Below are 61,289 nucleotides of genomic sequence, written 5' to 3' on the forward strand. Positions count from 1 at the left end.
CCGAAAATTTTAACTCATATAGGACAAATTTTGGCTCACAACATGGCTGCCGAACACCACCTATATATATATATATATATTATATATATATATAGGGTAGCGTTCAAGGGCAAACTTTTTGGCAAAACATTTTTCAAAACATGGGTTAGAGGTTTTGGAATGAGCTGATTTTTGGTGAGGATGATCTCTACGGTGAGGAGATCATCATCACCAAAAATCAGCCCATTCCAAAACTTCTAACCCCATCAAAAACAGTTTACAAAAAATGGACGGTCCACGATTTTTCAGCTTGTAAACATGGGTTAGAAGTTTTGGAATGGTCTGATTTTTGGTGAGGATGATCTACTCACCGTAAAGATCATCCTCACCAAAAATCAACCCATTCCAAAACCTCTAACTCATGTTTTGAAAAATGTTTTGCCAAAAAGTTTGCTAAAAAGTTGGCCCTTGAACGCCCCCCATATATATATATATATATATATATATATATATATATATATATATATATATATATATATATATATATATATATATATATATATATATATATTTATATATTTATATTGGATCATGCAAATGTTATATTGAGGTTGTCAAAATTAATGAAAAAAACTTGTACATGGCAACAATTGGTTTGCAAATCTGTTCCACAACCTATAACAAATAATACTATAAGCTGATTTATTCCATATTAGTTCACAATTCCATATAGAGGGTGTAAATTCGATAACTTAGGGATGGAGCATGCTATCCAAGGCGGAGCTAGTAAGGAGCTGGTGGGGGCAATTGCCCCCACAAAACTTTGAGATACCCCTATATTTTCAATTAATTACATGCCCCATTTGCCCCCATTCCCTCACCTCTCCCCATGTGCTCTCACACCCTCACCTCCTTCCAATTTTTGCCCGCACAGGACTTTGAGACATTCCTATATTCTCAACTAATTACATGCCCCATTTGTCTCCACTCTCTCACCTTTTCAATTTTTTGTTGATGACATTGCCTATTGACTAGGACTTCTCAAAAATTAATTGGAAATGACTTAAATATCATTTTCTTCAACTTCTAACTAAAAATCTCTTAATTTCTCCCTAAAATCATTCATCTTCACTATACAACTAACTATAGTTTGCCCCCACACAAGAAAATCCTGGCTCCACCCCTGATGCTATTGCTCCACATGAATGACTCATAAATGTGAACATAAATACATGTAGAACGTACATGTGGACATGCGTACACATGCATACATTTATCATTTGCCCCATGAACTTGGCTGAGAGCGAATCCTCTGTGATACTTTTTTTCCTTTGGCGCTCTCTCCACAGTCAGGAGAGAGCGTCTCCTTGAAGAAAACACCACCTCAGTCATCTAAGGATCATGGTACACGTCATATTTAAAAAATAAAAATAAAATTATTGTAACAAAATCCAATACTTTAAAAATGGATGGTCAATAAACTCCTCGACAGGATTTTAGTGTCGCATTAATGTGGTGCTCTCAACCCCTCAATCATATAAAGATGACACAAGGAACTCGAGAAGAAAAAAGAAAACAGAAGTACCACATATGGTCCACTCCCCTACTCGGGTTGCGAGTTCAATACAGAGAAAGGAGAATCCAAGGAAAGCCATTCAATGCCAAAGAAACATAATTAATATCACATTTACTTCCCTCTACCGTCTTGAAGATTTACAATTCATTACCAATTGAATGCAGTCTAGTGTAGAAGTAAATATCATTTATATCTACCAAAGAAATGGTACAAAACTGTCACATTTCATTTCTATATCAGATACTATAGGGACACAGATATAAATTTCTTTTAAAACAAAATTAACACCAAAACAAGAGTCTCTAGGTCAGATAGTGAATCCAACTATTCCTAGCAATCTTCCACCAGAAAATTAAAGTACAAAATAATAATAACTTCTATTGTCACATCAAATTGTGTTAGTGCCACACCAATTCTTATGTAAATCATCAAAGAATTACACATAATTGGTGTAGTGTTAACAAAAGTTGGTGTGACAATAGTATCTCTCTAAAACAGAGACGTGATAATCTAGCGCCCCCCTCTGACATACACCCCATCACAGAACTATAGATCATTTGCCTTGGGAAACATAAGAAAAAGATTTATGATTCTGAGTATCCCAAGACAAATGATTTATGGTTCTGTGACGGGGGCATATGCTAGAAGAGATGTTAGAAAATCATTATTTAAAAAAAAATTATAATTTATATGGCACTAGAAATGTGACTTGGGCGCCAATGTATTAGTTCCATCCAATGTTTATGGATTTTGATTTTAATATTTATTGATTAAGATTTCAATATCGGGACCAAGTATGCCCACAAGTCAAATCGATAAATATTTTCTCTATATGATTGAATCAGTGAAAATTTGTTTAAATGAATATTTTAAAATATAAAAATCTTGAATAGTTTCCTTCAAAAGATAAGATTTTTAAGAAATACAATAATCTCCATAATGGGATATTTATTTAATAATTATTATTTTTGCTTACTCTCTAATAATCAAATCTTCGTGGGAAAAAAATGGATTTAATTTTTTATATTTTTTAAATGTATTTAATAAATGTAAGTTGGTCCAACCAAATTAAATCAAGGTCCAACTAATTTTAAAAAATTTCGAAGAAATAAGAATTGACATTCATTTAAGGGAACACATGTCACCTTAACATATGACCCAAGCCTAATAATAGAAACGGACTTGACCTAACATCACCAGTTGTGTTGGAATTACATGGATGGCTTTAGAATTAGAAGTACTCCCAACTTTAGAACGATAATGTAGGAAACAACACGCATTTAGAGTAGTAAAAATAAATTTGATAGCAAGCGAGCATAAAAGAAAGTTGAAATGTCTTTTAGATCATTGGATAATAGTGATTGATTGAAAATGATACGATTCTAAAAAGTCAAGAGAATTGACTTTAGATGAGATGCTTGAAAGGACATTTTACTTACCATAACATACATTTTGTACAAAAATACAAGTGAAGATGTTCCATGTGCATCTCCAATTATTACATGGACATAAAGAAGACATGAAATGAAGACTAAGGAATGTAGCGCAATAGAGTGAAATCTTAAGCAACTTGCATGAATTCGAGAAGAACATTAAGAGAAAATCTCAAAGAGAGATCCAGATTTGGTCTCACAATTTATATTTTTTATAGAATAAAATAAAGAGTCTCTTGGGAGAAACTTAAAATAATTGGCAACACTACGTACGCCATGTGTTGTATGGGTTCGTATTTGAATTCTTACTAACGGATATATTTTGAAACCTATCGTTGTCCAAGGACGTTATTGTCATTTCATGCTCCCTTTTAAAAATTTTGCAGGAGCGTACCCCTCTGATTTAAATCAGAAAAAGAAAAATTTGTCCTGGCCCGAAAGAAGAATAGAACCGTTAAGGACAATACTGTCATTTTGTTAGGAGAACAAGAACACACCACCAGTAAAAATCCGAAATTCTACAGTTTCAGCAGAGTTTGGCCTCCAGATACGAGTCTCCGAGACAGAAAAAAACCGGCTTTTCCCACAAAAAGACAAAGAGATTCTTGAGCTTTCAGACAAATGACGGTATTGTCCCAATCCATTTGAATTTTAAAAAAGGTAAAAGCAACATGTGGCATTATAAGAAAACTCATAGGGTATATCCGTCATTTAAAATCCAAATTTCTTTAACGTAATATTTTAATAGTTTCAGACCTATCAATTTGAAACGCAATAAACAGTTTTGGATTCTGTACTGATGCGACTTAGTTAACTATTCAACCAACGTCTCTTTTGAGTTCCACCTGGCAAGAAAAAAATTAGGTTCTAAATCACCTTTGGACATAAGCCTTAATCACCCGATAAATAATTTTGACCATTGTATTTTGACTCGAGCAAATAATTTTGACTATCTACAAGCACAATAAAAATGCTCTCATCAAATGACTATAAATCAATATTAAATATTTTGTGAGTGTAAATTATCATTCTGACCTCAATCTTTGTAATTTATTTGCTCTGATAAAAAATAAAGAGTTTGTGATTCTCTAACTTGAGTCGTTATTTTCTAGTTCCCCCTCTCCCCTCTGACAACAACACCCCCCCCCCCCTCTCCCCACATGATTGGTGATTGTGTATAAAATGATGTACATTATGATTCTATGCATAGTTGTGGGGTGGGATGAGAGAGAGTTTGTCAATTTATCATATAACTTTAAATATATGAATATATTGTTAATTGTTTGATGGATATCATGATCGGAAATATTAACATGTGTTAATCTAAAATACATTTCAACATCATGTCGAGTACCATACTTTGCATCAAGATGACATTGTCTGTCAAAACGTGTGCTCGTATTTAATTGACGATTCTATGTCAGACTCGTGGCGATGTTATCTATTAATAAGCTTGTCTAATCATTTATCCAGATGTGCCTATCTTTTATGCTAATTTTCATATCACCACGTTGGGGTACTTTATTAGTATCTAAAACTTGAGCCACAAGTTTTTCGAGCGAGACTATATGTTCAGACTCGATTTCGGAAAAGATATTGGTAGGCCACTATGCCCTCATAATATATTTCTCGTATTAAAGGTCTTCCATTAGTTCACTAAAAGTTTAGGGCCACTTTAATCAAAGAATGCACCATGTGGCGGGAAAAAGGAGATGTGGAGGTTCTTAGCTATCCAACTACATGAACTACATGATTAACGTTTGCCATAAGAAAACGTTCCGGTCTTTCTCTGTCACCATTCTTACCTTTCATGCGGCTTTGTGTTCATCGAAATCTACGCCGTTTAATTCGCCGTTAACCAAGAAATCTCTCTCTCTCTCTCATTTGCCAGATTTTAGGGTTTAATCAGATTTAGTAACAGAGCTTCAGAAATCAGAGGAGAAAAAGAAAAATCCAGAAATCAATGGCGTCCTCATAACTGTTGTTTCTTCGCTTGAGATAACGATTCTTTGTACGGAACAGTCTCCTTTGTTGAAGAGAAGAAGTGAGAGATGGACGACGAAATGAAAGATAACGTTGAAGAAGAAGGATTTCTGGCTGAGGAAATCGATTTTGATTACGAGTTCGATGCTTTGCGGTACTTCGATTTCAGTCGTAAAGAATCGCCTTTGGAGACTCTAGATGCAGAGCTCTGGTTCGATACAGCTGGAAGTTATCCTCCTTCGCGTAAGTTGTTTGCTTCAATCTTCGTCTTTGTTGTGGAAACGTGTTTCGACATGTTTAGTTGCTTTAATGATTTTTTTTGGTTTTTGATTTGGGAAAATGCGAATGTTTTTTGTGATTAAGCTTGGGATTTGCTGTAAGAGGGATTCTTTAGGCCTTAAATGATGCATTTTTCTTGATTTGGACATCATGGATGTTAAAGTTTGGTTCTTTTTATACTTGTTTTTGGTATATTTGTGGGGTTGGTTTGGTTTCGCTCTCTAGGTAAGATTATGTTCTTTTATATGCATTTTTCCCTTTTTTAATTTAAAAAATTGGTTGTTTAGGAACTAATGTAATTAAACTTTAGCATAATTTTGGTAAGGTCACATCTTTCTTGATTTCAAGGTGATGGGTCTTTTTTCCTTTGATTTCTGTTTTGTGGTTACTCATCTAGAAGTAGGTTTCCGTTTAGGATCTCTCTCTCTCTCTCTCTCTCTCTCTCATTATTAGTAAAGATTTTAGTTTTTTTTTTTGCATTGGTGAGGACTTACTGGGTTTGTTTCTATGGACTTTTCTGCAAATTTATGTTATCTTGTCAATTCATGGCCTGCTTCTAGATTTCAAATTCCAAATTGTAGCATTTTCCGCCCCCTCTGACCCCCCCCCCCCCCCACCCAAATACTTAACTGCATGAGACTTCGTCTCTGGGCCACTCGGTGTATTGACTTTCATATTTCTCTATGGGGGTTTTCCATTATAGATGACAGTATAACAAGTGTAGATAACCATGAATTTTCCTCATCAATATTATTTTTTGTATTATTATTATTATTATTATTATTATTATTATTTCAGTCTAAGAGGTTTTACATATCATCCCTTAGCACTTACATTGAATTGACTTTTCATGTGTAAATTGCAATTTTGTGACTCGTATCACTGCTTTTGAATTGGAAAATTTTTTATTCTCTTTAAATTTTTATTTTCAACTCATATATTTTTTAATTTTTTATTTTCAGCTTTTGCGGCAAGTCTAAATTTGTGGGGAGGCATCCTCAATGAAAATATCAACACCTCTCCAAATTCTAAAGATGCAGAAAATGAAGATTCTTCCTCCACTCATTCAGATATTAACATGAGTTCAGAATTATCAGGTAAAAATTGCAGAGGTATTGTTTGATATGTGACTATTATGATCTCGACTTTTGTTTTTATCGGACTCCATTTTTTATCATGATTGTATCTTGTTTCAGAAAAGTGTATATGTTGACAATCCCATAGTCGAAGTAATAATGCCTTAATAAATATACATTTAAGATTGATCAGAGTATATGATTGATTGTATGCTCTGCTTACATTGGCGTGTTTCACGTTTGATAAATTGAATAGGAGTTTGCATTGTTTTTAGAAGAATGTCTTATGTTTATTTTGATCGTTGAGACATATATACACATTATTTTGTTTTTTATTGTCATACAAATAATACTAATTATATGATTAATTATTTTAGAAATTTAAAATTTCTCGATGACTGGAGTGCTCATCTGTGACCATTCAATACTAGTAATTAGTTTTTTTTTTACAAGTTAAAATTTTATTGAGAAAAGGGGATGAGATGGCCTCGAGGTACAACTTATCGAAATACTAGTAATTAGTAACTTATACACATTAACACATGCATATGCACGCACTTGTTTTCCTTGACAGCTGAAATATCTTATTTACAATTTCCCAATTCATTCCATAGCTATGCAATTATGTGTTGTAGTCGTCTTCAAATATGTTTCAACATCTACTATGCAAAAATTGACTTTTTCTACCATGACCCGTGCTAAGGTGAGAGAATCTCTAATCACACAGCCCAGGATTGCCACATGTAGATTCCTGATTGGCTCATATGCATTGACGTGTATAGTGAAAATCCACTAGGGTCTGGCATCCAATAAGAGACCTGATTTTGTCAAGCAATGTCCTTTGCAGGGTGCAAAAACTGGAATGATTTCCAAAAGACTTTTTAATTCTGCTTTATCCAAATATAAATAAAAAATTACACACTGATAACTGTGTATGTTTTTCTTCATTGTCAGTTCAAGAAGGGATTGACCAAGGAGTTGTCCTCAACTTATCAACTGGCAATCTTCAAAATGATCAAAGTGAACAACAAACCTTAAAGACAGGTACCTTGGTTTGCTTACTAATACTATTGGCAACTCTCTTGCAAGAAACAGACCAGTGTTTTCAATGTTTCAGCTTGTAGTTGTTTGAAGTGGTATGTGTTTTATATATTTCATAGTTTGGATCAACTCTCTCTCTCTCTCTCTCTCTCTCTCTCTCTCTCACACACACACACACACACACACACGCAGGCCTGCGTGCGCACTTATAACTCCAGTAGATTTATTTCCAATTTCAAGGAGTTGGAGTTGTAGATTCTATCTCTTACTTTTCTTGAAAGAAAGTATGTGAATCTCAGGGATTCTTTGCATCTGCAATTGTTTAATCATGTTTCTTTTTTCTTTTGTTGTCTTTATTTTTGTAATAAGTTTCTTTTGTTCCCTTCTCCAATGTCACGCTGTTTCCGTTCCTATAACATTCTTCTGTTTGTAGGGTTCACATTTCATTGTCATGTGGCTCAAGATGTTCCAAAAGCTAAAAGCACTTTGAAGGCATCATTTTCTAGGGGCTCGACTTTAATGAAACCTACTGCAAGTCAGTTGGCCAAGCAAAATCAACCACGCGAAGTCCATTGTTCCAGCCGATTTCTGCTAAGGTTTCAGTTCTTTATCTTAGTTAGATAGCTTGAGATCTTGATAGGGAAGAGCATGAAGACTTTTAGCTTAACTCTTGGTAGTATCTCTTCACAAATAAAAATTGACATGGCATCTCTTTTTGCCAAATCTTGGTTGCTTACATTCTTTGGTGAAGTTTTTATTCTGCCAAAAGAAAACTTGTAAATGGCATTGATTAATGCTTCTGAGGTTATTGCCCATTATTCTCATGTTCTTTACCCTGGACGCTTAACATTTTTGGGTCTGGTTATCGTGCTCCATTAAGGCCCTTTTCAACTTCTTCTTTTCATTTTGTCATGTGACGGCACTCAATTCGTTTCTTAAGTCATGTTTTCTTTCTTTCCATCAACTTCCTCATCCAAATTATGTTTTTTTTTTTTTTTTTTCCATCAATCTTATTTTCTTTATTAATCTTTAGATATTTTATGGTAGATCCCAAAAGCCATTATCTCAAAATAGTGAGAGAAGATTGGAGAACCCTTCTATGGTTGAAAGTCAAGCTGCCAAGAGACAAAAGCTAGAGGGAGGTCACTTGCGTAAGGTGCGTTGAATTTCTTTTTCAATCTTTTGATGCCTCTGGTTTACTTATATATGTTTAGTAAGACTTGGAGTTATATAGAGGTTGCATTTATGAAGTATGGACTTTAAACTGAAATAATATTTAGGGTTATTTAGACATAACCCATTTGTGTTTTGGTGAAGATTTTAGATATCCCTTATGTTTTCAACCTGATGACATGCCTCTTTTATCTTGGTCTTCTCTGAAAGACTAACAGAAAATGATCTAAACTCTTGTCTTTAGCCTCTTGCCATAAATCCTTGAATTGTGTCAACCCAAAACCATCATCTTCAATCTCCAATATTGTGTCTACCTGAACTAATAGTATGAAGATGAAAGTAGAAAACAATTAAATAATAATATGTATAATTTGTCGTAATAGAAGTCTTATTATATATTCTTAGCATAAAAGTAGAACTAGGGTTAGATTATTTTTTAAATCAAAAGTGTTTATTATAATCTATTAAGTGCTTTACAATATTCTATCCAAAGATAAGCCACTAAATGGCTGTCCCCACCACATGTAAGCAACATCATCAGTTTTATAGGAGCTATAGACAAAGAAAAATCTTACATTGGGTAGAAATATTCATCATCTATGCCGATTTCATATGAATCTGCCTCAATTTCAATATGTTTTTTAAGAAAAAAGGGAGAAAAGATGTTTCTTGCAACTCAAACTCTCAAAGAGAAGAAGTTAAAAAGATGAACTGAGTACAAATCCTAACAATTACAGTCTCATACCATTTGATAAAATAACTTTTATTTTGAACCCCTCCACCACCAAATTGCCGAGTAACTTAACCCTACTAGGTGAATTATTGCGATTTGTTGAAGCATATAATAGTTAGTGAAATTATGAGATTTTTTTTTTTTTGGAGAGAAAAACTTTTCTTGCTAACTTCATTGAGATCAAATGGATTACCAAATTGGCAATCCAGCTCATAGCCTTGTAGATGTCATGGTAAAACTCAGGTCCAAAAAAATTAACCGCTACTGAATTTAAAATTTAAATTTAATGGTGAAATCGTTTTTTAGTTTTTTTTTTCAAGTTCATAGAATTTTGTCCTCTACACATCATTGTGGCATCGGATCATGTTGTTGGATGCCACAAGGTGAGCTCAACAATCCATAGTAAGATTTGATATTGTACCAAGTTAGTCAGGCTAGATGTACCCTCTCTCTTTTCCCCCAAGATTGTGGGGGCCACGCACTGTCCACGTGTAGTTCAGCATTTCAGCTTTTTTTTGTAACATGTGGCTTACATAAAAAAATTCTTTTAAAATTTTTGTGGGACGTCACCCCCCCCCCCCCCTTCCCTTTGCCCCCTTCTCAAAACTCAAGAACAAGATGGCAGTTTTGGAGAAGTAGAAGACAGGATTTTTGGGTTTTCTACACGAGGTTAAAAAATTTACCAAAGAGGTTTACGAGCGTGAAGATGCCAAATTTTTGGGAGCTGCGAAATCAAGAGTTTCGGTCTTGAGATTGAGATGAAGACATTTATGTCAATTTCTATTAGTCTTCCCTAGTAGCCTGAGGTTAGGGGTTGGTGTATGTCATTAGTTTGAAATCACCGGGGGGTATCTCAAAATATTCACCAATTTGAAGGGTTATTCTAAATCACCCTTGTATTTAGTACACTGAATGTTTTATTTATTGGTCGAAAATGCTTTAATATATTACTAATTTAGAAACATTTCTGCATGCATGAGTATTTTTTGCTAAGGATTGAAAGAACACAAGGACTTCCTAGGTGGTTGCCCATCCTAGTATGCATTCATGAGCTATTGTCTGAATCAGATTGAAGTCATAACAAGTTATGTTCTATAATTCTTCTAATTAAGAGTTCCTTTGCAAATACTCCAACACAGGTCCCTGATACAAAGCAACAGTCCAATTTGATACACAAGGCACCTAAAAAGGTAAGTTACCTATCTTGGAAAACACATTCTTGTCCTTGAGTAGTACTACCTTCTCTTTCTATGCATGTTTTATTGCTGTCCCTATATCCTTCTCTATGAACATTATTGCTGCCAGAGCATACTTTTTTCCTCCTCCCACTATCATATACAATTCAAATCAATACATTCAACTTTCCATTCTCTCAAATATCTTTGAATGTATTTTAGGATGGTCCTGCTGATTCAGCACACTCCAAGCTGACACTCACTATTCCAAGAGAGCCTGACCTGGAAACAGCACATAGGGCACAAAGGATGAGGTATACTTTTTTCGATTCAAATTGTTGGTTGCTCATCATATCTCTCAAGGTGGATATTATAAGTTTGTTTATGGAGCTCAGTACATTTCTTGGATTGAAATTTTCAGGCCCAAGAACACTACAGAATTAGGACAGACTATGAAGCCAACTTCATTCATGTTTAGAGCACGCCCTTTGAATAGAAAAGTTGGTACTTGCAGTTAATAAAATGGGTGCTTGAAATTTATTCTTAGCAAGTTGCTTTATGGTTTTTTCCCCCCTTAAGATATTTGTTTTTTATGACTTTGCAGATTCTCAAGGCTCCTTCGTTGCCACTCCCCAAAAAGAGCACACCACGGTTGCCCGAGTTCCAAGTAAGTATTTAGCATTTGTCTGTTTGCTTCCTTTTTTCGTATAGTATGTCACATTGCTTTATGGTATTGTCACGCCACTCAATTACTTCTACCATCAAATCCCTTACTTGATTTTAGTAACTCATATTTCCATTGCTTCTTAGGAGTTTCACCTGAAAACATCAGAGAGAGCCATGCAACATTCAACTGCCACTCCATCGTCTTCACTGCCTAGCTGCAACCAATCTGATAAGGTAGGTTATTAAAAAAAAAAAATTATTTAGCGTACACACACTTATATAACGAGCCGTATGTTCTCTCGTCATTGGTTTTTGTCATTTGTGCCTAAGAGTAGATGTATCTATTTTGTATTCAAATTCTTGGTGACCAGTAAGAAGGATACTTTGAAGCTTATTATCCAAATCATTTATATAGAATCTTTTATCTAGGTGATTAAATAGTCATTAATGCTCGAGTGCGGATCCAACATTTTGATTGTTCCACGATAGGTCTGTTCGAAAAAGGATCTTACATTTTGGGCAAGATTTTTTTTTATTATTCATGGTGTAAACCCAATGATTATACAGTTCAGAGGAGAGTTTTTAACTGTTGTGCACAAAACACTTTTCATTGTATCATTATTCATTTCCCAAACAATTGACAGACTACTGGATAATGGTATTTTCCACAAAATTAAGTGATGGCTTCTGTTTTCAATGTGGAGGCTTACAATTTTTTATTGCAGGTTATGCACAAAATTAAGGTTGATTCTATCACAAAAAATGGCACCACAGACTCCAACAGGTAACAGTTTTTGGATCTTTGAACCCCACTAAACCTCAAAATTAGACATATTGGACAAATATTTTTCTGCTTAATTTTTTTGTATTATATAATTATATTCATGTAGGATTCTTTATATATTTTGCATGCTTGCTGATAAAGAAAATATCTTAAACTTGTGTGTCTGTTTTAGTTTTACTGGCGTTTCAGAGTTTTCTTCTATCATCTGGGTTATAAGTTTTCTTCATTGTGTGAGAACAACTTTCATGATACCCTTTTAAATTTTCTGGCTGGTAGTGTGGAGTAAATGACCTAGTCTTAATACTTTTGATGATCAATGAGGACTCTGTTTGGAGCAGCACTCACATAGAAGCTAAAATACACTCAATTTTTTTCAGTTTGAAAAAGCTCCAGTAAATTCTGACCAATGTAATTTTTACAGTTAAGTATAGCCTACTTCAGAATACTTATATAACATAACTGTTAGATACAATGAATAGAACTCTAACAATGACTTTTATATAGGCCTGTTTATGCATCTTTCCACAATTTAGCCTTAAGAAATGCATTTGTTAAAATTGGTCCTAGGAGACATCATAGTTTATTTCAGATGACACTAGTTGCTTAATTAGAAAGTATTTTGTCTTGTTAGTGTGTGTGGTATGCCCAGACCAAATATTGTAGATGCTCCAAAGCAGGAGGGATGCGAAACAATGCACAAATTCAAAGCTCGACCTCTTAATAAGAAGGTACTATAGTTGTTGTCTGTGGGTCTTGTTCTTGGATAGGTATTAGTTAATATTTATCATGAGTGGATTCAATTTTATTTATTTATTTATTATTATTATTATTATTTTTTTAATATAGATATTTTCAAGTAAAGGAGACATTGGTGTCTTTCGGAATAGCAAGCGAGAAACCACAGTACCCATGGTAATCCAGTTGACATTGATGCTTTATGTGGTATACAACATTAGTATAAATGTACTGACATTCTTTTCTAAAATATCAAATTTTCGCTTCCTTGCAGGAATTCAATTTTCCCACAGAGAGAAGATTTCAGCATAATCCACCCATAGAACTTTTTAACAAGGTAGACTTCTTATTTTAAAGTCAGGTTTTCTGTAATCTTATTCATTTTCTCTACTCTAGAATAGGAATCATTAGTTGTTTTAGATTAACCATAGTTTACTCTGCTGTTTCAATTATGTATTATAGTTTCTTTGTATTTTTTCCCTGTGCATATATTTCTCACAGCTCATTCCCTTTTATTGTTTTCTTGTGTATGAATGCTAGCTGTCTCTGACATCTGAAATCCAGAATACTGAATCTCAAGCAAAATTGCCTCAACGTGCTTGTATACCTAACAAGGTTTTTGTTGTTCTAGTTAACTCTTGAAATAAGTTCACTATCCATTGTTTCGAATAATCAATTTTCCCCAGTATTTACATGGGTGCTTGTGTTATTTGATGTAAGGGCTCAAAAGAGAATACAATGGATTCTTTCCATCAAGAACATAGGGTATGCTCCTCCTATGGAAACTTTTATCAGTTGTTAATATTATGTATAAATCAGGAGGCATTTGCATTGTTATTCCAGTCTTCCTTTTCTTTGTTGTTCTTAGTTATCTAATTTTTTGTTTTCATAAACTGAACTTTTAGATAATGCATGTGGTCAAAGATAAAGCACAAAGGTTTGTGGGAAAGCAGAATCAATGTGGGATTGGTGGGGAGATCACTGAAATTGGATCCCGGGCTACCATGAACAGGTACACACTATAATAACTGAAAAGTAGAGCATTTTTTTTTTTGGTTTTTTAACTTGTATCATTTTGGTGTTTTGCACCTGGCTGTGGTATCATCTAACATGATCTCTAAGTAAACAATTTCGTGAGCTGACTAACATCATGCTATATTTTATATCATTATGTGAAATATCTTAGATTTTTTGCCCTATAAGTTACATATATTAACTTCATCCAATACGAAGATCAGGCATTCATCATTTTTATCTTATCTCAAATTCATTTTTGGAGAACCATGATAACCATCTTTTTCTTGTTGTGAGAAGTTTATTAATTCTTTACGGAGAATACTGAACTTTTTTCTTTTATTTTATTTTATTTTTTCAGAAATTTAAATTAATTTCTCAAGCTTGAACTTGTTTCACTTAGCATAGAAAATGTATCTATTTATCTCTTTCTTTATTTATTTGCTATATCCATTTTATCTTGCACAGTGTAGTATAGGCAAAGGTTTTCCAGGCTGTTCATCCTGCTTTCTTTCTTTAGATATTGCGTGTAAGAGAACTCTCCCCTCCAGATATCCATGCCCTATATATTGTAATCTGATCATATTTACTTGACTGTATCTGTGAAAGCATGTCTTACATACCATAAGTCATCCATGCCTAAAATAGATAGCAAAAGTTTACTTGCTCTAATATGTTAACAATCATCCTGTGAGAACTTGGAAAGTAGACACACAAACACGAAGCTGGTCTTAACCAAGATGTACAATGATGATCTGTGGCCATGGAGGATCCTTAGTTCAGGGTTTGTTATGATGAGAGGCTGGATTGCTTTACATGACTCCCAATTGTCATGAAACCTTGTTTTAACCACTTGTAATAAAGTTGCAAGGCAAAGTTTTGTATGCTAAAGACAGTTTTGTTTGTTTATTTACTAATTTGTTCACATTGAACAAATTTTAAGCAATTTGGACATAATTTGGAACCTAAATGTTAAAAGCAATAGCATACCCTTGGTTTTAACTCTTTTTTTTTTATCCATTTCTTTTGTTGATTGGTCACTTGTTTTAAATTGGTTGTCGAGATAATTACTTAAAATATTCCCTACCTGAATGTATATTAATGCTGCTTTGAAAGGCAATTGTGTGTTTGTGACTGGTCTATGTAAAAAGCAATATCAAAGTTATCTATTGCAGCCTTATAATATGGGTTCTCCTCTGCGAAAACAATCCCTCACACCCCCACAACACGTGATTTGTTTTTTTATAATATTAAATTTACCAAACTTCTCCTTTAAATTGCTACAGGAGTTTGGGCATCCGTTAGGAGGGAAAAGTTCCAAATTTTCTTCAACGTAGATTGACAGATACCTACAACACATCTGAATCAGCAGAGCTCTTCGTTCATCAAATAACATAAATTATATACATGTATATGAAATCCATGGGAAGTCCATTCTTCTACCAAACATTTTGTTGACCCTGATCTCTTCACACCAACTTCTTCACTTGGTTGGCTTCTCAGATTCCTATCAAGTGTGGTGGAGGTTTACTAATGATTCAGCAGTTAGAGCAGAAGGGAGTTCTGAAATCCATGCGATTATGTCATATTCTGAAAATGGAAATTTCCATTCCTCAATAAAGATGTAAAAAGGCCAGAGTTGTACAGCTTTCATGGCCTCAAATCTTTGAAGCATAGCATTCCCTCCCTCTCCTTTTTTGTTTCTTTTTCAGTATCACTAAACATGTAGCAGAACACCATCTGTAAACCTTGGAGTACATATATACTACATCTGTTTTATTCTTTGGCTGCTTTATGGATCAATTCTTTTTAATGAGACATGTTTTTTTCCTCTCTTGAACTACTGTTGCAGAGCTTATAATGAATAGTTCATTATGCAAATTGGTCTGAAGCATTGGCAAAGCTTATTGTTGTAAAATTTAAACAAGATTGCCATATTTTCTAGGGTAAATTCTCAAATAATTACAAAAGTTTTTGGTATTTCCAAAGTGTTGCTAATGTTAACAAATTTGTTAGCATTTTGTCAACATTATGTGGTAGTTGTGTCAACGCATGTAACACTTAACAGCATTTTTGAAAACTTAGGTACTTATTTGGGAATTTCCCTATTTTCCTAATGTAAGCATCAACTTGTTGAACATTTCTACTAGTTTTAAAAGAGCTGTTGCTTCTCTAATCAGTTTTGCTTCTCTTATTTGAGAACTAAGTTTGTTTTAAATCTAGGGATGTCAATGAGTTGGTTTTGGTTCAGTTCTACCTATACCCAGAATCGAAACCTAAATAAAATAAATCTGCTAGTGGGTTATTCATGCGGTACCCAAAGGAGACCCAATTATTATCGGGACCCTAGGATGGCTAGCTAGAACCATACCTTGTCCATCATGGTGGATCCAAAATCGACTGATTGGTTTCGGGTATCTAGCTACCAATTGACACCCTTAATTAAATCTGCACTTTCAAAGTTGAAACACAAACCACAGTCGAATTGAGCTATAATCTGTACATGCTCTTATTCATTGTTTTCTTCTAGTAGGATTACAGTATACAGTCCCGGGTTCGGATTAATATCTATTTAGGTAGCCAGGATTATATGATACATTTGATTCACTGGACTTACAACTTTGCCATACAATGCTATTCTATTGGATTTACTTCCCATTGAAATTCTTGTTTGCTGATTTCTTCTTGGTGATAGAAGAAACAAAGGAAAGAGGAGATTGCTTCGTCCAACGCCTTATATCATAGGCCCTTTTGAAGGGCTTCTCCTTGCCACCGTTGTTTTTCCTTCTCTTTGTTATAGCAATGGCGAGGTCATTTGGAAACAAGGAATGCCAGACAAAGGCGTGAAGAAAGGTAGAGACGAACAACACAAACACCATTGCTGATGACATGAAGGAAAGAGTGAGTACAAGGCCTTGGCTTAGGACACAGGGGACCTGCTCTGCATACTTGATGGTAGCCAGCGATGCAGTTGTCATAGGGAAGGTATAGGACCACCATGCCACTGAAAACCTGCAAAGTGTGGTGAAAAAAAAAATTTAGTTAACTATGTTGAGTGTATATTTTCTTCCACACTCAGGTGTGTCATATCCCAATTAATCACTGTGATCCTCTTATATTCATAGTTCTCCCCCTCTCCAATAGATCGGTCTTTTGGAGTACTTGGTCGGTTAACATGGTATCAAAACACTAAGTTCATATAGGTCACAGGTTCAATTCTTTCCACCCTTATGGCTGTGATTGGGGAGGGTGTTGAGTGTATATTTTCTATTGGAGTAATTAGTTATGTTGCATTGTAATATGGTGTACTACGATACACTGTATCATATCTACTGAGATTAAGATAAGGTTAGATTGATTTGGTTGAGATTTATTAGGGGTAGAGCTTATCTCTAGATATGATTTGGTTTCTATAAAACCCTGCAAGGGTTGCTGTAATTTTTATCTGAGAGAATCAATAATATCTCAATTCTTTTATATTTTCCTCTCCAACAGATCAGTCTTTTGGAGTAGATGGTTGGTTAACAAAATAGACCATAGAAGATGAAACTTGAAGTTGCAAACATGTAAGAGAAGTAGAGAAAGAAATAGCTTACTCGAAGCCCCGGAAGAAATTGATTCGAACGACGAGTGAAAAATAGAGAAACAATGCGATGAAGTAACACGTCCTTGACAACCCATCAAAGTCACCGTATATAGTTTCCCAAGCAATACTTGCAGCTGATGGAGCTGCAATGAACATTGAATACACAGGGTGTAATTCCTTAGGCAAGGCCTCGCTTGTCGGTAATCTTTGATAGAGCGTAACGAACACTACAAGATAATGTGCAAAACCAATGGCCCAAAAGAACTTGGCAGGCTCCTGCCATCCCACCTTTGATGCTAAGATTGCACCAACGAAGTTCCCAACGACAGATAGATGTGATGATGGGTTCGCCACTTTGCATAGACGCCTCCTCCCTCCTGATAACCATTGGCCATAGATCTTGACCTCGAGAAGGAAAACCGGTGTCATGAAGATGACCCATATAATAGGGTGGAGTGGTCTTGGTGCTAGCATTGGAGGTGCACCAATGGCGAGGAACATACAGACGATCCATGGAGCAAAGAAGAAGTTGACACGAATGGGATGAAAGTACTCTCTTCGAACTGCTTCAAAGTAGAATGCACACTTAAGTGCATAAGTTACAGAAATCAAGATAAGGACAGTAAGTGCGAGGAGCCAGAGAGCGAGGTTTATGAGAGGAGTGATGTTGAGGAATTTGGTAGCTGGGCTTGTTGCAAGGGCGAGCCATAGAATTGCTTGGCTGCTGAGGCCGAGACAGATACCAAAGCAACCGATCGGGAATCTGAGGAGGAAAGGCCACTGCTCATCCTTGGGGAGGAGAATATCTTCGGAGTCCTGCAGAAAGATTGATGTCATCATGGTTGATTCATCGTTAAGATTATAGATTACCAGCCAAACTGAAAAAACAAAAAAGATGTACTGATATAAACTGAAATCTTTAGTAATTCTTTGGAATCGGTGAAGAAAATTTTGACTTGGATCAAATCAAAGAACTAACTTTAACATCCAATCTTAATCACAATAGCCTTTTTGATGAAATGGGTTCTTTAACATATTTATAATAAATAGATCTATTGAAGATAGATAGACCTTCAAGATCACTTAAAATAAACCCATAAAGAGATCAATCACATAAACCCATCACAAGATATAAGACATAAGAAAACAACGAAAAATAGATGTAGTAGAGTCTCTTTAAATACCTTGACTTGGTCTAACTCGGGTCCTCTCAAGGCAGCAAAGTATCTTCCAGCAGGAACATCATCAACCCCTCCAAACACATCTGTTTGATGTAAATCCATCATCTCTGTCTCTTTTCTCAGAGGCAACGTTGAATTTTGCTTACTAACAGCCGATTTGGTACTGAACATACTAAAGTCTCCTCTCTTGCCCTCTATGACAACTCCTCTATGAATCGAAGCAAAACCTCCAAAGCTTTGACCATTCCTCGAAAGCACCCTTTTATCGTCCTTGGCCTTATGTTCTCTATTAAGTGCAGAGAACCCAGTCTCAAGAGAGACTTGTCGACTAAAGCTTTTCAGTGGTCTCTTCATATCCCGATGTTTAATTGCTCGATTTGTTCGCTTTTCACCAATCTTGGTCGTTATTTCTTCTTCTTCTTCTTCTTCATGGACTACTTGATGTATATCTACAAAATGGTCCTCAAGAGAGTTTGGAGAAGTTGGATTCATTTCCATTTTGCTTCAAATAATTCACAAAGGACACCAAGTTTCACTGAAGTCTGTGGGTGCTCTAGTATTTTAACCCATGCATATTAGATATTAATACATACAATCATACATGTGTGTGTGTGTGTGTGTGTGTCACGAGAAGTGAAAGTGATTGTTCTGGTGGAGGTTGTTAAATGGTTGGAAACCAATACTTTCTTTGGAAAAGTGGGTTGTTTTGAGTAACATCTCGTGGGGTGACTTGTAAAATCTTGTGGTGGTGGAGCTTAATTGCATGGGAGTTGATCTATAATATAAACATGGACTCATGAAAGAGAAAGACAGAGATAGAGAGAGATTTTCACTGGTACAGTTGAAGTTTGAACGTAGAGACCAGGAAATTAATGCATGGCCACCAATATATTGAGTGTGGATACAGGCCTGATTCATGATTAGGGCCGGGCTCAAGCTTGGGAGTTAGGCTCATCACACGGCCCAACCTGTATATATTTATATTAGGGACACGGGTTAGAGGTTTTGAATGGGCTGAATTTTTAACATGACCCTATTAATTATATGGGCTGATTTAGCCCGTTTCGTAAATGGGTTCAAATAGTGGTGGCTTGGGCAAGGAATTTTAGGCCCATTAGTACCAAGTTATTTACAGCCCAACTCATCGACAGCCCTTTATGGACATATCTAACTAATTTTCACATGGAACAAGACCACAAAGATTTCATACAGACCTTAATTTATGAGGGTGAAGAAAAAAGCATTTACATCATTTGCCACTAGTTTCTGTGAGAAGACCAAGCCAAGAGCCAATCTCCTCAGTTTTAAAACATTTAAGAAACCTAAATGCCCCTTAGACCTTGGTCTTTTCTAATTGACCAATTCAAAATGACCTTAATACCCTCAACTTCAACCTCAAACCCAAAGGCTCTTTGATTTCTCTTCCCAAAATAGTCATTTCAGCCTTTTAAATAATTTTTTAACCTACCCTACAACTTTAAAATCGACATATCAAACAAGATGGAATTTTTTAACTAGAAAAAAAATATTAAGGATTCTTTTTTTTTTTTTTTACAAGGAATTAAAAAAAGATACAAAATGATAAATTAAAGAGGACGTTAAATAGACTAAAATTAATTTAACATAGAGATTGAAGATGATCGATTTTAAGAAAAAAAATTAAGGACCACATGAAATCTACTTTTAGTGTGAAATCTAGTGGGCTGTGGTATTGGATTTTGCCAATTTGGAGGAACAAAAGAGGTATGAAAGAATAAAATTTAGTGTTTTTCTTACTAGAAAAAGGGATGAAAGAACAAAAGATAAATCAAGGTAAAAAATGATGGGGATTGTGAAAGTTTAATAAATAAAATAAAGCTCCATGAATCAAACTTTACATCTAAGTATGAGTCCATATTATTGCGCATTGGAAATTTTGGCCATGTCGAGAACATTTGCCTACTCGAAGGGATCATTTCAATTACCACATGCTCTTGCATTCAATATTCCGGTAAATTTACAGACCATAGGCCTAAATTCATACATTTATTATTTTGCAGCAATGGTTTTCCAAGCTAACTCCTCTGATACAGCTCTGTATCATCCACCAACCAGACGTATAGGAAGAGATTTTAAACCATAGTTCATTTTTCTCATTGTTAAATGAGACAACTCAAACACATGGGAAAACTTGTCGAGACCAAGATGAGATGTGTTTATGACAAGTTATAAAACCATGTTTGCAGTCACATGAATCAAACTCTACATCTAGAAGTTGAATCATAGATGGAGAATTAGTGCCACAACAACACTAACAATTAGAAATCACAACTTGTTCGAGGCCAATGGTGTTTTGGACTAGTTACAATGAAATAGGCCATATGAGTTCAAGAAGGGTCCCACGGTAGGACTGCATAAGAAAATCAGTCTACCTCATAGAGTCCACTTTTAACGTTACAGCTAACAACCTGGCATATGGCAGTATATACAGACCAATATTAAATGTGAAGAGAATTCCTGAGACCTACATGGTACAGCCAATTCTTGTGACGTTTTTTATGACATTTAATAGCAATAAAGAACATTTAAAACCAAGCACAAATAAAGCTCTGAACAGAATATAACTAAAATCCAAAGAGATTTCCCAAAAGTCAAAGATTGCTTGTACAAAGGTGTTAATGATCAAAACAGTAAAATATAATAGAAAATATTTCTTTTTCATCCTGTAAAGACCTAAGTCTTACAAAACTTCTCACAATGGAGTTCAAAACTATGTAGAGAGAAAGAAAGTAAAACCCATCTTGAAGTAAAATTTGGAACTTCAAATCTCTTCCAATAGGGATGGAGTGATGATTGATCAAATTGTATTCTTAGATATGACTTCCCCAAACCTCATAAACCACTGGGCATCGGATGAACTGTTGTCAACCCGCTGTCCCTGCTGTTGCTTCGCTTCCACAAATTGGGTATAGTTGATAGCCTTAGAAGGAGCCGTACAAGGCTTCGAGGGGGGAGTTGGAAGCAATGAGACTAATACACGTGCAACTTCGTGCATGTTGGGTCGTTCGGATGGGTGCCTCTTCGTACACAACAATGCGAGTTGGAAAGTCTTCCTAACAAGGCCTAAATCCATGCAAGTAACAGAGACCTCCGGGTCGACCGCTTCCATCACTGTGTTATCATCTGCCTTGGACAATATCTAAGTAACATAATAAATATGGACGGTGTTAGATATAACTTAAAGAAGTAAAGGCGGTTGGTGTGAAAAGTAAAGGTAGATGATTGGGTGCAGACCAATTGGTGCAAGTTGGAGTCATCATCAACAGCCTTTTTCCCCGTGAGTAGCTCCAGAAGAACAATGCCAAAGCTGTAAACATCAGATTTCTCATTGAGATGGGAGGTCCGGGCATATTCAGGATCAATGTAACCAATCGTACCCATGACATAAGTTGAAGCATGGGTCTTTGAAGGAGAGATGCATTTAGCAATCCCAAAATCAGAGATATGAGCTTCAAAGTTCTCATCAATTAGTATATTTGAAGACTTGACATCTCTGTGAATAATTCGAGGATTGCAATCAAGATGAAGGTAAGCCAATCCTTGAGCAGCTCCAACAGCAATTCTCAATCGTGTGTCCCAGTCAAGTTTTACCTTCATTGATGGTCCTGTCGTATAAGATGACATTTAGTCAAATCACTAATTGCATAAAAACATTTATTAAAATTGTAAGGTGGAGAGGAAGCAAGTAAGCTAACCATGAAGAAGATCCCAAAGAGAACCATTCTGCATGTAATCATAGATCAGGAGGTTACCATTGGGTGAAAGAGAGTACCCATATAAACTCACAAGATTTCTGTGTCTAATACTGCCAATGGTTTCAAGTTCAGTCTCAAATTCTCGTTTATTATGCGGATGGTGACTGTATATGCGCTTTATTGCAATGGTCTTGGAATTCTTTAGTACACATTTGTAAACCGTGCTTGAAGCACCATAGCCTACAATGTACTTCTCACTCAGATTCTCGGTAATTCTCATGATATCATCGTAGGAGTAAATAGCCAAGTCCATGTGAAGAACTATGAGTTTTGGGGGACCTGGAAGTGTAACATATTTAACCATAAGGAACAGACATAATTAAAAAAAGGTGGAATTAGGATTCCATGTAAACATACCCTGAATAGTTCCTTGTGATCCCTTCATAAATTGCTTGGGTGGGTTGGTTCGGTAAATTGCAACTATGACCATCGATAAAAGTGCCACAGAGCCCAATGTTATACAAACAACTGCAGTCCTTGAGATCATAGCTGTAAAACAAATGAGAGCTTAGCAAAGTTAAATCTGACAAGAAAATAAACATTTCTTTAATCGATGCTAAAGATTTCAGACTAGATACCTTTGGATTCTGGAGCATATGGTCCACATAACGATCCCAACCAATTTCCACACAACAATGGGTTTCCCAAGAAACTAATAGACAAAATAAAAAACCCATTAAAAAATGGATGTAATCAGAGACCATGGCAAAGTGGGAGATTTAGGTCATGTACCTCTCTGGTGGAAACCTCAAAAAATTCTTGGTGGGAGGAATATCCCCAGATAAGTTGTTGTAGGATAGATTCCTGAAGGGATACTAGGTGTGTAAATAGGCAAAGCTTCAAATCAAACAATAGGAGAATAATAGACTTAAAAACACACACACGTACAAATTGACAAGACTATAACAACTGCTCAATTGAGACGGTATTCCACCACGAAGATTGTTGTTGTTCAGTATCCTAAACAGAATACCATTGCATCAAAGGTTAAACATGTGACAATAAAGCACCAAAATGTTTTTGCATCAATTTGAAGCAAAGACCAGGGATGGGGCTGAACTTACAAAGCATTAATGTTTTGCAACTGACCCAACCCTTCAGGAATCGTGTTCGAAAGTTTGTTGAAGGACATATCACTGAGTAGAATTTACTTGTTAGAATCCACTTATTGACCACGAAATTTAGAAAACTCAACTCCCAAATACAGATTGGTAAACTCACAGAATTTGAATACTTCTGAGATTCCCAAATTCAGCTGGCACAGATCCATCAAGTCGATTCCTACTCAAGTTTCTAAAGTGACCAGATATAATTAAGGTAGGATAATATGTGCATATAGTACATAATTTTGCAAGGAAACTTGACAGTTCACATACAGTGTGAGAAGGTGCTCTAGATCACCAACTGAAGCTGGAATGGGTCCGGAGAAATCATTGTAAGAGAGATCCCTAGATTTTGAAACAACAAGAAATGAGATTAGCTTTAATAATACACAGGTACAATGGAAAACACATTAAATTCACTTTGTAACATACAGAGTATCAAGATTGCTAATTCGCCCCAACTCAACAGGAATTCTTCCTTTGAAATTGTTCGAGGATAGATTCCTGTAAATACACATGAAATAAGGCGGACATCAATGGTTATTCTTGTAATTATATAATAATATAGAGTGGTATCCTTACTGTATGAATGATTGTGAATATGTGATTCTAATTGTGCAAATAATTTGTGTTAGGAACTGCAAAGCAATGGGTAAAGAGCACTGCAAGAATACTCGAAATGGCTAATCGAAGAGATCGTTCAAACTTACAGATATGTCAAACTCTCTAAATTCTTGAATCCAGAAGGAATGGAACCATTCAACTGGTTACCATACACATTGCTGAAACAATGTACTAAGAATTAGAGACAAACTACAGTTACTGTGACAAAAAGATTTGCAAAAGAGAAAACTCACAATTGGTTCAGTGCAGTGCAAGTGCTAATATTTTCTGGAATGGGTCCTTCAAGGTAGTTATTTGCAAGATTCCTGAAAGATGACATATCCATTATTTCAAAAACAAGTATCATTTCTTAAAATATAAATTATATACATCATATAAGAATACAATATACACATAAACAGAAAGAAAAATGGACTCACAGCTCAAAGAGTTCTTCCAGTTTTCCGAGCTCTGCGGGAATCCCACCAACCAGCTTGTTATTGTTGAGTTGCCTGTGGAAGAAAAATTTTGAAACCCGGAAATAAAAGACTAAAGAAACAAAGCTATTATCCAACAAAAGACATTACTCACAAATAACTAAGTTTTGACATGTTCCCCAGCTCCGGTGGAATTAGTCCAGTAAGTTTGTTACCATGTAGGTATCTGAGAGAGCAAAAACCAAATTGAAAATTCAAGACACGGAATTTAAAAAAAGTCCAGAATCAGAATACTCAAGTTAATCTAATTTAGGTAGTAAAAGAGATAAGTGTTGCAATGATGTATTGAAAAGTTTGCAACAATGAATAGTATGCTGATAATATGGTAACTACAGATTGCTTTTACAGTCACCTTTTGCCCTTAATCTGTCGAAATTGTTTTCAAATGGAAACATAGCCTAAAAGATTAAGTAATTCTAAGAAATGCCCGACGACGAATAAACACAACCCAGTATTAAAAAAATATTAAACATTACTACATATTATTAGTTGACTTTACTTATGTGTGAGTGTGTGTGTATTGTTAAAACAGGAGGGAAATTAGGAACAAAAAGCATGTTTCAGGAGGAAATTGCCTTCAGTGAAACAATTAGGGTAAAAGAAATCTCAAGTCAGTCAAATTTTTTGCCCAGAATCCTAATTGCATTAACCTTCAATAGCTAAGAACTTATCCATTCATACAACCTGCATAAAATAATAAAATTAAAAGGAACTCACAATTTTCCAGTGTAGGACAGATTGCCAAGTATTGGTGGAATAGGCCCAACCAGTTCATTTTCACTTAAATCCCTGTAAACAGTACAAATAAAGGATTTCACAAACAGTGTTATTTGCTTTCCAAAATAAAAATATCAATTGAAATATGGACACTGGAGTTCAAAAGAGAGTACACAAGCAACACTTAAGTAACAAAGATATTATACAATTGCTAAGATCAACACTTACAAAACCGCGAGGGCTTGCATTAGACCAATAACTTCAGGAATCTTTCCAGTAAGCCTGTTTCCTTGAAGTGACCTGATAAAAACATATTTTAGCTACAAGTAATCAAAAATAATAAAACAGAAAAAGATCGTATAAATACTATTAAAAAGTTTATAAAAAGCATACAGCGTAGCAACTTGCAAAAACCCAATATTGTAAGGAATTTCCCCAGTAATCTGGTTGTAAGAGATATCCCTGAAATTCAAAATTAATATTTAGATAGCTATTATTAAAATAAAATGCAAACTTCAGATTGGTGCAACAGAAAGTAATTGACATACAGGATTTCAAAGCTTGTACAATTTCCAATATTATCAGGGATTTCTCCAGTTAAATTATTGCCTCGCACATCACTGGAAAAAAAAAATCATGTTAAGTGTGTACCAGAGAAATGACCTCCAATAGAATTGAATGGAATGTGGGTTTAGTTCAGCAAAAACCATAGTCTTAGCTAAAAGCTTATTGGGTATAGAAAATAAGAACTTACAAGTACCAAAGACCAGTCAATTGGCACATATCGGGGGACAATGTTCCGGTCAATGAATTACCCCGCAATCCCCTATATAAGAAGTATCGCAACACCTCCATTATAAGAAAATTGCAGACAGTAGTTGACCAAATGTTTAAATCAATAATACAAAGCTAAGAGTTTATAATTGACTTGAATGGAATAAGTGGATTGGATATCAAAGTAACTCACAGATACTGTAATACTTCATTCCAGTAAATTAGCCTGGGAATGTCACCCGTAAGCTGGTTCTGAGCAAGATCCCTGAAGAATTATCAGTTATACATTAATGTCACTCATTCTAGGCAAATGGGTTTCAAGGCAAGTGTGATTCTGATCAAGGGAATTAATATTCTTTTAAAACAGACTACAATAGAAATACTAAATCAAGATCATTCATAAAGACAACGTTGTTAGCCATGATTAGCATAAGCAATATAAAAAGGCACCTAAGATCGAAAGAAGGAAATTAGCTTACAGAGTTTTCAGATTTGGGATCTGTGACAAGGTTGAAGGGATGGGACCCGTTAGCTGATTGTTCTTTAAAGTCCTGCATAGAAGAAGTGTTCTAAGTTGTGAACTGATTGGTATACAATGAATCATAATTTGAACAAAATAAAACTTTTAGATTAGTTTCTTACAAATCTTCAAGTTGTTTGAGCTTAGATATCGAAAAAGGTATATCTCCATAAAGGGAATTCCATGATAAATCCCTGCATCAGTTACATCCCACATTTAACAACACCATCTTTTAATACTAAAGCCCTCCAACCAATGTCAAAGCAATTTTAACTACACAAAGACAAGAAGTTTTACAGAGTTTTTAGAGAAACACAATTCCCCAATTCATCTGGTATTTGTCCTGTCAAGTGATTTCCCTTCAAATCTCTACAAATCAAAATAGAAAACATTTTAATCGGTACCCATATGAAAGTAAAAACCAAAAAAAAAAACAAAACAAAACAAAATTATAAAGTTAAGAACACATACATGGTTTGCAAATCCTTCAAATCTCCAATAGAAGGCGAAATTTCACCACCCAAATTCAAATTTGACAGGTTTCTTCCATAAAACAAGTCCACCATTATTAAACCAAACAAAAAAAAAATTAACATAAGTAGAAACATGGAGAAAAGCTTACAAAGATATAACAGAGAGGCTGACATTGTCGCAGAAGACGCCTCGCCATGAACAATGATCCTCGATGCGCAGGTTATCCCAGTCAAGAAGCACGTTAGCAACATCTCTAAATGACGCTTTAACAGATAACAAAGCTTCCCCTGCACCATTAAAATAACAAGAACAATGGGCATAAGTCCAAAGTTGGAGATTCTTAAAGGATGGAAAGGGATGGGTATTTCTGTATATAAATCAACATTGTTGACTACGAAACTTGTTATCCATTAGTGGCAGTCACCCTTTTTAAAAAGGATAAAAATGAGAACTTCTTATAGCTTCATTCACAAAATTCTTAAACAACTATATCTCCTTATAAGGCTTTTAGTGCCCATTGTACAAGAACTTTTCCTTTAACAAAATAAACTACCAAAAATGAAACAAATGGCGAAGAGAAAGAGAAGATAAAAAACAAAGTAGAAATACAACTAAATTGCAAGAGAGAGAAAGATTACTTTCGTCTGTAAGTGGAGAAACAAAGGGAACGATAGTCCAAACCATCACCACCACCATTACAAAACCCAGTAAAAGCTTCTTCTCCATTGTCGAACACAGAAGAGAGAGAGAGAGAGTGTGTGGGTTCAGTTTGGAGGAAGTAGAGGAATAGTTTCCAGGTGTAGAACAGGCGTTTGGCGTGAACTAAAAGGAAGTGAGAGATAGAGGGGGGGGGGGAGAGAGAGAATTAAATGTATTTATTAGGGGGAAAGAGGGAATTAAAGAAGTTGAAACGGCGGTGAAACGACGTTAGTAAATGAGTAGAGGAGAAAGTAAAAGAGATTTAATAAGGAGTGGTGGACGGAAGCGGCCGTCAGCCGTACTAGCGATTCCCCAAATGAAGTTTATGTTGGTTGGACAGGAGAGTGTGAGGCTTTGGTAAAAGAGACAGAATTAGAGGAAGAAGAGAAGCTTATTGGTTTTACTTTTTCATACTTTTTACCGTACCATCATCAGATATTATATTTTAGAGAGAGAGAGAGAGAGGGCGTGCTTGGAACTGATAGGGAAAGGGAAGAGATCACTTGTTGCATGCTGTTGGTATTGCTGCAGCTCTCAACGTATAAAGCCTGTTGGATGCTTCTTCTAATTTATTTTTATAATAATTTACATGTTTGAACAAGTTAGGTTATGTTGCTTTCAATAATCAATATCACTCTCTCTCTCTGTCCCCTCAAATTGAGTTTCATTGGTCTCTAACTCTAATCCAAATGTTGATTTTCCTTGATCCCTTTAAATGGATACGAGGGTTCTTATTCGCACACCCAGAGGCGGAAGTTAAAGAAAATGACATTGGGGTTATTGCTAATTAGTACATGAGATGAGTCCCAATAAAGATGCATTGTTTTTTTTTTGTCTTTTAGGTAAAAGAATTATAAATAATGGATCTTTCCTGTAAATTTACCTAGCAGCATGTATTAATCTTTTTTTTTTTTTAGCAATCACACTTATCACATGGGACCAATGCATTTGATATGAGGATGGAGTTACCAACCACAATCAACTTATAAATGTGATTCAAATTCAACATATGAGATAGTTATTTATTTTCACAATTCTTATACCTATCTCACTAGTTATGTGTCTTTCAAATTCTTCAACCATTGATTTCTTCTCACCTAAGCAATTGATTATTGCTGAAGTGCCAAAAGAGGGCAATCACAAATAAAAAAAATTCACTCACACTGGTAGAAGCATACATGTTAAGATTAATAATATGATCCACCTTGATATACGATTTAATTATAAATTATTTATACATTAAATCGTTTCAGACGCATTGTCTTAATTCAAAAGCACCTCACCAAAAGATCAAAATAAGTAATTGAAAAGCATTAAGTAAATCACTTCAACTATGTTTTTTTGGCCAAACTCATCACACACAAGACTAGAATAGGTCAATCCAAGTTTAGATGGGTAGATTTTCGCTAACGACCCAAAATTCATGTATAATAATAGTTAAACAATCACCTGGGGTCAAAAGATATGTCCAATTTAATTACAAAGTTGCCACATCATCAATATAGGTCAGCCAAACTTAACCAAATCATCCAAAATCCCTACAATGCACCTAGGGAAAATACATTTTCCCAAGCTAAGCTACATTTATATAGTATGCAACATCATGTGTGAGCAATCTATAGATTTTTCGAAAGCTGGGCAACATGCAAATGTTGAACAATATCACTTATGACAAATACCACTTTGGGGATTGCATGAATATTATCACTTATCACCCTAGGAAAACCAATTTGACCGAGCTACAAATATTATACATGTATGACATGGACTCTCCAATTACACATCAACAAAAATAATTTCGTAAATTTAACACTAAGTCAAAATTATATATGAAAATTGAGTAAACCCAAATGTTAAAAAAGGTTGGTCTCTTCGTGATCAGATCCCCATGCCTCCAAATTGCAATATTGAAAGATATGCAAACAAGCAAAGGACGGGATATCCCATGTTGAAGATCCTACATTTTAAATATCTTATTTATATTTCCATTCAATTGTAAAATCTCTACACCTCAAACTTGAATATTTTCAATAAATAGTATGACTTATCTACTAAGACCAAGTAGTATTCACGTCTATCAAGCTACCTATTTGTCTAACTCATGGGATACTTAAACCACCGAGTGATGATACCTATTTACACAACCTCGCCTATAAATACAAAGTCTTATCATCCTACCATAGAAGAAGATCGTAACCATCAGATTATATTGCCCGAGGAAACTGGAGGTCACTTGTCTATCTAAAGAAGAATGATCAATCTCATCAATTTTGTAGTAATCATCTCAAGAAATGGATGGATGAAAAACCCTCCACGATTATGATTTGGCACAACAATTTACACCTCATACAATGCATCTTATATAATTGTCTAAAAGTTTTATTCGGGCAGATTACCAAGAAAAGACTTAAATACTTTCATATCCTACTTCAAGCCTAAAACTCTTGATTTTGTTATACAATGCATCGTGTAACCTTAATGATAATTTTTTTACCCTTTCTTTCAACTTTAAGATTGCACCTCCTTCAATGTTCATATGTCTAAAAAATGAAACAACATTTTGGATATACAAGAATATATATATTCTCGTGCTAAATATTTTTCAAAATAGGGGTTAGAAGTTTCGAAATGAGTTGATTTTTTTTATTTTTTATTTTTTTGTGAGGGTGATCTTTACGGTGAAGAGATTATCCTCACTAAAAATCATTTCATTCAAAACTTTTAACTGTAGTTTATAAGTTGAAGTATCGTGGACCATTTGATTTTTGTAAACCACTTTTAATGGAGTTTTAAGTTTCGAAATGAGTTGATTTTTTGCGATGATGATCTCCTCATCATAAAGATCATCGATCCTCACAAAAAATCAGCCTATTTCAAAACTTCTAACCCATACATTGAAAAAAATGTTTGACACAATGTTTGGCTCTCTTTAGGGCCTCCGCATGCCACCCATATATATAACACAACCATAGGACTAGGGGTGGAGCCATGATTTTCTTCTAGGAGGGGTGAACTATAATTAATGGTAAAGTTGAGGAGCTTGAAAAAGATTGAATTTGGGGATATTTTTAGTAGGGTTGAAGAATAGGGCATTTATGTTATTTCCATTGATCTATTAGACAATACTAAAGTCATGCATGCAATGTCATCAATTTTAAATAGAGTATTTTAAAGAGAATTGCTAATGCTACACCAATTTTTACTAACTCCACATCAGTCGTGTGTAATTAGTAAAAGTTGGTGCAGCTATAATACCCCTCATTTTAAATATTCAACAAAAACTTGCGCCTCCTTGACATCAGTCTTCTCTAATAGACTATTGCAAAAATGATCTCATTGCCATTGTCTTCAATCTGAAATAAAATCATTTATTCATCATCTCAAAAGCAGTCATCTCCAACATCTGGAGTAGAAATTTTTATCGTAGTCTTCAGTCACAAGAGTAATCTACTTTAAATCTAAAGAATAAGATGGGTTTTTTGAAGTAAATGATGATGCAACATTTTACAAGTGACGAAAACGATAAATTTAATTTAATACGAAGGTTGAAAACTAAAATATGACTAATATGGTGTAGAAAAGAATTCAAGGCTTTTGATTAGAGTTTGAAAATGATGGTATTTAAAATATTTTTTATTAGTTAGTAAAGGAAGAGCAAGGTCTCGGACACATCATAAGTTTGAAAACATATGGGTATTTCTCAAATATCCATCAAATTGGTAGAAGTGTGCCTAAATTATCAAAAGATTGAAGGGGGGGGGGGGGAAGGTCAAAGTGCATTTCATCAGCACAAGGGTGTCTAAATCACCCAAAATAATTGGGGAGGGTAAAAATATTGAAGTTGTGTATGAGAGAGGATAACATGGTCAAAGGAGACTTCTCATCAAGTGGAAAACACAGACCACCTCAACCAATAACCAAAATATAAGGGATGTTTAAAGAACAAAAAATATCAAGGGTGGTCAATTGCCTACTCTAGTCTCTTAGTTCCTCCCTGCATAGGACCCACTTTTGTACATTCAAAATCATATTTTATCGTCTTTCCATTTTACCCTATTTAATGTTATTATATTTTCTTTTTAACCAACTTTATTATCTTGTACTTTTAACTTATAAAAAAACTAATAAATCTTTTTTTTTTAATATATTTTTATCTTTTTTTTTTAATATATACATATGTATTAAAAAATTATAGGTTAGAGGGTGGTAAACACAAAATATAATAAAGTGAGTTCCACAAAAATGATAGTTGGATGAGATTTTTATCCTAAATAATTTTGCATCCCACAAAAATAGGCCTTACAATTGTGTTTTATTATATGCTAGAATTCACTCGCATCTCAATATGGGAATCCACTTTGAGGGTAAAAGAGAAAAAATAATAATGTTTGATGGCATTTAAAAAATTTACGAGATTAAGAGGTAAAAGAAAAAAAAAAATTGGTTGACGTAGAATGATGGTAAAATTAGAGGGACATTAATGAAAAATAAGGTAAAAGTGGAAAGATAGTAAATTTGGAGAGTAGGGCAAAGAGAAAAGACACTATAATTTTATGAGATATTTGTTACTTACAAAACTGTGTAGATAGATGACTTATATTATACATTGGGATAATCTTTTCTTCCATGAATCATTCTTCATGAGTCCTTGTAACTTGACCCATATGTAAACATATATAGAAAAATCAAATGTTTTGCACAAGTGCTTAGAGACAACGTAACCAAAGACTAAATTGAATAGGTTAAATAATCAGTCCCAAAGATTCAAGAGATTGGCCATGTTATATTAAAAAATAAAAAATTATGGGTTTATTTTTAATTAATAAAATATTAAGAATATATGAAGATTTTATGTTTAGATGAGATACTGTGATTTGTGATTAGGGAGTGACGTCGTAGTAAGTTTTTTTTTTTTTTAAGTGCTTCTAATCCTCCCGTCAATAAAGTTTATGTTATTAAAAAAAAAAAAAATTGGTCTGAGATTCAATGTAAGAAGTTTAAAACACAGGGGGTATCTCAAAGATTCACCAAAATATGTGGGGTATGTTTAAAGGTTATTTTATTATATTATTTTTCTCTTATTTTTAAATGACCAAAATGCCCATGCATCCATTTGTCTTGCATGGATTTGAACACTTCATTCACGTGTTGTCTTAAATGATCAGAACATTTTTGCAAAAAAGGAAGGATATTTTGGTCAACAAAGATAATTAAGATTTGGTTGACTAACTTGGACTAGAAAGTAAAATGTTTATTATATTTTGGAGTTTTTCATAAAACAGACACATTTCATTGTCTTGTCAAATTTACATCTTCAACTACATTGTTAACACAATCAACGGGTTAGGTTATGACACGTGTCATTAAAAAAAAAAAAAATCACCACTTCAACTGCCTTCTTTACTCTACGAAACAGAGTAGCGTTTAAAAACATTTAAGCGCGATAAGAAAATAATCGAAATGACCAAAATACCCTTATTATTTCTCTCTATTTACTCCAACTCTAATCGATCAATTTCCAATGAGTAATTTACAGAGACAGCGATAGAATATTTTTAGAGAAGTGGGAAGCAATCGAGGATATTTTCGTACTTTAGTGTTTCATGATTTATCTGTAAGAGGTGGACCTTTGCAGAGATTTTTAGCTACTCGAGGGCACCTATAATGCTAATAAAAGCTTGTACACGTGGCATTACTACACAACACTTAGCCTAACAATGACAGATGACGGACATAGTGCAAACCGTCAAGCCAAGTCAGCCATTTCTCCGCCGGTTTCTGCTGTCATTTGCCGTAGACGTCAGTCTCTGCCGGTACTTTTATTGACGGCGTGAGTTTAGGTGGTCTCATCCTTCTGATCAGTGGACCCCACCTTCTTTCATTAAATATTTCTTTTTGGCAATTTTCTCTAAAAGCCTATTTTTTTAAAATATATATAAAAAAATTCTCTTCTTACAAAATATATACTATTTAATATTTATTTTATCAAATATTAGCCTAAAAAAAATTTAAAATGAAAAAAATATCGTAATTACCTTTTTAACGAATTTTGAGATTAAATATTTCTAGTTCTATCTTTTAAATTTAATGAGATGTGACTTGACTATAATCACCTCTTATATAACTATATAAAATATCTAAATGAAAAAAAAATTTATATATATATTTTTTAAATTAGTGATTTTTAATTCACATGAATAATAATAATAATGATGGAGATGGATATTATTATCATCATGAACATCAAATTAATTTGATCTATTTATATTAAATTTATTAAAAATTATTATTTTAAAACTCGACTTAAATATTTATCAATTTGATTCAATTAAAAAATTAGCAGTTCTACTTAAATGAGTCAAATAAAATTATATTGAATTTATAATTAGAATTTAATAAATAAAATTATTTACTTTTTATTTTTATAAAAATATTAATAACCAATTAAATTTGCCACTTTTTATTTGATTAGGTATATTTTTAGATTAAACCACTTTGTAAAGAGTATTTTTTGTACAAAAATCTTCAAAATATCCTTACTAAATGAATATTTTATTAAGTTAAATGATCCGTATTCTTTTCTAGGGGACTAATTGGTACGTATCCTCAATAAATAGTCCCTCCCAGTTATTGTCCTTATTTCTTTTTGGATAAGAGTAAATTTATTATTGTCAGGAAAAACGTCTTCCTCATCAACGATTAGTTTCACTCGACTTGTAACGAGTTGAATCAATATAGAGTTGAACAAATATATCTTAATTTAGATATATAAAAATATAAAAATACTTTAAATTTTTTTAAGGTTTAGATATAAAACTTTTTAAATTTGAAATAAATAATCAAATTTACATCCTTAACGTTATAATGTAAAATGATTTACTATCTCACATGGATTGGCATGAAATAATAATTAATGAGGGAAGAGAACATAGTTTTGGAGGCTAAAAAGTTATCCCAATTTATCCGATTGAATGTTTGAGACTATTGGACTAGAGTGAGGAATTTCAATAATTTATCATCATTTTAAACCTACGAAATAAGATTTTAAGGCATGAAAGAGGGGTTATGGCATTGTAACTCTAATCTCTTATTCTACAAGTACGTGCTTTGCCTATCTCACATCATTTTCTCTCAATCTTTATGATTATAAAGGGTCAAATTGATATTCTATAATGATCTTACACATGTCTAAGACATGAGCTAAAAAGCAGAGAAACAACTGTTGAAAGTAAGTAGTATTGTCAATAATCCAATCTTGCCTAATAGAAGGGCAGAGGAGAGACAAAAGTGTACCCTGATGGCAGGGCAGAGTGAATAAGTATATTCATGTAATCCCACATCTAGTACCAAGCTCCGAGATTCTAATAAAGATCCCAAGGATCCATGGGCATGATAAGGGATATTCCAATTCAGTTTAGGATTCCTATGATAGTGGGATCTTCGATAATCAAATCCTGAATAAATATGGAAGCTTGATTTGGGGATTTTCTATATATTCAAAGGAGAACACTAGGAGATGGAGATCTTTTTAACCCTCTTTAGATTCGAGTTAATATTTTTTGTCATTTTGCAACTCTAACTTGATCGTCGGAGGATTATTGTTAGATACCACATTGATATCATCACGGAGGAGTTAGGAGTACTTTTTCGAAGCAGCAGAGCAAAGTAACTTGAAGTGAGACTCAAATCTGCCTCTACAACGATAAAACATAAATTTATCATCTTTTTATTTAGATTGGTATTATATCCATGTCACTCATTATCTTAGTGCAAACTCTCTTAAATTTTATATTTGTTTTATTCATTTAAAAATGCTTACTGAGAGAGTGAGAGAGAGAGAGAGAGAGAGAGAGAGAGATCATTTTTCTTATAAGTAAATAAGTGGGAAAGACAATAACAAATGTTAAATTCTTCTATTCTATACAATTTGATTTTTTTTTTATAACCTATGTATGGTCTGTATTTTTTGAATATAAGAAGAGATGAAAAGTGAATAAATTTGTCTCATTCTTTTTTAATAAAATAATTTTGTAATTTATTTTTTCAAAGAGAGATTTATGGATAGACCAATTGATTGTAATTTTGATATAAAAACTCCCTTAATATATCAAGTTTGTTACTCGACAAACCTTACCTTACGAACCAAATAATCATACTAAGCTAGATTTTAAATATTACTAAAAGTCTTGAGCCCACATGATTATAACATTGGCAATCCAACATGAATCAAGTTGCACCTCATAATAAGATAATACATCACAGGATGAATCAAGGAAAATTTAGCATTGTCCAACACATTTTTTTTTTAATAATGTATTTATTTATTTTATTTTTTAATAAAAAAGATAAAGGTATATTAATCTTTTACATATATTATCGTAATAAACATCTTTGTATTTATTTAATAATTAGAAAAAATCCATCTTTGTGGTTATTTAATAATTAGAAAAAGAAGAAATAAAGGGTTCACGGATCATATGATGTGTTCAATCAATCCATCTTTTGAAGTTATAGGGTCCTCTGGTCCCACATTCCCATTATGCATGTAAACACTGAATTCTTCTGCTACACTCTTGTCGAATTGATTTTATTCTGTTAATGGACCCCATCTTCTTTATATAAAAGATAATAATTATTATTATTATAATACTCACTGTACCAAGTCATCCCAAAGTTTCTGACGTAAGATATTCTCGAGATTTGTATGGAGCTTTGGAAAAAGTTGATCAGAATAATGGGTAGAAGAGAATGTCTTGGGTACACGTGTACTTATTTTATATCCGATTGATTGTATTGGAAATTGGTGTTTTAGAGACAAATAAGATTAGAATCTCAATCAATCATTAAGAATCAACCTTCTTCACCTAATATAGATTAGTTAAAAACTAATTTATTAATGAGCAGTTAATTGATTTGTTTTCATCAAATAGTATCTGCTCTATGTCAGGGATGTCAATATGTACCCATTTAACCGAAATCGAATTGGAAGCAAAATTGAAAATCACGATTTTGATTCCCTTTTTATTGAAATTGATTAGAGTCGGGTTTAAACTGAACCAGATTGATAGAAATCGAAATCAGAATTGGAATCGTTAGATTCTATCTAATGGGTATCCAAAATCGATTTATTTTATCATTTCTTTTCATACTATAAATGATTTACAAAATTTTCTTATATCAAAATTCTTGCATATTATATACAATTCTTCAATTTTTCATATAAATTATCGATTGGAGTTTAAAATGAGTTATATCTTATAAAAATACATTACTTTTAATTAAGATAAATTTTTATTTTTGAAAACAAAAATCATTAATTTGTATTCTTTAAATAAAAAATAAAATTAAGTCAATAAGTTTGTAGTTAATATGTTATTTTTTTTTAAAGATTATTTATTTATTTATAATGATTGGAAATATTTTTTTCTCGATACCTATGTTTAATGGTGGTTTTGGTTCAATTTATTTTAAAATCGGACCCAAAATCAAATTAAAAATAACGGTTATGGTTCTAGGTTCCTTATGGATCGAATTTGGAACTGAACCATTGACACCCCTACTCTATGTAAAACGAAAAAAGAAAAAAAAAAAAAAAAAAAAAAAAAAAAGACTTAATCAACATACTCAACTGTTGCATTTTTATTTAAAAAAAGAAAAACTCCCTTAGAGTTCTGACAACTCGAAGGAAACCTTATTTTATGAAGTTGACTATCCACCAAACCCCACTTTATCAAGTTTGTTATCGACCTAACCTTGGAGTGGGGATCCACCTTATAAAATTCAAATGTATGCTATCATTTTGTTATTTAACATACTTTGAGTGGATTTTAACCACATCAATTTGTGCATCCAAAAATGTGATACGATGTCACAGGGTTATAAAGAAAAAAAAAATTCTAAAATTTTTGAATTTTGTTGTTGTTGTTGTTAATTTTCACCGTTGAATTTTAGTTTTAAATTTAGGAGTTTGATAGCCATCCAATTTCAATGCGTATGATCAAGATCAAAAATGTTTTTTTTAATAGATTTTTTCTTTTATAATTTGATTAACCATGTGGCCAAGAACCCTTAGTAGATTTTAAATATTACTAAGTGAGCCATGGTAGCATGATTCATAAAGTATGGTTTGTTCAAATATAAACTTGATAAAGTAAAAGAGTTTTTGTAATAAAATTGCAACAAATAGGTCTGTCTGATGAATCTCTGTCAAAACAAATAAATAAATAAATAAATTTTGTATACCTTCAAATGATATTGTTTACTCGTGCGAACCCTAGTTCGGATTGTACATATTTTCATGGTTTAAAACTTGTCAGAGTCGACTCGATTAGTTTGGAGTTATGAGGTAATTGGTTGTACGATTGGTTTAAAAGAAATTCGTTAAAAATCAATGACTCAACTCACTATTTCATAGTTTTGAAAAAAATGAAAAATATGACAAACCTTTTCTATTACATTTTTATTACAAAAGCTCCCTTACTTTATCAAGTTTGTTACTCAATAAATCTTGAAATGAGACCCACCTTTTTTTAAATGATTAAATATATTTAATATCTTAAGTTCTACTCCTTGAAAAAGAGAAGTATATAATAAGTATTTAATTAAAAAAATTGAGGGTACTATATAATTTTTGTTTATATAAAAAAAAATGTGAGTCCCGCTCCAAGATTTATTAAGAAAACACTTTCCTTACTAAGTTAATAACAAAAGTTTCTGTACTGCATTAATTTATAACATTCGTGAACATAATATGATTCCATATGGTGATGAATGGCAAAATAACTAAAAAATAAAAAATTCACCACTAAAAAAGGATTCTTTGAAAAAAAAAAAAATCGTGCCTAATCTATTAAGTGTAGAAATCCAAAATTTCATAAGCTCTTAAAAAGTCTGATCAAAGATGGTTGGTATGTGTTATTTGGATTTAAAATGAGGTTCATGGGCTAACTAAACGGCTTTGGGTTTTTTGAACATGGGTTAGGTTTATGGAATACTTGGTTTTAAGGTCTTTTGGTATTTGATCGGACTTGTTTTTTTTGCTAACCGAGTGTCCGGGCCAGCTTGCGCGCACTACAACTAAAGTCCTCCCCGAGATTAGTTGTGGTGCGCGCAAGCTGGCCCGGACACTCAGTTAGCAAAAAAAAAAAAAGTACGATCAAATACCAAAAGACCTTAAAATCAAGTATTCCATAAGCCTAACCCATGTTCGAAAAACCCAAAGCTGTTTAGTTAGGCCATGAACCTCATTTTAAATCCAAATAACATGTACAAACCATCTTTGCTCAAGATTGGTGTATATGGCACTCGCGAAAAACCTAACATCAACCACATGACACACGCACATAGACTTGGCCAAATGGCTCAATTCTAGAGATTCATTTGTATCCAAAATTATCTAAAAAATTCCATATAAGGAGGGAAATGATATTTAAGTACAAAATAACACTCTAGAAAAATATTGATGAATGTATTTATAATGGACTGCTTTGAGAAAATAGTTCTTGCGTTTTTTATGTTCCAAACCTATTGACATTGAAAGATGGACCAACCAACAACAATCACAGGTTTCAAGGGCGATTTCATAATTGTTTAGCTACCAATTGTTTGGGTCCCGAGATGAGGTTTTTTTTGTTGAGTTCTAATGGTGACACTTGCGAGAGCATCGGCCACCGAATTTGCCTCTCTCCAGGTATGGAATTCTACCCCCCCAACAGTCCTTTTGCCCACTTCAATCAACAAGTTGAGATCCTTCAGATTAAAATTCAGCAAGGCTTCTAGGAGAGCTCTCAATTCTCCTATAAAAAACCCGAAACCCGCTTGAATCACGTGACCTTCTTTCATCTCTGAGTACAGCACCACCACCCAAGCTAGACATGGGTTCCCTGAACATTATATTATAAGTTTGGGGTTCATCATATTATATCGGAGAATTATCTTTCACGGGGTGCAACTTGATATGAATTGGGGCCAAGTTGAAATCGAACCAGATCTAATTTGGTATGGGTTTGGGGCCAAATTGAAACCGAACCAACCTAGATAGGTTCCACAAAACAAGAACCAGAATTGAACCAAATTGCTCATAGAATCCAACCAAATCAAATCGAGCTAAAGTCGACTTGTTATAATACAATGCTTGGAAGCAACATATATTTTAATTAAAAAAAATAAACAAACATGAAATATTTTATATGGTAAATCATTAATCCATGTCCTAAAACAATATAAAAATAATTGAGGGAAAAAGAAGTCTTATTTATTTTTATTTATTTTCAATTTTAATATGCTCTTTTTGGATGAATGATTAAAATAATCCATAATATTTTTATTTTATTTTATTTTGTAGATTAAGAAGGGGTTTGTCAGACCCCGAACCAGAGAAAAAGAAGCTAAAAAACCATAATAAAAAATTAATACAACGCTTTTAACAAACATAATTTTGCCAAACTTCTAACCAAAACATACAGTAGTTTTCAAAACCACCTATAGCCTGCTTTTTAATGTTTAACATTTTGTGCAGGGTGGGCTGGGCTAAAGATCTTAAACCTAGCCACATCTTTCTTTCTGGGCCTCAAATTAAGGCCCTATCCCCTATTACTCAGGCGGAACAAGACCAGGTCCAGGCCTATATGGCCCTATAAGACCTTGTTAAACTTCAAGTTGTCAACCCATATCTGCGTGCACTACTACACAAATGTTCTTAAAACCAGAATGGACCAGCCAGTTCAACCCTATTAGTCGGTTCTAAGAACAATTTTCTAAGAGAACCCTGACCCATTCTATTATTTCCTTATTTATACTGTATAAAAGAACGAGAAGGAAAATGTTAATAACTAGTTGATAGTTAATCAGATGAAAAGTCTTCGAATCCATACCAAAATAAAGATTTGAACAAGTTACAAAGTTTCAGTAAAATAGAAAAACAGTTTTAAATCTATGGTTCGTCCATATTTTGAACAGCAGTTGATTAAATTTGTAAAGATGTATGGATTTTCTGCTCACAATTTACGACACTGGATCAGAATTGTGCCAACCCTTTGTACAAGGAGGTATGTCCATGAACTCGTCGAATTCCTTCACGTGAATGTCACAGCATTTCCACTGCAAATCATGGACAATTTCGTAAGCAGAAAATGTGAAAGAAAAAAAATCTAAAATAGTTCCAGAAAGCTGAAAAGAAACCCCATACCCCTCGTATCCTGTCATGGAAAATGGCGGGTCCAGGATGGTAGCTACATGCACTGTCGTGGTTATCCTTTTCTTTGAAGGATTTACCACACCCTTTGTTTTTGCAAGTCTGGGGTTCGTTCAGATCAACTATTTTCTTTGGTGGAGCAGGAGAGCTTTTCTGAACAACGGCTTCAGAGTTCAAAGGTTTTGAATTTCCTTCTTTAGCTTGTGAACCTGAAAATAGAAACTTGGTTTTTTCATTAAGTTTGAAAAGCTCCCTCAAAGTAAAAAAGGAATCTCACATAGAGGAGAGGAAGAAGTGATTCTCTATCTATGCTGTATGAATGATGCAAATGGAGGAGAGGTTGGAAACTCATCAATCAATGTATAATCAACCTAGAAGACCATCACCACAATTGGTTGATTCTTTACCTCAGTAATGGATCAATAAACTTGGATAGAAAATTCTAATAGATCTCACTCATTGGGATCATTTTATAATATGATTTAATGGGCTTCTTTCTCGAGGGCAAACACCGGTGGAGAAAATTTGGGCAGAGCCTTCCCCTAAAAGTAGAGGCTTTATCACAGTAGATGACCTTAAACATGGAATATAGTGTGTGAATCATTTATATTAGAATTGCAAGATGGAAGAGTTGTGTGCTTCTACTTGAAATGATTGAATATGCATTGGGTGCCCTAAAATGCAGGACTTCTTGCTAGAATGGAACTCCAGGCCTTTGCAGGTAAAAATCTCCGAAAAACAGTGTCTTATGCTAGAAGCTAAGAAAGAGTGAGGCAAATCTTGGAAACTTGTCACGGAAACTTTCAGAAGTGTGTAAGGTTATGTTGTGGATTGAAGGATGTATAATAATGCATGAATTTTAGGAAGTCTCAATGAATCTCTGGAACTTTACTTCCTTGCACTTTTTATGTCGTGTATGCCGACTTGGTAGGCTAGAAGGTGTAGGAGGGGATTGAATCCATGTCTGGAATTACTACTCACAGACTTCACCAACATACCAGGTCAGCACTTTCTACATTAATTCGATGAATTACATGGTTAAAAAAGCAAAAGAGAAATATCAAAATTAAAATTCCAGACTAACAAAGGATAATATGGGATACCATGCTCCGAGCAAAAAAAACCTTGTTGACATCTTGAACAAGCAAGTTTGGATGATGCATTGTTTGATGGAGACACAACACGAATTGGCTTCCTTGGAATAGCAGCAGCCTTTGCTGTCACCGGTTTTTCTGTTGTGTGTTTACCTGTCTTGCATCTTCATTAAAAAAAGGACTTGAGCAACTGTTACGCATACATATGAAGATAAACACATTAATTTAAGAAAACCCTATCCAAACAAACTAGGCATTCCATTAGCCAAGTGGGTTCACAAGCTCCATCGCCAATATGCATCATATGTGGTTTGAGTCCACATGTGAGCTAGATTGAGTTGAGCAATCCTTCACCATTTTTAAAGTTTTTCATAAGAAATTATAATTTTGAATACATGAGCCAAAATAGCTGAGGAACACTGTTCTTCTCACGGAGATAAAGAGGTCCATAACTCCCATAAAAAACACAGTTTAAAGCAGATTGAGACCAGCAATCCTTCACTGGTTTAAAAAGGTTTTCTTATAAAAATATAATATTGAAGACATAGGTCAAAATAGCTGGGGAACATTGTCCTTTCTCACACAGATTTAAGGGTTCATAACTTCCAGAAAAACAAACTTGAAAGTTACCAAGACGAAGTTCACCCGTGTAAAAAAAAATCTAGGGTATAGTAAAAGGTAAAAAAACAAAGCAATGGAATCAGTAACGCCCCGATTCCCCAACTAGCTAAATCAAGGAGTGGATGAGATTCATGGTGGTCTCATTACTGCAAATTAAGGGGGAAGTTCAAGAACACTTAAGATACATATTTTAGTTAACGTTTGGAAGATGAATTGGTCGTCGAGTGTAGTCAGAAACATGTGAGGAGAAAGGCTTACATTTATGTGCATCAAGCTTCAATTCCCAGCACCTTCCAGATCCTGCAAGGGCTAGAAGCTTGATTGAACCAGATGTTGGTGCAGTTAAGCAAGGTTTTACAGGAATAAATGATGTATGAAAATAGCTCTCTGATACGAAGATTAATGCAACCTAGGGTTTAATGGTGGTGGTGTAACTAAAAGGTTTTAGGGTTTAAATTGAGTCAATTGAGAATGTCTATTATTGCTGGAATTTAAGCTTTTAGGGGACAAAAAAGAGGGTTTAGGATTTTGATGGTTCCAGGCAGAGGTGACTTTTAACAATATATTATACGTAGTAGAAAAATGAAGGCTTTTCCTCCCTTTCTGATGAAGGCTTTTTTTTTTTTTTTGTTTTGGAGCGGGGAGAGAGTGGTACAAATTTGGGTGTAAGATTTTATAAGTTAGATAGAAAAGAAAACAAAGAGGGATATGGTCTAAGTTTAATTAAAGTTTCTCCAGTGAATAGAGATGCACCTCATGCATTCACCTATACCTCACATGGTATGGATCTTGGTAGGATGCTTACTCTCATTGCACAATAATACTTTTTAAAAATAGAAAATTGCCAGAACATAGAACTCCTAGATTGTAGACTTGCTCGATATACACAAGTCTAAATTTTTGGACACTATGTCCTAATAATAAAATAGACACTCATAATAAATAAATTTCCAATTCCTATAATCTAACCGACTAAACATGGAACCTGCATAAGCTATAATCGACCAGCTATAAATTCCTACCTTTAGTGCTGTATTGGACCCATTTATGAGTTGTATTGTCGTATGATCCACTCAGAATCTCCCTTTCAAAACTTGTGAGTCAGACCCACTTGTTGCTGTTGACCATCACTAAGAACTCAAATTAGAATTGTACAAACAGCAAAATTTTCCTTTTTAGAGCAGTTATTAGGACCCACTTTTGAGGTTTTTCAATCAACACTAAAGCCTCTATTAACAAAAGCACAAAATAACCAAACTAATTGGTTGAAATTTAAGCCTGTTGGACTGCAACATCAGGCCTTGTAATGGATTGAAATTTGGCTGGACCATTGGTTAACAAAGAACTCCAGATTTTATTTGGATTTAGACCTGATTAGGTGGTTCAAAAGAGCCTGGAAAAAAAAAAAACTGTATTTCAACCTTCAATAAATAGATAGATATCAACTTGTTCTGGAACGTTTGAGAAAATTACAGAGTTCTTTGGTGGTTGAACTTCTTATTTGGAAGGTGATACATAAATTCCAGTCTATTGGCCGCACACATAAATCATATAAAATGATTACTTAGGTATATTTTAGAAACAAGAGCTATCTCTCCAAAACAAACTTAGCAGTTTTAAGATAGAGAATCTCACATACCCTGGAAGCGCCAAAAACAAGCTGAAATCATGACTTCTTTGCTTGCAACAGCTCCACTCTTTCATACCATCATGAAATATTGGCTGAACAAAACATATTTTAAGCTTAAATTAGAGCACTTATTTAACATCAGAAGTCATGAAATAAAGCAAAAAAAAAAAAAAGAGAGGAAGAAAACAATTAAATAAATGGATGTAAAAATTAACTTACCCCCTGACGAAATGAAGTGATCAAATTTGTCGAATCAAGCCGATACATGGATGAAGTAAAGTCAACATTAGTAAAACACACCACACATATAAACATGTAAGGCTCCATAGCATAAATAAGTCACTAAGCCTTATTGCAAGAAACAATGCACTCAGGCATGGCATACATAGCGAAGTGTACTTTTCATTGCAGCATATAAGGGTCATTAAGTGTCCAGTGGTTGTTGCAGGAAATGATGCTTCACAGAAAGAGATTTGTTACCAGCAGTTAACAACTAAATATTAGCAATTTGATAAGGAACAGTCGTGTACATGTCCATTTCACGAAAGTTTGTCTTTTATCCATTAAGTATCAGCTCTTTATTCAGACGGAAGAGATAAACACACGCTGAAATGCTACAAACAGGCAAACAAATTGCACAGATTCACTTCTAAAGATGTTGCCAAGAACTACTGAAAGGAGAATGACACAACCACTAAAAACAGCCTCCCATTGCACAAGGCCCCAGCCCAAGCTCAACCTATTTATGCATAATATCTATATAATAAAATATAACTATGGACCCCACTCTCTTTATCCCCCATACAAAGAAGGGTTGGGATTTAATCTTGCTATGACACTCAAGGAAAACTTCTAACTCTATTCTCTTCCTTTCCATTAATGCCCTTCCAACTTTTTCTTTCCTGTTCTACCTCCCTTTTCAAGAATACTCCTCCAACTTTACTGCATTTCCTCTTCTAACCCCTTTTCCAAAATACCTCCCTATAAAGAGAGGTCGAGATTTAATTCCTCTATAAATCACGAGGACACTTTTAATGTTATTGTCTTTCCTCTTCCAAGAAAACCCTTCTAACTTTGTTGCATCTCCTCTTCTAATTCCTCTTCCAAAAATAACCCCCCAACTTTATTGTCTTTCCTCGACTACCCCTTTTCCAAACTTACTGCCTTTACTCTCCTACCCCAATAACCCCAAAGAGGATGCCCGTGCCATAGGCATGGGCAAACTCTAGTATGTAAATATAACTCATATTTTGGATAAGGTTTCATTGTTGTTGAGGTTCTACTCTTTTACATGTTGTTGCCATTGAATTGTCTATTTTCATTGAATGTTGTGTGTGAGGTGAAGCGGGCTGGAGCTTTGGTTGTGTGTATGGTGATTTTAGAGGAACCTTGTTGCTCCTAACAAAAAACATATTCACTTAAATGGTCCTTGTAACAATATTTCAACATCCATTTATCCAAAGGAAGTAATTGCTACATGTTGATAAAAAGTTGGTATTTTGACCGAGTAATGCAGAAATATTTTGGTTTGAAAGTTTGGGGAAATATAACCAAATAGCCAAACCCTCATCCAAGTTTGTTATTTTAGCTTTCACAAATTTCCTCTATCCCTCTTCTCATAGAAATTCAACCTGAGGTAACCCGAATTTAAGCTTGAGTTGAAACATCCCATGCTTGAGCTCAAACTGAGCTGAGCTTGTGTTGAGTGATGTAAATTTGGGCTCCACAATTTGGTGCTAATGTTTTTCCTTTTAATTTTTTGATCAAGGAATTGGTTTCAAAATTATATATGTGTGATCCACAACAATGACGATATAGGCCCCCATGGCGAATTTTTCTTTATAGTTATTTCCTCTATGGCCTTTATTAAAGCATTAAAATAGATATTTGTACAATAAAACACAACGGGTGGATCCCTCTCTCTTTATCACCACATAAAGAGGAGTTGGGATTTAATCTAACTACGAATCTTGAGAATTTTTTTTACCTTGATTGTCTTTCCTAATCTCTTCATTTCCGACTTTATTATCTTTCCTCTTCTACCTCCATTTCCAAGAATACTACTCCAACTTTATTGTCTTTTCTCTAATACCCTTTTTCCAGTAATACCCCTCAAACTTTATTGTCTTTCCTCTTCTACACCCTTTACCCCAAAAAGGATGCCCGTGAATGGAGGGGGATTTCCAGTAATCGCAAATGATCCACTAATTAGTTTGAAATCACGGAAGTGTTTGGCAACACACGATTGTAACACTAAGAAGCACTTTTCAGTCCAAAATTAGGGTTGGGTTGGAGAAGCTAGATGCACTCCTTGTGGAATGCTACCTAGACCATGTATGTCAGATTTACTACTATAAATAGGTCAAAGAGAATTATTTAAATCATATTTCTTAGGGTTGCTTTTAGGATATTAAGCCTCTAGGTAAAAGCTTCATAAAAACTAATCCAGGCTTAAGCCTCGAGACATAACTCTCCCATGCATCAACACATGATTCTTTTACCAAAAAAGCTACAAGTGCCTTTTAAACATAGACATTTGACCATAAAAAAATTTAAGTGGGATGAGTAATTATTGTGGGGTGTTGGTTGGCCTTGGGCGTTCTTGTATTTTTTTTTTTTTTTCTTCTTCTTCTTCTTTGATTTAATAAAAAACTTACTTATAAAAAAAGAATCATATAATTTTAATACATTAATCAAGAGAATGCGCAGAGAAATTAACCGATTCGGCTCTCTATTAAAAGCCCTCAACAGTCCAACTTCTACTCAGAGTTTTAAAATGTTTCGTATTTTAAATTCTAATTTTTCTTGTGAGATAATTCAGGAGATTTCAACAACTTATTTTCAACGAGAGATCGCTACAATTAAAAAAAAAAAAACACACACACACACAATTAAATTAAAGAGAGTGAGTGAGAGAGAATCTTGTATGTTGTGAGAAAATGATGAAAAAAGCTTACGGAGTCATGATATCTGCAGGAATCTTCAGGATTTTCGTCCTCCATGAACATGGCGTCGCAGCCGATTCTCTGGCATCGAAGCTTCTTGCCCTTCTCCTCCATTCTCTCTCTCTCTCTCTCTCTCTTCGCTTTACCTTCTCCGAAGTATTGAGTCAATGTCAAGAAAACTCTCAATCGTGATCGAGCTAGACCTTAGTCTTCTGTTATATTCTAATAATAAAATGACCTAAATGCCCTCCACTTCAAAGTCTATTAAAAATTGTTAACGTTACTCTGACCAAAATAAATATGGAAAATTATTTAAAAAAAGTTTTTTTTCCTAATTATTTATTAATAAAACATATAACTTCTAAATAAAAAATAAAAAAATTTAAATAGCTTTCTTGGTAGGATTGAAATTAATAAAAAAAACACACTCAAGTGAGAGAGTGAGGTTTCAAGTTTTTTTTCTCCTCCTTGATGGCAAATTCACATAGAGATAACAAGCTAATCTTACAAAGGGTCATGAGCTCACATTCTGGCATCCAAAAACATGATTTGGGCAATATGGGCGTATAAGATAAAATTTTAAGAATTTTTAAAAGAAAAAAAAAATATATGAAGTTTTTTTACACTGTTAAATTTTACTTTTAAATTTGAGAGTTCAGTGGCCATCTATTTTCAACGCCTTGGATGAGACTCAAAACATATTTATTTAAATTTGAATTTTGTCCGTTAAATCTAGAACATTGTGTTGTTGTATCGCCAATGTGATAATGCATGTGAGCCTAACTAGTCATACTAAGATTTGAAATCTTATCAAGGAAAGCGTTTTTCATAACATATTTTGTGGTATTGACACTTCAAGGTTTAAGGCATAAAGGAGTTAAACATTGGGCTATCCATGGTTTTACATAAAAATGGGCATTAAGCATAATATATTGGACGGTATAACATAATAATTTTCTGAAAGGAATATAAGCTTACTTTTTTGCACAAATCCATGGGAAAATCTATTTGATTGCTTGGAACATCATTGTCCATGGAATTTGAAATCCATGGAAAAATGGTTATGAAGGAAAAAAAAAAAATCAAATTATATTGTTTGTGTGCATTTATAAAAATATAAGTGAAGGGAAAAAGGGAGGGGGCCAAACAAGAGAGAGGGCGAAGGAAGGGTGTGGCGAAGGGAAGAGGAGAAAAAAGAAAAAGAAAAGAATGAGAGTTACTGGTGGGGAAGACGATGGCAGTGATGGTCGACAGTGGTGGGTGTCATGGGGAAGAAGGAAAAGATATCATAGTTTTAATTTTGGGGGTAGATTGTAAAATTTGGAGGTGGTTTATTTTTTCATGGGATACATGGAAAAATGATATCTATATTATGTTTGGATTTTGGACAGGGATGCGTTTGATTGCATATGGATGGGTGGGAAATCAATTATCTATGAAAATTTTCAATTTCAATGTGTTTGATTGGTATTTTCAGTGGAAAGTGGATTTTCACCCTTATCTAAAAATCTAACAAAAACTGGATTTCATTTTCTCATCTATACTAGTGAGAAAATGAAATTCACTCTTAAATTAAAAACCTTAAATCTTTTTCTTTTTTTCCTTCTTCCCTACCACTTCCATCACTCACTGTTGTTATTGTTGGACACACACATACTCTCTCTCTCTCTCTCCTCATCTTCTTATTTCAAGAGACTTCACAACCTACACCTCTCTCTCTCTCTCTTTATTTTTTTTACTTATTCCTCATAATTTTCTTGACCCAATCAAACAATGGAATTTGATTTTTTCACCTTACCCATTTTAACTTGGAAAATGACTTTCTATACGACCAAACATACCAGTTTGTGTGTGTATTGGTTGGGTTTGTACCAGAATGAAAACGCCACAAAATGGACCTTGGGTATTAGTCGAATAGACAACTTACATATCTTAGTGGATATGCTACAACCTCATGGAAATATGAACTTTCCACGCCATTAACATTTAGGTATTTTTGGTGTATTTCATTAGTTTGAAAATAAAAGTGTTGTCTCAAATATTCACCAAAATGTTGAGATATTAAAAAGAAAAAGAAAAAGTAATCAACTTTTGACGAATTTATGATTCCAACTCACTATTCATTTTAATTACCAAAACGTGAACGATAACGAATTCGGAGATTTTTAAAGTGACTATTTTGTAGGTTAAAAGTGACAATTTCATTTTAAATATGTGAAATTGTCACTCTAAACCTGCAAAGTACACTACGTCAAAAAAGTTAAAATTCGCTATTATTATAGCGGTAAACTCGGCGGCCCAAAACCAACGTTTTTTTTACAGGCCCAATTAAGCCCAAGAACAAATTTCGACAGCCTCGGCCCATCGAACCACCAAATTTTTTCTTTTAACGAAAAAATAAATAAAAATTAACGTCTTAACAGACTTCCTTCTCTCAACCATTTCAGAGCAAAACAGAACGAAGAAAGTTGCAGACGAATCTCACTCTCTCTCTCACAGATAACCTTCCCTCTTGATTTGGTTCGATCAAACCAAGAAGCATTCGAGAACACCGAGCGATCGAGAGCACCGAACGATCTCTCACTACGAATTGATTTGTATGCAATCAATTTCGGATCGATCGAGAGCACCGAACGAGCTCCTGTCACTTCGTCGATGGATTTTTAATGTCTTAGAACTCAAATCGAAGAAGATATTAGAGCTCAAGTAAAAAACCCTACGAATTGAAGCTCAATCATCAGTGCCATCGATCAAATCACTTCAGATCTCAACTGTAAGTCCATCTCTCTCAAAAACCCTAAAAATCCCTAAATTTTTTTATTAGTTTGTTTCCAAATGATGTAATTTCATCCCTGTTTTCCTCGACTGTGTAATTTGAGCATGTTAAACTACTTTTACTCAAGGGAATCATGAAGGTGTTTCTTGATCTTCTATAGATGAACAGCAACCTTGTTTGAAATCGAGAAAAAATCTTCTCTTCTTGATGTTCAATAAATAAACAATATTGCTAGGGTTAAGTTTTAATGTTTCAAATTTTGATCTTCTTTGAAATTTAGGCATTTTAGTATTTCTTCTCATGTTTGTTTAGAATTTTGAACTTATCTGAATTATATCTTCAGCTCTGAATCTCAATTCTCAACTCAATTATTGAATATCTAAATCTGACAATAACGTGGAAATATGAATCAGCCAATATGGTTAATATGCCAACACAGCTGTTTCTGATCTTCACTTAATCGGTTTCATGTTGTATAGATAGGTTATCCATATCAACAATGCTATGATTTGTGTCGCCCGTGAGTGAGTGAGTGAGCGTGTGTGCGTGTGTTGGGGGAGAAGGGGTCGATTGCTAGGATCTGTCGTGAGGCAGGAAGACATAGTTACATGATTCTTACTTTCAAGGGTCTATTGCCTGCTTGCTTCAATAGGGGCTATTTTCTTGCTTCTATTGGTAGCTCTGGCTAAACATGTTGTGGTTTTGCTCACACGCTTTACAATAGTAGTGTGGACTGCATTCAAGGGGATGCAGTCATTCAAGGGTAGCCCTGTAAGTGACAATGCTGGCGGAATTGCTGAGATGGCAGATGGCTGGAATGAGCCACAAGATCATATTGGCAAGGTAATTCAAAATCAGCAATGCTGTCGGGAGATACAGACAAGGATTCAACACTTAGAGGGTATGTGAAATTTGGCAAGATCGATCCGGCGATGAAAATTTTGAAACAGAACCAGAAAACTTTCCAATCTAATAGACCATCCAGCATGGTGAAGAAAGAGGCTTTACATTCAAAATGGTTGTACAAGCATGGCCACAGCGTCCATCATGAGTAAGTGATCCTGCTGAAGTTTTTGATAAAATGTTTAGTTTTTAAAACTCCAATTCAAATGTTTCCTTTCTTTTTGGCACTCTTATTGTTGCCCATCACTACTAGCAGAGCTGTTGGAGACGATTGTTGTGGTGGACGAAGAGTCGAGCCTGCTGTTGGAGACGAATTAGTATGTTTTGTTTTACTTTCTACTTGTCTTATTATTTGAAGTTCATGGATGAATGCATACTCTGATATTCTGATGATAGTAATGAAGTACTGCAATATATGTTACTTATCACTTACAAGGGAAAAAAAGAAGAAAAAAGAGAGGAAAAATTGATCTCACACCATTTCTAGCCTTTCTTACAAAGTTCTCACAGACGTGGCTTTCTTTGTGTAGACAACAATGTTGGACAAAATTTTAATGGTTGAACCATTTGAATAAGGTAACCTCAATGGTAGAATCACATTCTACTTAGCTTAGAAGAATATGAAACATTTTTACATAAACCAGCCTCGCTTTAATTTTTTAAATTTCCTTTCTTGTAGGGTAGTGTTTGTTATTGGTTGAGTTGCAAGTAGGATTGATGTTTTCTTTGAGGGTCTTTGTACATTGGATGTAGGAGTAGTAGTAGTAGTAGTAATGTGACCAATTGTTCTTGTTTAGCTTTTAATTTCTGTTCTATTCTCTATAACTGATTTGCCCGTTCTTTTTTCTAGTAAATAGAAGTTGTTTGAGTTTAGTGTGGGGTTGCTTGTCGTGGTGTTCGCTTATCCTTACATAAAAAAGGTTACAATATCAAACGAATGTTCAGCTGTGTGAGCTAGATGCAACCATTGATAAGTGTTCAATTAGGGGTCCATATTCGAAGTGTTCACCTTGCTTTGATTAAGAATGGTTTGACGAATTAGACTTGCTGGAATGAGTCAAAGAATGGAGGGAAGGCTTAGAACATATAGTTTGAGAGCTTGTTTCCCTCCCATTTCCCCTGGTTGATTAGCCATGACTACCTTTGATTATCACCTGTTTGGGGACATGGTGTTCCCTCAACTTGTGCATAGCCAAAAAGGGCAAATAGGTTACTACTAATGGCCCTCATTGCAATGCAATGTTTTGGTCAGGTGAAAAACTGAAGCAATCTCAACCAAAACTTTTTCCAAAACATTTAATGTTTTGGGTTCAATATTTTAGTCCAAACTCGAGCCAAAACAACATGAAACTTCGAAACATCGATGGGAATATGGGATCTTTATTAGAGGCCACAGATATGAGGGTTGGAAAAGGGTGAAAGGTGTATTTGATCTACTTAGCTGTTTGCGTTTGAAGTGGGGGTTGATGACCTAGTGATGGTGTTCAGGTTGATGTCACAATTACCAGGACAAAGTTACCTCAACCTGCTCTATAGCACCTATACCTGAGGGACTAACTTAACTCATTCCACATGGTTTTTGATAGTGTTCAAGTTGGAGGTAGTTGCTAGATTATTTTTTTCTATGTGACATTTCTGCTCTCTTCCCATCTCCTAAAACAACTCAAGTAAAAGAGTTTACAACATCTGCCCCCTCTCCTGCTGCATTCCTACTTCATAGAACATCCGACCCAGCTTGTGTTTGGGTCAGTGGTTACATGTGTTGGGTTACCCAGCCTTCAGCAAACTCATTGCTATCCCTATTAATAAGAAAACCGAAACTTGTGTCACAATTAATATGGTGGAAACTTATATAATTTTGGAGACTTGAACCATGACCAACATGTTTGGATTTTCTGGACAGTCGTTATTGGCTTGGATCCAAGTCTAGGCCTTCAAGGCCTGCATGGAATTGGAACTATTTCATGTAGATAATATATCTAGTTTCAGCTGATTGCTTTTTTGTATCCATTCTATTAAGTATTGATAACCTTTTTATTAATCACTAAATGATTGCTATTTTGTTCCATCAAAACTTTCATTTTTTATTTTTTTAAAATAGGATATCTTAAGAATTTTTTTTCTTTCAATTTTTTTTTTTGAAGTAATGGGCTCTTTTTATTCGATTGGTTATAATTATGTTTTGAAGAACGAATGGCACAAATTAAGGAAGATCCTTCTTTGAAGCCTATTTTAGAAGAGATTGAGAGTGGTGGTCCAGCTGCAATGATGAGGTTATGAGATACTAGGATTTTTGCTATTATAGTATCCTGTAGTGTTTAGAAAGACATGTGAACCATTCACTGGGACAATGGGTAAGAAAAATGCCATGAGGCTTATGCCAAAGGCATATTCCTAATAAAGCACTCACCTCCAACATTGAGACAATGGGAGGGGCAGGCTTAAAGTGTAGAGGTGCACTTCTACGCATATTCTTCAAGTGTACATCTATTTTTTCTTTCTAATATTCTTCGAAAATAAGCATCATCATTATCCACGCCTTATCCCAAATATTGGGGTTGGCATCCATCACGATTTCTTTGTCACCATTTGACTTTATTTTGAGCCATGATATCTCCACACATTTTTATATTGCAAAACACATTAAATGCATTGCAGGCTTTCAAACGTTTCTGCAATTACATTTAAATGTTTTGCCATATAAAATAAGAATGTGGCCATATGTCATTCATACATTGAAACTAGTAGACTGCATGTACAATGCACGTGTTGCTTAATGATATTATTTTTCTTTAATGATTAGTAGAGTTTTCTGAAAAATAAGAGTTTTTTGTTGTAATGGTAGTAACAGAAATGTAATTGAAAAGATATTTGGGTAGTAAATTAACTATTTTACTTCTGTGTACATCATTTTTGTTATAAAGCATGAAGATTTTTAAGGATAATATAGGAGTTTTTCTTATTGATGTAATTAAAAATTTTGTATTTAAATTAATAATTGATGGCATAGGGAATTTTTTGATAGAAAGTGACCAAAATGTCGAATGTCAAGGGTCTGTTCTCTCTGGATCGTAGAATGTTTTTTTATTGATCCAGTGTAGAAGCACGAGGCTTATGCCTTGCTTTTCTTATGGTCCCAGTGTGTGACTCGCACCTTTACATTCAAAACAATAGAAGCCTGTAGCTTGATTTATCTTCTATATACATGGTTTATGCACCTTTTCCGCCAATTAACTTTAATCTATTTTTGTTTTTTAGGTATTGGAATGATCCTGAAAAAACTACATCACAGCTACCTTGTGAGGAAAGTGAACATAGATGCCAAGATGTAATACCCAATAACCTGCTATGCACGTCAAGGGAGCCTAATCCTATTCCTACCATCAACAGTTTTCAGGGTCAAAATTTGATTTTTTGCATTGTTGGCATATGAACTGTGCAATCCATCTAGTTATCATGAATCATCAAAGTTGTTCAACAGTGACTAACTGTCTTAATTGGTCTTGACTTACTCCCTTTATGTACTTCTACTTGTTGGACCTTCTTGGCAGTCATATATAACTGTCTGTTATTTACTGTTTTTCTTTGATCTTCAGCTACAGTTTGAGGAAGTCTTCTATGAGAAGTACTTCCCGAAGGTGATGCAGGATTAGAGGATAAGAGATTCCATGGACTTGGTATAGAAGACTCTGACAATAGCAAAATACAAAGCTAAGTTTGCAGATCTTTCACATTTTGCATCCCACTTGATTGCTATAGACGAGTTTAGGATTGATCAATTTAGACATGTTCTGAGGCCTACCATCCAAGAGAAGCTTGTGGCGATTAGAATCAATACCTATGCAAAGATGGTTGATAAAACCCTATTAGTAGAGAGTGAGTTTGAGACCATCAAGAAGATATGAGAATAAGGAAAGACCTAGAGGGATGGACAACTACAAGTTGAGTAGAGCAAGAGGCAGAAGACTACACCACAATATCGACTAGGTTAGGGGCAAATTATGGGAGGCTAGTTGATCGGAGGTTGGGACAACTGGTGTACTGTATATAGAATCCTCTATGTATATAACCACTATGTGTTTTTCGGACATTCTATACGAAGATTAACTTCAAAACAATTTGCTTACCAATTAAATGGACCTCAAATCTCTATGAACTAAATGAAATGGACCTCTACCTGACTTTCCAAATTATTTTCATACAAAAGTGTGAATATACAACTAGTTTTGGCATATGCAATTCTCTCTTTTGAAAGTTTTCCTCTTAGTTGTTGTATACATATTTCTATGCTTAGAATTATAGTCATTGTACATATGTATATATGTATCTCTAATGGAATGGAAATATACATATATATATAACAATAAAACAGAACAAGAGACTCCATTTGGTGGTTAATACATTGCTTTTGAAACTAATGAATTAGTCGTTATATAATTTCTTTAAGAAATATCTAAAATGCATATATAATAATAAAATAGATACTCATGTAGAGGTTTTTTTGGGATTTCGCTCTTTGAGATTTGTGTACTTTCTTTGTGTACTTTATTTATCCCAAAATAAGCCTGTATTTACCATTATGATATATCATTTAATTTGCAAGGAACAAGAGGAATTGTTTAGAGGGCAATTCACTACGTCTTTAATTTGGCTAGGCAAGCGATGATTAGTAGTTGTTTACGTGTGATAGTTTTTTGTCAAGTAAATGTTAGTCTCATTGTTTCCGACATTAATATGAATGTATTATAACTTCTGGATCCTGTTTTTTTTTTTTCCTGATTTACTAATATGAATGTATTGTTCCTTGTACACTGGCCAGCCAAATTGAAGGAATGGGCTTCATATGCTGTGCCTAATGAAGAAGACTTCGAAGAGTTGGACATGGAGTCAACATGGGCTGGAATGGAGAAATGTTTGGATATGGGGATATGTAAGTCCATTGGTGTGAGCAATTTCTCTTGTAGAAAGATCGAACGGCTGTTAGAACATGCATCGGTCCCACCAGCCGTGAATCAGGTACCATTGATTCCATGGGTTACTATGATCGACACATACATCATCATCATCATCATCTTGTGAAGGATCTAACACCGAAGTCAGTTTTGGAGTTAATGAATGTGAACATATATTGTGATGATAGAACAGTGAAGAGCACTGACAAAGGAGTAGGAATGTGCAGTTGCTTGCATTCACGAATAAGAGAGTATCCCTGGACTCATCAACTTCCTTCAAGCCTCTCATTCAAACAAAGATAGCCCAATCTCAGTGTATGCCCTCCACCTTGTTGAACTCAATGGTGCAAATGCCATGTTTATAACTCATGACAGCCATCTTAGATCTTCTAGTATGCCCGCTCCAACTTCATGGTAAAGGCCTTGAAGATCTATGAGCAAACACAGCTGTGTCCCCTTTCAACACGATGTACCGTGATATTTGTGAACTTGCACTAGAAAAAAAGGCATCACTCATTATTGTTCCCTTCCACAAGCCAGGATGGAGAGACTATACTCAATATAATGCATCTCACATGGTGAATTCTAGCCTCCTGGCCAATGCACCTTGTTCGGTTGGAATCCTTGTTGATCAAAACCCACACATGAATGTTCTGCCCCGTTCCTTGGCCTCCTCAATGAACCATGTTGTTGTTATTTTCATGGGTGGAGCGGAATCTCGTGAAGCGCTGTCCTATGCAGATTTCATTGCTTGGAAGCCGAGCACTAGCCTCACTATGGTACAGTTCCTTTTGGCTGATAACATCAACAACAACTATGATGATGAGAAGGAGATGAAGTTAGATGATGAATTTGTGGGACAGTTCATGATGAAACACTAGTGATTGATAGAATCAATTTTCAATTTTGTTGATTGTTAAAAACATGTTCATATTAACTCATTTATGTAATCAAACAAACATGAGTATTTCATGGAAAATCATTGTTTTTATACAGGTATAATATACAGGGATTTGAAACGTGAAAATGTATTACCTCCAGCGAGATCCAGATTGGGCGAGTTCTAGTTGGGGGACCTAATATTTTTTTTTTAAAGGAATACCCTATAGCGACGGTCGGAGACCGTAGCTAAAGGCTTTATATAAATATATATAATATTTTTTTAATAAAATACCCTATAGTACAGTGACGGCCAATAGCGGCTGTCGTTATAAGTCCATAGACGTGGCTGTTGTTATATGTATTTGCGACGGGTTTTCCTCTATAGCGACGGTCGGCGACCGTCGCTATATCCCTAAATTCTATGATTTTTAACTGCCGAATATTTTTTCGACAAGGCCAAATTCGATAGGCTAATTCGACGGTCGAGACTGTCGAATGGTCCCATAAGTCGACGGTTTAGGACCGTCGAATTTTGAAAATTTTCACGTAGTGGTAGTCACTTCGTTGTGAATTGTTTTTAGCAAAAACGTGATTGTTCAAGCAGTGCTCTCAATGGATCAAACCCAAAAATTCGATCGGGGAATCAACGGGAAGGAAATAAGGTAGATTATTCGATTCTATTTCCTCCTTTGGTAAGGATTGGTCGGTGATGTGATTGGAATTCGTCTTTTCTTTGTTTGTATCACCGAGACACCCGAAGGGCCGGCCATATGTACCTCGGGAGACCCGGCCCATTCAAATCAAAATAGAACGAGCACGCTGGTTAAAAAACCATAATTCTCTTTTGTTTCTTGCTCTCGCTTAGCAGCGGGAAAGGAGTCTATCTATCTGCCTAGCTGTTATTTTCTGATTTTGCTCTAGATTAAGGTTTTGTGTTCTAATAACTATCATATTCTATCAAATCAATTCTAGATCAATCATTTCCCCATTCGTTAGGACCCCAACATGATAAATGGTCCTTGGAGTAGAAAACTCGAATCCTAATTCATCATTGTTGTATTTATCCCAATCAACTAAAAGAGAGCATAACATAAACTCGTCCAAAAGGGTATTCACCATTATTATTAATTTTTTTACCAAAATATCATGCATCCTCCATAAGGGACATTACAATGTAACGAAATTGAAAGTTCTAAACCTATGTTAATTGGTTCAACGGTTGCAATTCCAATTTTAAACTCTTAAATGAATTCGATTATTAGGATAGGCAAAGATAATTCATTTCTTTGTTCACCTTTATTAGTTCGGTTCACTTGTCCATATAATAATTCAAGCGTACACATTACAAATATAATTTTAATGTTTAAGAAAGTATGAATTAAATAGAAAAAATCATTAATTAGAAGAAAAACGATTGAGAGGGACATTCAAATAATGTCGTATGTTCACTTGTTGGTTTGATGAACCCAATAAAATTCAGCAGTTTGAGTTCGCGAATTGTTGGCACAAGCTCATTGTGAAGCACAAATCATAACTTTTAGAGCAAATGTGGAGCCCATCGGATGGTCGAGAGTCGAAATTTCCCACCATGGATATGGCTCGAGAACTCGGAACTAATACAGGATACCGGATCAAGCCAAATCTTGTAAAAATCAAGAAACGATATAATTTATAGATTTGTTTCTATTCCATGCAAAATTCAGGGAAGAAGGTTCTTAGGATGAAAATTTTCAAATCAGGAAACTACCAAGATGGCTAAGAAAACATTATGAAAGTGGATTAAAAGGGCATTCACCCTATTTTAAATAAATATGCATTCAACATGGAAAATGATATGTATTCTCTAACCTTAAAAATCCATCAAGATTTTTTGGTACTAACTTGGACGTTAGAGGGTCTGTAGTGCAGCAACACCCAGAAGCTAGGGAGAGGTTCGACATTCAAGATCAATAGATCTCGAGGAATTTTGGCTAATCTTGTATCCTTGTGGTGGAAGCTAGGATTTTTGTATCCACATTGATGAATCACAATTTAGGTAAATAGAGATCCATTAATCACCATTCAACAAGCTAAAGATGGATCCTTTTTCTTTTTGGTAAATGGTGAATAGAGATCAACTACTCTTTTTGGCAAAGGATCATTCTTTGGCAACGCACAGTCTCACACGTTTTGAATTCTAAGAATGCTTGTAATATATGTAATATTTAGTAAGTCAATATTTTAATTTCAATTCTTTATGGAGTTTTCTAGAGCTATAAGCAAACACTTCTAAAAATAGTTAAGTTATTCTCTTTTGGTTTCTTTTATTGAATAATGCTGCACTGACCTCAAGATTGGACTTAACATCAAGTGGAAAATCATTTATGATTGTTATCCACTTTCACATTAAGATGTGCGATGTGAGGTCCCCTTGAAGTCACATCAGCATGATTCTTGTTCATTTAAGGAAATATCGAAATAAATTGTAGTGCTATAAGTATCAGGAGAAGAAATAATAGTGAAAGCTTTTCGAGAGGGATTTATTACTCTATGCTGTTTGATAAAACTCTGTGAAAGAGGACCTTTAATCCTCATTAATTGTAATAGAGGATCACCAAAATGATTTAATCCTAGAGATCAGTTTAAATCCCTAACATACTCAATTAAATCCTTAATGTGACAAGTTTGGGAATTGTAGGGCTGTACGTCTTGGAATGCACAATTACATTTTTTTTTATAAAAAATGTATCCCGGGACATGCAGATTTACTATTCTCACATCAAGTAATCGATTGAATATGCCACCTGGTGAGTCATATCATCAGGACTCTTATAATACACATTTTATTAGGATACATATTTTTTGGGAATTATAAACATACCAAGGGTCATGTTGATGGAAATTTTTTTTCCTTTCAATAAGGTAAATATATTTTAATAATTAATAGGAAAAATAATCCTTTTTTGATAATTTAACTACTTATTAACCAAACCATCTTGAATTTTTCTAGCCCATGGTTTTAAATCTCGTACGAGTTTGAGATGATTCGTCCAATATGTCTCAGTATCGTCCACCAATGAGATTAAAATCATGTTCATTTTTCTCATTGTTGAACGAGACGACTCAAACGTATTGAAAACAGAGATTTCCTCAAAATTAATTATGATCTTCTAGTGATAAATTTTGTTGCGATTCCTTACCATCCAACGGTCATATTGACAGTAAAACTCATCGGTGATAGTGAGGCTAGCATTTTCCAAACATCTTTATCGCGAGATTCCACCTAAGACTCTCTCACTCTGTATATATTCTCCGGTCTCCACTCTCCACTCTCTCCAGTAGCAGTCCTTCTGAGGCAAAATTGCTAACGTACGCCATGGGTGCATCATCTCACCTCCTCCTCCCCATTCTCCTTCTCTTACTTTCCCTCCTCTCCACCGCCCACACCCACAACATCACAAAAATCCTCACAGGCTTCCCAGACTACTCCCTCTTCAACAACTATCTCACTCAAACCAAACTATCAGACGACATCAACAGTCGTCAAACCATAACATGTCTCGTGCTAACTAACGCCACCATGCGCACGTTAGCAGACAAATACCCTCTCTCCGTCATAAAAAACGCTCTCCGCCTTCTCATCCTCCTCGACTACTTCGACTCAAAGAAACTCCACGACCTCTCCCAAGGCTCCGCCCTCATCACCACCCTTTACCAAACTACCGGAATTGCCCCTGGAAATTTCGGTTTTGTCAACATTACCCTTCTCAAAGGCGGTAAAGTGGGCTTCGGCTCCGCAGCTCCAGGCTCAAACCTCAGCTCCACCTACACTAAAAGCGTTAAACAAATCCCCTACAACATCTCGGTCTTGGAAATCAGCGCGCCGATCATTGCGCCTAGTATTTTAACCGCTCCAGCTCCACCAGCTTCTGACGTTAACATAACGGAGTTAGTTGAGAAAGCTGGATGCAAGACGTTTGCGTCATTGATCGTTAGTTCTGGTGTGGTAAAGATCTATGAGTCCGCCGTTAATAAAGGTTTGACGGTGTTTGCGCCGACTGATGAGGCGTTTAAGGCTCACGGCGCACCAGATCTTAGTAAGTTGACGGACGCCGAGGTTGTTACGTTATTGCAGTTTCATGCATTGGCGATCTACGCTCCGATCGGGACTTTGAAGATCACTAAGGGTCCGATTAGTACGTTGGCCACTAATGGCGCTGGTAAGTATGAATTAACGACAACGACGACTGGTGATTCCGTCTCCTTAAGCACTGGTGTGGATACTTCTAGGGTTTCTGCGACAGTGATCGACGACACACCTCTCTCCATTTTCACAGTAAATGCTGTTCTCCTCCCAATCGAATTATTCGGTAATTCTCCGTCACCGTCTCCTTCTCCGACTCCGTCACTGTCTCCAACTCCGTCACCAGAAAAAGCCAAAACTCCTGCACCGTCAGCAAAAACTCCTCCACCGTCGGCGTTATCACCACCTGCACCACCAATAGATTCTCCAGAAGGATCTCCTGCATATTCACCGGAGCCGGCGGCGGATAGTCCATCAGGTTCTGGATCTGTATCCATGGCGTTGTTTAAAACCCTAGTTATCGTTTTCGCAGCTCTTTTAGGTTAGTTTTGAATTTTATTTTATTTAATAATTTGGAACTCTTTCTTAATTAGATTTAGTTTTTTTTTTTAAATATTAGAGTCCTTCGACCATTTT

General features: G+C 34.7%; 6 protein-coding genes and 1 long non-coding RNA gene across 15 annotated transcripts in view; 4 read left to right on the top strand and 3 right to left on the bottom strand.

The window, feature by feature from the left end:
* The first annotated feature begins 4,665 nt into the window (after positions 1-4,665).
* Positions 4,666-15,465, top strand: LOC147389553 (Cell cycle regulated microtubule associated protein). Of its 5 annotated transcripts, none has more exons than XR_015170563.1 (19): positions 4,666-5,214; positions 6,213-6,362; positions 7,281-7,370; positions 7,801-7,963; positions 8,415-8,523; positions 10,413-10,463; positions 10,671-10,762; positions 10,870-10,948; positions 11,053-11,115; positions 11,259-11,348; positions 11,840-11,898; positions 12,530-12,626; positions 12,745-12,810; positions 12,908-12,970; positions 13,174-13,248; positions 13,364-13,398; positions 13,539-13,645; positions 14,116-14,176; positions 14,934-15,465. XR_015170563.1 is itself a non-coding variant. In XM_086418185.1 (18 exons), the coding sequence occupies exons 1-18, from the start codon at positions 5,040-5,042 to the stop codon at positions 14,950-14,952; spliced, it is 1,593 nt and encodes a 530-aa protein (XP_086274311.1). In that variant the 5' UTR covers positions 4,670-5,039; the 3' UTR covers positions 14,953-15,465. The 5 variants fall into 5 exon arrangements, 2 of the variants coding, with proteins under 2 accessions (XP_086274311.1, XP_086274312.1); XR_015170561.1 differs by having other exon boundaries at positions 4,667-5,214; positions 13,354-13,398; XR_015170562.1 differs by lacking the exon at positions 14,116-14,176.
* Positions 15,466-16,202: 737 nt separating this feature from the next.
* On the bottom strand, positions 16,203-18,957 carry OZS1 (C4-dicarboxylate transporter/malic acid transport protein). The gene is made up of 3 exons (XM_086418184.1): positions 18,418-18,957; positions 17,244-18,049; positions 16,203-16,659 (listed from the first exon to the last, which is right to left on the bottom strand). Exons 1-3 carry the CDS (start codon positions 18,910-18,912, stop codon positions 16,296-16,298), a joined length of 1,665 nt encoding a protein of 554 aa, XP_086274310.1. The 5' UTR covers positions 18,913-18,957; the 3' UTR covers positions 16,203-16,295.
* Positions 18,958-21,068: 2,111 nt separating this feature from the next.
* LOC147389555 (uncharacterized) lies at positions 21,069-28,055 on the bottom strand. The gene is made up of 27 exons (XM_086419101.1): positions 27,535-28,055; positions 27,045-27,183; positions 26,894-26,965; positions 26,720-26,791; positions 26,545-26,616; positions 26,382-26,453; positions 26,096-26,167; positions 25,883-25,954; positions 25,677-25,748; positions 25,522-25,590; positions 25,357-25,428; positions 25,129-25,200; positions 24,506-24,577; positions 24,355-24,426; positions 24,169-24,240; positions 24,022-24,093; positions 23,744-23,815; positions 23,585-23,656; positions 23,430-23,501; positions 23,273-23,344; positions 23,097-23,168; positions 22,941-23,012; positions 22,787-22,860; positions 22,566-22,697; positions 22,149-22,487; positions 21,688-22,058; positions 21,069-21,592 (listed from the first exon to the last, which is right to left on the bottom strand). The coding sequence occupies exons 1-27, from the start codon at positions 27,620-27,622 to the stop codon at positions 21,251-21,253; spliced, it is 2,922 nt and encodes a 973-aa protein (XP_086275227.1). The 5' UTR covers positions 27,623-28,055; the 3' UTR covers positions 21,069-21,250.
* Positions 28,056-40,416: 12,361 nt separating this feature from the next.
* Positions 40,417-47,230, bottom strand: PBS2 (cysteine and histidine-rich domain-containing protein RAR1). Of its 3 annotated transcripts, none has more exons than XM_086418158.1 (5): positions 47,090-47,230; positions 44,142-44,224; positions 41,891-42,045; positions 40,782-40,996; positions 40,417-40,693 (listed from the first exon to the last, which is right to left on the bottom strand). In XM_086418158.1, the coding sequence occupies exons 1-5, from the start codon at positions 47,189-47,191 to the stop codon at positions 40,598-40,600; spliced, it is 651 nt and encodes a 216-aa protein (XP_086274284.1). In that variant the 5' UTR covers positions 47,192-47,230; the 3' UTR covers positions 40,417-40,597. The 3 variants fall into 3 exon arrangements, with proteins under 3 accessions (XP_086274284.1, XP_086274285.1, XP_086274283.1); XM_086418159.1 differs by lacking the exon at positions 47,090-47,230 and adding an exon at positions 44,352-46,967 and having other exon boundaries at positions 41,912-42,045; XM_086418157.1 differs by lacking the exon at positions 47,090-47,230 and adding an exon at positions 44,352-46,736.
* A 3,395-nt stretch (positions 47,231-50,625) lies between these two features.
* On the top strand, positions 50,626-56,146 carry LOC147389557 (uncharacterized). Of its 3 annotated transcripts, XR_015170834.1 has the most exons (4): positions 50,626-50,904; positions 51,013-51,073; positions 51,287-51,332; positions 55,576-56,146. It is a non-coding gene; the product is annotated as an uncharacterized LOC147389557 (long non-coding RNA). The 3 variants fall into 3 exon arrangements; XR_015170832.1 differs by lacking the exon at positions 51,287-51,332 and having other exon boundaries at positions 54,015-56,146; XR_015170833.1 differs by lacking the exon at positions 51,287-51,332.
* A 29-nt stretch (positions 56,147-56,175) lies between these two features.
* LOC147389558 (cation/H(+) antiporter 24-like) lies at positions 56,176-56,589 on the top strand. Its single transcript, XM_086419777.1, has one exon. It carries the CDS (start codon positions 56,176-56,178, stop codon positions 56,587-56,589), a length of 414 nt encoding a protein of 137 aa, XP_086275903.1.
* Positions 56,590-59,859: 3,270 nt separating this feature from the next.
* Positions 59,860-61,289, top strand: part of LOC147389559 (fasciclin-like arabinogalactan protein 8) — a 2,654-nt gene continuing 1,224 nt past the window's right edge. The window contains exon 1 of the mRNA XM_086417581.1: positions 59,860-61,194. Within this exon, the coding sequence (XP_086273707.1) occupies positions 59,946-61,194 (1,249 nt within the window). The 5' untranslated portion in view covers positions 59,860-59,945. The remainder of the gene's footprint in view (positions 61,195-61,289) is intronic.

The sequence above is a fragment of the Akebia trifoliata genome, chromosome 12 (genome assembly GCF_017979445.1).
Source record: "Akebia trifoliata isolate Shusen 1 chromosome 12, ASM1797944v1, whole genome shotgun sequence".
Taxonomy (NCBI): domain Eukaryota; kingdom Viridiplantae; phylum Streptophyta; class Magnoliopsida; order Ranunculales; family Lardizabalaceae; genus Akebia; species Akebia trifoliata.

Excerpts from the sequence above, each read along its gene's own strand:
- PBS2 (XM_086418157.1), bottom strand. The coding sequence starts at position 44,459 with ATGGAGCCTTACATGTTTATATGTGTGGTGTGTTTTACTAATGTTGAC. Across the intron at positions 44,225-44,351 it reads TCACTTCATTTCGTCAGGGG|CCAATATTTCATGATGGTAT; the intron begins GTAAGTTAATTT and ends TGTTTTGTTCAG. Across the intron at positions 40,694-40,781 it reads TCCATGACAGGATACGAGGG|TGGAAATGCTGTGACATTCA; the intron begins GTATGGGGTTTC and ends CATGATTTGCAG.
- OZS1 (XM_086418184.1), bottom strand. The coding sequence starts at position 18,912 with ATGGAAATGAATCCAACTTCTCCAAACTCTCTTGAGGACCATTTTGTA. Across the intron at positions 18,050-18,417 it reads CCGAGTTAGACCAAGTCAAG|GACTCCGAAGATATTCTCCT; the intron begins GTATTTAAAGAG and ends ATCTTTCTGCAG. Across the intron at positions 16,660-17,243 it reads AATTTCTTCCGGGGCTTCGA|GTTTTCAGTGGCATGGTGGT; the intron begins GTAAGCTATTTC and ends CACACTTTGCAG.
- LOC147389558 (XM_086419777.1), top strand. The coding sequence starts at position 56,176 with ATGTACCGTGATATTTGTGAACTTGCACTAGAAAAAAAGGCATCACTC.
- LOC147389553 (XM_086418185.1), top strand. The coding sequence starts at position 5,040 with ATGGACGACGAAATGAAAGATAACGTTGAAGAAGAAGGATTTCTGGCT. Across the intron at positions 12,627-12,744 it reads CTCGACCTCTTAATAAGAAG|ATATTTTCAAGTAAAGGAGA; the intron begins GTACTATAGTTG and ends TTTTTAATATAG. Across the intron at positions 12,811-12,907 it reads GAGAAACCACAGTACCCATG|GAATTCAATTTTCCCACAGA; the intron begins GTAATCCAGTTG and ends GCTTCCTTGCAG.
- LOC147389555 (XM_086419101.1), bottom strand. The coding sequence starts at position 27,622 with ATGGAGAAGAAGCTTTTACTGGGTTTTGTAATGGTGGTGGTGATGGTT. Across the intron at positions 24,241-24,354 it reads CTGGAAGAACTCTTTGAGCT|GAATCTTGCAAATAACTACC; the intron begins GTGAGTCCATTT and ends GTCATCTTTCAG. Across the intron at positions 23,169-23,272 it reads TTGCAAAACATTAATGCTTT|GATACTGAACAACAACAATC; the intron begins GTAAGTTCAGCC and ends TATTCTGTTTAG.